The 66,551-nt window shown below is 47.4% G+C and overlaps 1 protein-coding gene and 1 pseudogene across 1 annotated transcript; both read left to right on the forward strand.

The window, feature by feature from the left end:
• Nucleotides 1-9,110: 9,110 nt before the first annotated feature.
• On the forward strand, nt 9,111-19,840 carry LOC130838203 (helicase with zinc finger domain 2-like; annotated as a pseudogene).
• A 14,059-nt stretch (nt 19,841-33,899) lies between these two features.
• Nucleotides 33,900-58,253, forward strand: LOC130839281 (NACHT, LRR and PYD domains-containing protein 9-like). The gene is given in 12 exon segments (XM_057713383.1): nt 33,900-34,179; nt 36,519-37,258; nt 37,260-37,725; nt 37,728-38,079; nt 40,632-40,793; nt 46,133-46,300; nt 48,564-48,686; nt 48,688-48,732; nt 53,172-53,342; nt 55,749-55,919; nt 56,327-56,497; nt 58,121-58,253. Coding segments are annotated over 12 exon segments (2,982 nt in total).
• Nucleotides 58,254-66,551: the final 8,298 nt, after the last annotated feature.

Raw genomic sequence — 66,551 nt, forward strand, 5'->3', positions numbered from 1 at the left:
GATCCCACAAGCCATGTGGAGCAGGAAAATGAAAAAAATTAAAAAAAAAAGTAGACCAGCAGAACAATAAATAGCAAGACAAAAAATATAATAATAGGAAACTAACAGATGTGTAAAAAAAAAAAAGATAGAGCAACAATTGGAAGGTAAAACAACTGCAATAGCCTAAGTGAGGAGGTGGGAAGAAAAAGAAAAAGAAAAAGGAAAAGAAAAAAAAGCCAGAAAAGGCCTTGGCTGTGGGGATGGGGCTTAGACAAGGCTGGGATGGGTGGGTGGGAGGTTAGGCAATGGGCAGGGCCTACACTTAGAAAAGGCCCTGGGGGTGGTGGGAAATGGCACTTAGGTCCAATGAAGCAGAGGGGCCCAGGAATGCCTCTGGTCCTGGGGGGAAAAAGACCAGGTCAAGGTACCCAGTGGACTCCCTGGGCCCGAGTTGGTGGGAGAAATGCTAGGCACCTCCCCTAGTTCTCCAATCTGAGAGGGTCATTCCCCTGGGGTTCTCTTCTTCCTCACCCCCTCTCTCCTATTCCCCTAGGACCCTCATAGCTGCAGGGGGAACTGGAAAGCAGGAGACCAGACTCTGGTGCCCAACAGGCTTCCCAGGGCCACCTGGGCTAGGGTAACACCTGCAGCACGTCCCCAGATCTCCCAGTCTCATAGGGTCCCTGTCTGCCTCTCTTCGTCTCCCTTGCCCCCCACTGTCCTAGGTCCCAAGCAGCTGGAGGGGGCCCTGGAGTGTGAAAGACCAGGTCCATGAGCCTAGCAGGCTTCCCAGAGCTAGTGGGCAGGGGAAATACCTTTTCTGCCTCCCTTGATCCTCCAATCCCAGAAGGCTCCCTCCCCTGCCCGCCTCTCCTCTTCTCCCCTGCTTTCCTTCTACACCCTTAGGACCAGTGAGACCTAGAGGGGCCCCTGGAGGACTGAAGACCAGGCCTGGGGGCACAACAGGCCTCCCAGTGCCAAGTGGGTAGGGAGATTTCCCGCAGCATCCCCCCTGATCCTCTGGTCCTGCAAGGTCCCCCCCCCCCCCCACCGCTGTCTGCCTCTCTTGTCTGCCTCTCTTCCTCTTCTCCTCTCCTCCTTCCCTTGCATGCATGTATGACCCACTCAGCTGGAGAAACTGAGGGACCAGACTCAGGAGCCCAGCAGGCCCACCAGGCCCAAGTGGGCAGGGGAAAGGCCCTCCACACCTCCCCTGGTCCTCTGCTCCTGGAACGTTCCACCACTAGTCTGCCTCTCTTCCTCTTCCCCTGCCACACTCCAACATCCCTGGGACCACACGTCTGGGAGGGGACCCTGGAGAGTTGGAGACCAGGCCTGGGAGCCCAGCAGGCTTCCTGGGCCACTGGGCAGTGGAAATGCCTTCCGCTCCTCCCCTGATCATCTGAACCCAGAGGGTCCCTCCCTCCTTCCACCTCTCTTCTTTTCCCCCCTCCGCTTCCCTCCTGTACTTCTAGGACCAATGGCCGGGAGGAGCCTTGGAAGGTGGAGGACCCACTCAGAAGAAATACCCTGTGGCGCCTCCCCTATTCTTCTGACCTGGAGAGATCCCTTCCCTCCCCCACTGTCTGCCTCTCTCCCTACCCCCCATCCCCCTCCCCCCATGCCCCCAGGATCCTCATGCTGGAGGGGGGCCCAGAGAGGGATCAGGCCTGGGAGCCCATTCAGCCTCCCTGGCCAAGAGGGCAGGCAAAATGCCCTCTAGCTTCCCCATCCCCCAATCTCAAAGCCCCCACCCCCTCCTGTCCGCCTCTCCACCTCCTAGACCCTCCTCCCTCCTTCCCACACCCCCAGGACTCAGGCAGCCCGGAGGGGGCCTTGGAGGGTGGAGGACCCCACTGGGGAGCCCAGAAGGCTTCCAAGCCTGGGAGCTCAGCAGGCCTCCTGGCCTCCTGGGTGGGAGAAACCCAGTTGCAGTTTAGGAGCTCCCCAGCCCCCAATGGTCCCTCCAGGTGGGAGCCTCCCCCCTCACCCAGCCACCCGCTAGGGGAACTGGTCCCATCCAGCTTCCCCTTCCCTGCCCTCCTGACTTTCCCCCATGTCCTACCTGGTTGCTCTGGGGTTCCTGTGGTCTGCTTGGACCTCAGGTCCCCCAGCAGCCTCTGGCAACCTATCTATTTGTGGCGAGACGCTGTCTCTGCATCTTCCCATGCTGCCATCTTGACTCCGTCCCCTTGTTGTGTTATTTTCTGTTATACAGTAAAGTGATTCAGTTATACATATATACACTTTTTTATATTTTCCATTACGGTTTATCATAGGATATTGAATGTAGTTCTCTATGCTATAGAGTGGGACCTTGGTTATCCATTTATCTGTTGATTGACACTTAGGTTGCTCTATATCTTGGCTCTTGTAAATAATGCTGCTATGAAACCCTTTCCCCACCCCCCTCTACCCCTAGCCCCAAGCCCAGCTGCCCCATCTGCTCTGCTGGGAGCACCTTTCCACGTGCTCTGTGTTTCTGGGTTTTTCTCCCCTCAAACCTGCAGCCCCTTTAGCAAACTGCCCAGGGTCACATTCTCCCCAGCAGCAGGGGATCCTGCACTGGGGCCAGGTTCGGATTCCGTGCAGAGACCTGGGGGCTCTACCACCATGGAGCTGCAGCTGGGTCACTGGGAGACCACCAGGATGGAGAGATTGGGGGTGGCCCTGGAACTGGGTGGGGGGCAGAGTGGGGTGGGGTAGGGAGATGAAGTAATTTCCATGCTTAGAGGTTTGAGTCACCGGGTGGCAGATGTGATGTGTCTGGGACAGCATGTAGGGGCAGGCTCCAGGGAGTGGAGGGATTGCTGGGTGCCCCTCTAGGGGTGGTGACTCACCCCCTGCCAGGGGAAGGGCACGTGATATCTGGGTCCCAGTCCTGAGCCAGCTGCAGCTGCCCCTGTTTATGGACATCCACCTGGTTTGGGGTCTCTCCTCTCCTTCTGGAGGCTTTCACATTGGAGCGGGTGGATTCTCTGACTCAGGGCTGACACTCCATCACTGGCTCTCCCTGGTCTTCAGTGTTCTGTTGCTGGGTAACCTCTTTCCCAGGCATCTGGGCTTGCTCCTTGTGTGCAGGACCCAGAGACCTTCAGAAGTGGGTGGGGGCTGGTCTTGGCTGGGTCAAGGTCAGTGGGGCCTAGCTTCCCTGGACCTGACAAGATATGTTAGCAGAATTTGCCCTGCTTTTGCTTCTTTGGCCTCTTGCCTGTGAGATAGCCAGAGTGTTTGAGCCCCGACCTGGTGGGCATGGCCCTCCTGAACTTGCTCCTTGCTCTTCTTGTCTTAGATTTCTCATTGTGGGTGAACAGCCCCAGAGGACCAGCTAAGCCTCAGCTACTACGCCGAGGAGACAGGCCAGCATCAGAGATGGCATTGCCAGGGTCCAGCCCATTGCCCACCAAGGAGCCATCTCTGGCCAGCCTGTGTGCCCAGGTGGGCCTGTGTCTGGGCTGCTCCCACTGCACCCAGAGTCCCAGCGAAAGTAGTTATGTCCTGATAGCTTCCTCCACAAGAGGGCAGACAGCAGAATCAAGCAGTATCAGCAGTATTTCATTTTGTGGAAATGAAAACCACAGCCACAGAAAGATAAAGAAAAAGAAAAGGCAGAGGACTTTGTACCAGATGAAGGGACAAGATAAGACCCCAGAAAAACAACTAAATGAAGTGGAAATAGGCACCCTTCCAGAAAAAGAATTCAGAATAATGTTGGTGAAGATGATCCAGGACTTTGAAAAAAGACTGGATGCAAAGATCGAAAAGTTGCAAGAAAAGTTTACCAAAGACCTAGAAGAATTAAAGAGCAAACAAACAGAGATATGCAACACAATAACGGAAATGAAAAATACACTAGAAGGAACCAATAGCAGATTAACTGAGGCAGAAGGGCAAATAAGTGACCTGGAAGACAGAATGGTGATAACCACTGATGTGGAAGAGAATATAGAAAACAGAATGCAAACAACTGAAGACAGCCTAAGATGCCTCTGGGATGATGTTAAACGCACCAACATTCGCATTATAGGGGTCCCAGAAGGAGAAGAGAGAGAGAAAGGACCTGAGAAAATACTGGAAGAGATTATAGTTGAAAACTTCCCTAACATGGGAAAGGAAATAGCCGCCAAAGTCCAGGAAGCGCACAGAGTCCCAGGCAGGATAAACCCAAGGAGAAACACACCAAGACATATAGTAGTCACACTGACAAAAATTAAAGACAGAGAAAAGTTATTAAAAGCAGCAAGGGAGAAACGACAAATAACATACAAGGGAACTCCCATCAGGTTAACAGCTGATTTCTCAGAAGAAACTCTGCAAGCCAGAAGGGAGTGGCACGATATATTTCAAGTGATGAAAGGGAAGAACCTACAACCAAGAATACTCTACCCAGCAAGGATCTCATTCAGATTTGAGGGAGAAATCAAAAGCTTTACAGACAAGCAACAGCTAAGAGAATTCAGCACCACCAAACCAGCCCTACAACAAATGCTAAAGGAACTTCTCTAAGTGGGAAACATAAAACAAAAACAAAACAATTAAGAAAATGGTAATAGGAACATACATATCAATAATTACCTTGAATGTAAATGGACTAAATACACCAACCAAAAGACACAGACTGGCTGAATGGGTACAAAAACAAGACCCATATATATGCTGTCTCCAAGAGACTCACTTCAGACCTAGGGACACATTCAGACTGAAAGTGAGGGGACGGAAAAAGATATTCTGTGCAAATGAAAATCAAAAGAAAACTAGAGTAGTGATACTCATATCAGATAAAATAGACTTTAAAATAAAAAATGTTACAAGAGACAAAGGACACTACATAATGATCAAGGGATCAATCCAAGAAGAGGAGATAACAATTATAAATATATATGCACCCAATATAGGAGCACCTCAATACATAAGGCAAAAGCTAATGACTATGAAAGAGGAAATTGACAGTAACACAATAACAGTGGGGAAATTTAACATCCCACTCACACCAATGGACAGATCATCCAGGCTAAAATTAATAAGGAAACACAAGCTTTACATGACACAATAAGCCAGCTAGATTTGATAGATATCTATAGGACATTATATCCAAAAACAGCAGATTACACTTTTTTCTCAAGTGCACACGAAACATTCTCCAGGATAGATCACATTTTGGGTCACAAATCAAGCCTTGGTAAATTCAAGAAAATTGAAATCATATCAAGCATCTTTTCTGACCACAACGCTATGAGATTAGAAATCAATTACAGGAAAAAAACTGTAAAAAACAAACACACGGAGTCTAAACAATAAGCTCTTAAATAACCAACATATCATTGAAGAAATCAAAGAGGAAATCAAAAAATACCTAGAGATGAATGACAATGAAAACACAATCCAAAACCTATGGGATCCAGCAAAAGCAGTTCTAAGAGGGAATTTTATAGCAATACAATCCTACCTCAAGAAAAAAGAAAAATCCCAAATAAACAATCTAACCTTACACCTAAAGAAATTAGAGAAAGAAGAGCAAACAAAACCCAAAGTTAGTAGATGGAGAGAAATCATAAAGATCAGAGCAGAAATAAATGAAATAAAAACAAAGAAAACAATAGCAAAAATCAATAAAACTGAAAGCTGGTTCTTTGAGAAGATAAACAAAATTGATAACCCTCTAGCAAGAATCATCAAGGAAAAGAGGGAGAGGACTCAAATCAATAAAATTAGAAATGAAACAGGAGAAGTTACAATGGACACCGCAGAAATAAAAAGCACCATAAGAGACTACTACAAGCAACTATATGCCAATAAAATGGTCAACCTGGATGAAATGGACAGGTTCTCAGAAAGGTATAATCTTCCAAGACTGAATTAGGAAGAAATAGAAAATATGAACAGACCAATCACAAGTAATGAAATTGAAACTGTGATTAAAAATCTCCCAACAAACAAAAGTCCAGGACCAGATGGATTCACAGGTGAATTTTATCAAACATTTAGAGAAGAGCTAACACCCATCCTTCTCAAAGTCTTCCAAAAAATTTCAGAGGAAGAAACATTCCCAAACTCATTCTGTGAGGCCAGCATTACCCTGATAGCAAAACCAAAGATACTACAAAAAAAGAAAATTACAGACCAATATCAAATATCACTGATGAATTTCGATGCAAAAATCCTCAACAAAATACTAGCCAACAGACTCCAACAACACATTCAAAGGATCATACACCATGATCAAGTGGGGTTTATTCCTGGAATGCAAGGATTCTTCAATATACACAAATCAATCAATATGATACACCATATGAACAAACTGAAGGATAAAAACCACATGATCATCTCAATAGATGCAGAAAAAGCTTTTGACAAAATTCAACATCCATTTATGATAAAAACTCTCCAGAAGGTGGGCATGGAGGGAACCTACCTCAACACAATAAAGGCCATATACAACAAACCCACAGCAAATATCATTCTCAATGGGGAAGAACTGAAAGCATTCCCTCTAAGATCAGGAATAAGACAAGGATGTCCACTCTCACCACTACTATTCAACATAGTTTTGGAAGTCCTCACCACAGCAATCAGAGAAGAATCCAAATTGGAAAAGAAGTAGTAAAACTGTCACTGTCTGCAGATGACATGATGCTATACATAGAAAATCCTAAAGATGCTGCCAGAAAACTACTTGAGCTAATCAATGAATTCGGCAAAGTTGCAGGATACAAAATGAACACACAGAAATCTCTTGCATCTCTATACACTAACAATGAAAGATCAGAAAGAGAAATTAAGGAAACAATCCCATTCACCATTGCAACAAAAAAGAATAAAATACCTAGGAATAAACCTACCTAAGGAGGCAAAAGATCTGTACTCAGAAAACTATAAGACACTAATGAAAGAAATCAAAGATGACACAAACAGATGGAGAGACATACCATGTTCTTGGATTGGAAGAATCAACATTGTGAAAATGACTATGCTACCCAAAGCAATTTACAGATTCAATGCAATCCCTATCAAATTACCAATGGCATTTTTCACAGAACTAGAACAAGAAATTTTACAACTTGTATGGAAATGCCGAATAGCCAAAGCAGTCTTGAGAAGGAAAGATGGAGTTGGTGGAATCAGGCTTCCTGACTTCAAACTATACTACAAAGCTACAGTGATCAAGACAGTATGGTACTGGCACACAAACAGAAACATATATCAATGGAACAGGCTAGAAAGCCCAGAGATAAACTATGGCCAACTAATCTATGACAAAGGAAGCAAGGATATACAATGGAGAAAAGGCAACCTCTTCAATAAGTGTTGCTGGGCAAACTGGACAGCTACATGGATAAGAATGAAATTAGAACACTCCCTAACACCATACACAAAAATAAACTCAAAATGGATTAAAGACCTAAATGTAAGGCCAGACACTATGGAACTCCTAGAGGAAAACATAGGAAGAACAAAAAGACAACCCTCAGAATTGGAGAGAATATTTCCAAATGAATCAACAGACAAAGGATTAATCTCCAAAATATATAAACAGTTCATCCAGCTCAATATCAAAAAAGCAAACAATTCAATAAAAAAATGGGTGGGAGACCTAAATAGGCATTTCTCCAAAGAAGATATACAGATGGCCAAGAGGCACATGAAAAACTGCTCAACATCACTAATTATTAGAGAAATGCAAATCAAAACAACAATGAGGTATCACCTCACACCAGTTAGAATGGGCATCACCAGAGAATCGACAAACAGTAAATGCTGGAGAGGGTGTGGAGAAAAGGGAACTCTCTTGCACTGTTGGTGGGAATGTAAATTGATACAGCCACTCTGGAGAACAGTATGGAGGTGCCTTGAAAAACTGAAAATAGAACAACCATTTGACCCAGCAATCACACTCCTGGGCTTATACCCAGAGAAAACCATAATCCAGAGAGAAACATGTACCATAATGTTCATTGCAGGACTATTTACAATAGCCAGGACATGGAAGCAACCTAAATGTCCACCCACAGATGAATGGATAAAGAAGATGTAGTACATATATACAACGGAATATTACTCAGCTGTAAAAAGGAATGAAACTGGGACATTTGCAGATACATGGATGGACTTAGACACTGTCATACAGAGTGAAATGAGTCGGAAAGAGAAAAACAAATACCGTATATTAACAGATATATGCGGAATATAGAAAAATGGTACAAATCAACCGGTTTGCAAGGCAGAAATAGAGACACAGATGTAGAGAACAAACATATGGACACCAAGGGTGGAGAAGGTGGAGGGCTGGGGGGGAATAAATTGGGAGATTGGGATTGCCATACATACATTACTGATAAGAAAAAGAAATCAAATTGTACACTTTAAATACATGCAGTTCATTGTATGTCAACTGTATCTCAATAAAAGTTCTTAAAAAAAGAAAAAAGAAAGTACCTACGCACAGCTGCTCCTGTGACATCCTGCTGGTCTGCTCTAGGGAGCCGTCTAGAGCAGTGCCTGGCGCAGGGTGGACGGCCCGCCTGCCTTCCCGCCGTCGGTGCGCTGTGAGGTCCTCAGCCACTGAAGACCCAGGTGCAGGGCGGCCGACGCCATCTGCGCTGAGCTTGGGGGCCACTTCCAGCTGCTCTGTGCGCCCTGCTTCCAGCGCCACGCGCCCCGCCCCACGCCTTTGCCTTGCGGACTCCCCGGGCCGGTGCCCACGCACGGAGACTGCCCCTCTCTCCTGGCCCATGTGAGCACGGAGGGCCACCGAAAACGGCAAGGTGTGAAGGTGCGGAAGGATCCCACGAACCGCCAGAAGCTGGCCTACTGCCAGTGTGTGGGGCGGGGGTGGCTGTCGTCCCGCTGCCAGGGCGCCCGCAGAGCGGTGGAGATGGCGGTGTGGGAGGCCCAGAAGCAGAGGCTCTACTGGAAGGACCTTAGCACGCCTCCCGCCCTCACTGGGGACCTACTCACAGACCCCCAGGGCCTGCCACCTGGGGTCCAATGACTGGTCACTTGGAGCTCCCAGGAGGCCTTCGAGAACCACTGCTCCTCCCTGGGGCACCTGGGCTTAGACTCCGCGGTGCCCTGGAAGCAGTGCAGCCCACCTGCTGGGCTCTCCACCTGGAGCTCCGCCCGAGCTGAGGATGGCAGAGCCGGGCTTGGGGCAGGGGATGCACCCACCCTCAGCTGCAACCAGGATTCCCGGGCCCCTGAGTGCGGCTGGCACCTCCCCAGCCTCTGCTCGCCCCCCCCCCCCACTTGGCCAGTGTTGGCCTGAGGAGGTCTCACCCGCCCTGTGGCATGCTGAACCCTCCCTTCCCGCCCCCCCCCCCACCGCCCCCCCCCCCCAGGGCCCCATCTCTGTGAGTCTGGAGACATGCACCAAGGCACATTCCCAGTAGGAGCTGCAGCAGTGGGCCCAGTGCGCCAGGACCATGGCGGGAGGGGCTGGTGCCTTACCGGGCCGGCTGCTGGCCGAGTACCAGCAGAGCCACAGTGAAGTCCTGGTGGTAAACAGGAACCCCGAGAGTGGGTGGGGGCAGGGCTGGGGCTGGGGCTGCCCTGCTGACAGCCAGGCTTCCCCGGGCAGCTGGCCGAGACCGCCGAAGGCCTATCTATCCGCTGCGACCAGCCCCTGGTGCATCGGGCCCCGGAGAAGCAAACGCAGCACAGCTGGACCTTCACTGTGTACTCTGAGATGAGGGGTCCACGCAGCCGTGGGTCCGTCAGCTGGCATCTGGGGTCTGGAACTCTGCCCTGTGCAGCCTCTCCCATGTCTGTGATCGGAAGTGAGCCCCTTCTTCTGCCCCATGTGGTTATTCTGTGGGGTGTCTGGTGCAGGGAGGGAGGGGCCAGGATGGTTGGTCACCCCGAGGGACCCAAGCCGCACCATCACCTCACTCAGTGTCCACAGGGGCTGTCTTGGCAAGACTGACCCCCATTTTGCAGAGGGAGCCCAGGGGCTCAAAGAGGTTCAAAGAGGCTGCTGGGATCACAACCAGGAAACAGGAGGGAAGGGAAGGGTCTGCGCACCAGCCTGAACCCTGGTGGGTGGGACAGGGTCCAGGGGCCTCCTCACTGTCCAGTCTTCTCCCCCAGGCACCCCTGCTACAATGGCCCTGCTCAAGCAGGAGCCAGGAGCAGACTTCTCCTTCGCAGCCCCCGGCCTCTCTGCAGGCCGGGTCTTCGCGCTGGGGAGGCGCTTCTGCACCCCTGGCTCCCCAGCCAAGGGCCGGGTGGGGGGGCAAGTGCAGAGTGCTTGCTTTGGCACCTTTGGGCAGTGGGTGGTCTTTGATTCTGGTCGCTGGCCAGCGCTGCTGGGGAAGCTGGAGCTGCAGCTGGGCCAGGCGCACTGCCAGGGGCTCCGGGGGACGCCAGCGCCTGGCCACCGGCCCGGCCACCCCAAGGAGCTGGAGCGCTGGCACGCTGGCAGCCGCCATGTGGTGCCCGGTGTGAAGAGGGCAGCCGAGCGGGCAGCCCTGATGGCCAAGTGCAAGGTGCCCAGCCTGGGCCTGGAGTTCCGTCACCGTGGCCCCAACCTGGGCCCCGTCTCCCCTGCCAACTACCGGCAGAGGCTGCACCAGCTTCTCTGTAAGGAGGAGGCTTCTCAGCAGAAGCTGTGGCTACATGAGTGGGGCTGACGGGCGGGGGTCCGCAGGCAGCCAGCCGCTGAGCCGCGGCCCTGGTCAGCTGACCCGTGTCCTCTCCACTAGGCTGAACCTTCACGCCCTGGTGTCCCTGAAGACGACCCTGGAGTTGCCAGCCCTGGGCATGCTCTTGCCGCCACTGGGAGCCCTGTACGCTGAGGACCGCATCACCTCCTCCCTGGTGCCAGAAGCGGACCAGGACTTTACTCTGGGCCGAGCGGTCGGCACAGCCCTGGTGGCTGCCGTGCCTGCACCTGACCTCAGGGTGCTCGAGGTGCAGGTGGAGACCCGGGCCAGCTTGGAACAGGCACTGTGGCTGCTGCTGGCTGCGCACGGCTGCGCGGCCCTGGGGCTGCAGCCCAAGACCAGGCGGATGTTAGAAGTCCAGTTCCAGACGGACCCACTGACCTTCCCCTGCTGGCACCAGGCTGTGGACGTGCTGCCTGAGGAGTGGCTGGTGCTGCCCGACCTGTTGGCCTGTGCCCTGCCCTGCCCTCTGCCCGTTCATCCCTCCCTGAAAGACAACAGCAGGCAGAAGCCGCCAGTGGTGGTCATCGCGGGAACCAGCCCTGGGGGCGCGCAGCCTGTTGCTCCTCTGCTGGTCTGAGGCCCCTTTGGCACAGGCAGGACCTACTGTTGGCCATGGCCTCCCTGGAGGTCATCCGCCAGCCCCACACCAAGGTGCTCATCTGTACTCACACCAACAGGTGAGTCAGAGCTGCCCAGGCCTGCCCACCACCTGCTCTCCAGGCTGGGTGCCCGCGGCTGTGACGGCTGCACCCCAAGATAAGAGGGGGGACCTGGGACCTGGGGTCTGGCTGGATGCTGGGTTCACTGGAGGCCTGGGCAGCTAGTTTCAGCACATCAGTGCACGGGCTAGGCGAGCCTGGGTGGGCAGGGCAGCCCCTAGGGCCAGTCCCGGTCACTCTGACCCTCAGAACTCTCCCTGACAGTTGGTCAGTGCTGGGCTGAGAAAGGCAGGGAACATCTATGCTTGGGGCCCCTTGTCTCCATTTGGACTGCGGGAGCCTCCACGGAGACCTGGGCCCAGGCAGGGTGATGGGTAGGGGTGTGGCTTGGCCCCCCCAGGATGTCCTGGGGTGAGACGGGTGTTTTTTAAAGAAACACATTCTTCATTCAACCGTGAAGTTCCATTTGGCCAAGTCAATCTTAATTCCTCAGGTACCAGGACTCCCCATCTCTTCCCAGGGGTGATTCCCTGCAGACCTGGGGCCCAAGTGGGGCAGGGCTCTGGCATGTCCCCAGGGCCTGCTGGCCCCAGGTGTCTGAGGGGCTGTGGGACCAGCCCTGGCTGGTGTTCCCACCCCTCCTGAGAGCTAGCACCAGACCCTGCTGCTTCCCCGCTGCTCAGGGTTGACCCCCATCTCCGGCCACGCTGGCTGCCTTGGGGGGTGCATGGCCCCTGCTGTGCTCCTTCCCCTCCCAGATGCTCTGCTGTTGCCCAGCTCTCATCAGGCTCTGACCTTCCCATTTCTCTGCTGACATTTGAACCCTGTGGGGGCAGTGCAGGGCTCTGACTGCCTCCTTTGAATTCCTGGTGTCCAGGCGGGGCTGGACACACAGTAGGTGCTTTAGCAGACAGCTGCTGAGACCCTCATGCCCTTCCTTCTCCCCCTCGGCGTGGCAGACAGCCACATCATGGACCACTTCCACGGGTATGTCTGCAGTGGCCAGCCTGAGGCCGCTCCACTCCGGGTGATGGATACGGACTGCCTGCCTAGCCGGATGAATGCGGCCACGCTGCGCTACTGCTGCCTGACCGAGGACCGCTGGGCCTTCTGCCCGCTGTTGCGGGCCGAACTGGAGTGGCACCGCATTGTGGTGGCCACCACGTCCCAGGCCCGTGAGCTCAGGGTGCCCGCTGGCTGCTTCTCCCACAGCCTCATCGACGAGGCCTCCCAGATGCTGGCGTGGGAGGTGCTCACCCCGCTGCACTACACCACGCCCGACATCCGCCTGGTGCTGCTGGGGGACCCCGTGCAGGTGGCGCCCAGGCTGTTCAGCCCGCCCCGGGGCCCAGCGGCGGGACCCACGCGACTGCAGCGCCTCGTCCAGCTCTACCGGGAGCAGAGGCACGCGGTCGCCCACAGGAGCCGAGTCACTTTACACAGGAACTACCGCTCCACCGAGGCCATCGTCAGCTTTGTCTCCCGCCACTTCTGTGTGGTCGGGGGCGACCCAATCCACGCTGGCGGCAAGATCCCTGCCCACCCCTGGCACTACCTGCTCGCCTTCTGCCATGTGGCGGGCATCTCCAAGCAGGACATGTCTACCACAACCTGGCTGAACACAGCCGAGGGCGTGGAGAAGGTGCAGGAGATCTACAACACCTGGCCCCACTGCTGGGGGCCCTGGGAGCAGAGGGACATCTGTGCCGTGTCCCACGGTGCCCAGGTAAGCCCCAGCCCACCGGGATAGCCTTCCACCCCCACTCCCTGCAGGGAAGCTTGGCAGAGGGCACAGCCTCCCTCCCCCTGTGGCTGGTGCACCTGTGTGCCCCTGTCCCCCCACTCCTCAGTCTCAGGTTTCTTTTCTGTCGAGGGGCTCAGATATTCGCCTTCCAGGGCATGGAGGCCAGGGTCCTGTCCTTGTTGGGGGATGCTTGTGCCTGGTCGGGGCCCCTCACTGCTCACTGACAGCTCACCTGGGCCTGCTGACTCGGCCGTGCGTCCCCAGGTGGGCGTGCTGAGGTGGGAGCTGAGGAAGAGGGGCCTGGGCCAGGTGTCTGTGTGCAGCTTTGAGATCCTGCCAGGTGGGTGATCTGTGCTGGGGGAAGGGGGGGCACCCTCCCCCTCTCCCTCCCCCTCTTCTTCCTCCCCCTCTCCCTCCCCCTCCTTCTCCTTCTCCATCCTCTCCCCACTCTTACCCTGCTCCTCCCCCTCCGAGTCCAGCCTGACCAGGTGACCTGGCCCTTGCAGGGCGGGCCTTCCAGGTCGCGGTGCTGAGCACAGTACAAAACCACCCTAGCCTGCCAAACCTGGGGGCGCCGGCTCCAGAGTTCTTTATGGACGCCCACCTGCTCAACACCACCACGACCCACGCCCAGTCCCAGGTGGTGGCTGTGGGTGACGCTGTGGCCCTCTGTGCCTTCGGGGCCGCAGCCAGCCCTGGAAGAGCTTCATTGGGGAGTGCGTGGAGCAACGCAGTATCTGCCCCGAGGGCCTGTCTCTGGAGCAGATCGAGCAGAGCCTGGACCAGAGACAGAACTGGGCCCAGCAAACAGAGAGATCTGTGGGGGCAGCGGGGGCCGAGGACCCTGTCCCAGAGGAGGGGGCAGCGGGAGACGCAGCCGCAAAGCAGACGGAGGTGGCGGAGACCGAGGACCCTAAAGACTTCTGGCCGTCCGACGGGGAGCTCCACGCTGACCACTCCATCCTGCAGGAGCTCCTGGATGGGAGCCGGAGCGTGACCGTGGCCCTCCGGGAGGACGGGCTGCTGGACGCCTACGCCAGGCCCTTGTCCCCCGAGCCGGCGCAGCAGTACGGGAACCTGCTGCGGGCCAAGCTGCAGAAGACGCTCCGCAGGCACGCCGCTCGGTACTCCAAGGTGTGCTGCCGCCGCTCCACCATTCTGCAGGAGACCTTCGAGCGGGGGACCGCCACCCCGCTGGACGACAAGCACCACGACTGCATCCAGGTCAAGGGCCGCCTGCACTGTGGGATGGCCGGCGACGAGGAGCTGGTGGAGGTCCTCAACAAGGGCTTCAAAGCGCCGCTGGACCGCGTGGTGAGCGTGCTGCTGGCCTTCCTGTGCCGCGTGGACGAGCACGACCCCCGCGTCGTGACCCCCATCGACGGCTCTGTGACCAAGATCTTCGTGGCTGGGCTGACGGACCCGCTGCGGGTGCCCGTCCACCACCTCCTGCAGCGCCGCGTGCAGCGCGTGGGGTACGAGCGGCTGTCCGAGGAGGCGCGGCGCCCACCATTCAGGGCGCGCATCGTCCTGTGGCGGGAGCGCTTCTGCTACCCGCTGGGCGTCGTCCTGAAGGCGCTGCCCGAGGCCACCACCTGGGAGCAGGGTCTCCGTATTCTGCAGCTGGGGTGTGGACCGAAGGGAGTCTCGCCCGACCCGGCCTCGGTCTCCCAGGCGCTGCAGAAGTACCACGCGGAGCTCAGCCGGGCGCCCAGCTGCCGCGAGGACTGCCGCAGCTTCCTGACCTTCACCGTGGATCCCCAGGGCGCCCGGGACCTGGACGATGCCCTCAGTGTCCGGGATCTGGGCCCCACATATGAGGTGGCCGTGCACATCGCTGACGTGGCCAGCTGTTTGCCCAGGGACGGGGCGCTGGACGTGGAGGCCCGTAGGCGAGGCCGCACGCTCCACGCCCCTGACCCGGAGCCAGTGCACCTGCTGCCGGCCAGCCCCTCCGAGGACGTGCTTGGCCTGCTGCCGGGCCGGGACCACTTGAAGAGGAGCGACCAGCTCAAGAGCCTGCGCTTTGCGCCCTCCGTGATCTGCACTGACTGCCGCCTGTCCTACGAAGAGGCCGAGCAGGTGATCAGGGGGCACCCGGGGCCGGCCCTGAGCTGCCGGCCTGCCTGGACTCTGTGGACGCCTGCGTGGCGGCCGCGTGTCACTTCACCCGGGGGCTGCGTCAGCATCCCTGCAGGACGGCTGCCACTATGAGCAGCCAGACGAGGACAGCGCGCTCGGCTTCCGCACGGCCCACGTCCTGGTCAATGGGTACATGGTCCAGTTCAACAGCCTGGTGGCCGCGTTCCTGGTGGGCGATGAGCCCACGGAGGGGGTCGCGCTGCTGCGGTGGCAGCGCGCAGCCAGTGACCAAAAGTTCACGGCCACGTGGAGGAAGCACAGGAAGCTGGTACCTCTGTCGCTGCAGTTCCGCCACCTCAGACCGGACTCCTACTGCGAAGTCCCCGCAGGCACACAGCTCCACCTCCTGGCCTCCCTCTGGAGGTGCGTCCAGCCGGCAGCCCGCAGCCAGGGCTTTTCCACTTTGGCGGATCTCATCACCACGGACGACATGCACCCCTCGCTGGCTCCCGCCAGCCTGGACTGGCGCAAGTCCCTGGGCCGCGCTAGCTTCGGCCCCACCAGCGAGCGCGGGGAGCAGGTGGACACCCACTGCGCGCTGCGGGCGGAGCGGTACACGCGGGCGACCTCGCGCATCTGCGGGTACCCGGATGTGGGGCTGCAGCGAGCAGCAGGCTCTGGGTCGGGGAGGCCCCACCTGCTCCGCCAAGGACATTGCCAGGCTCTGCCAGGATTTCAACCGCCAGCGCGCGTGCTCCCGGTGCTGCGAACGCCGGCTCCGCAGCCTGCACCTGGCCGCGCAGCTCAAGACGCAGACGCAAGGCTAGTTAGGCCTCGTAGTGGCCGTGGAGGCGCACACGCGCTGCTTCAAGCTGTTCTTCCTGGCCAACCCCGAGACCCCCCGGACCCCTGTCCTGTGCACTGCAGCTGGCCGAGGACGCCCACAGCCTGGGGAGCCAGGCAGGGCTGCGGCTCGTGTGGCGGCGCCGCATTTCCTCAGCGCAGGCAGCTGGGCCGTGCCTCCCACCCCGCTCCCCGCCGGGCACCCTGCTTGACCCCACACCCGGCCTGCGGACGCTGCTCTGTGGCAGCAGCTGCTGGAGCTGGTGGACGAGCAGCGCCTGTCCGAGGCAGCCGCCCTGGTTCGGGAGCTGGGCGCTGGTGACCCCTGGCCACTGGAACTGGGGCAGGTGCTGCGGAGCCAATGTGGCCACTTCACGGAGGTGGCCCGGGAGCTGGGCTGTGGGGACATGCTGCGAGTGCAGCTGAGTGCCACCGCGCAGGGTGGGTTCCTGGCGCCGGCCCTGTGGCTCTGGACGGTGGTGCCCGGCCTCAGCCTTTGCCTGGAGCATGGGGAGCGACCGGGGGACTGCTTCTTGGGCCATGTGCCCCAGGCAGGGTGGGACCGGTACCACCACGTGGACGAGTACACTGGCGTGTTGGAGCCGTTCTGCACCCTGGAGTCGCCCACCGCCACGGTGGCGCTGGCGGAGAGCAACTCTGTGACTTTGAAGGACGTGGCCACAACCTAGGATGTGCAGCGGTCATCGCAGGGGCACCTTCTGCCTGGAGGCTGCCTTCCTGCATGAGCATGGCATCAGCCTCGGCCATTGCTATCTGTGCATCCGGCTCGAGGGGCTGCCGGCCACGCCACACCCCCTGGGCAGCCTTCCCGCGGGCCCAGCACTGTCAGCCCTGTCCTGAACATTGACCCTGACACGTACACTTGGGTGGCCCATGGGTTGATGGGGGACCAGGACCCCAAGGGGGGCTGGGCCAACCTGCAGGCGGCCCCTATGCGGGTGCACTTCTCCATTCACCACGCGGCCATGGACGTGGTTCCGGAAGAGGTGCTGAGGCCTGGGACCGGTTCACCATCGAGGTGCTGCCCAAGCAGCTTCCGGACCTGTGAGTGTCTTCCAGGGAGAGGCTGACAGATGGGGTGGGAACTCCCTGGGATCCCTCTCCTGTGGGTGGTGGCTCCTGGGGGGCAGTGCTTGGGAAGGTCCATCTTCACCCTCACCTGCCCCCAGCTGCAAGCAAGAGGCCATGCGGCGGCTCAAAAGTGCATCCCCACTGGTCACCAGCATCTCCCTGGGCCGGCCTTCCCCCCTGCCCTGCCACCAGCCCCTCCACAGAGGTAGGTAGGTCCTCCGGCTTCCCCAGCACCCACGGCCTGCCTCCGCCCTGCCCTGCTCTGCCCCCACCATGCCCTCAGGGAGGCCTCACTCCTTCCTCAGGGACCCCCGGAAGGTTTCTGGAGCTACAGGCCTACAACATACCTGGAGGCAGTCACGAGCTGAACTCCAGCCAGAACGCTGCTTTCAGGGAAGCTCTGAAGAAGCAGGTCACTGTCATCCACGGCCCACCAGGTGGGGCCCTGAAACTTGGTGGGCGAGGGGAAGCTTCGGGCCGCCTGGGCAGGTAGGTGTGGGCTCTGCCCACCCCATACGCTGCCCACAGGCACTGGGAAGATGGCGGTGGGCCTCCACGTAGCCTACTGGCTTTGCAAGTCAAACGAGGAGGAGGTGGAGGCCTGGGGCCCCTGTGGTGGGGTTAAGCAGCTAGGAGGCCCCTCCAACAAGTCTGTGGATGTCCTGGCAGGTACTCTGGGTCAGCTACGTTGCCAGTGGGGGTGGGGAGGGGGTGGTTCTGACTGGTGGTGCGGAGCCAGGCGAGCCATTACTCACACCCTGGCCGTCCCCAGGACTGCTGCTGAGCAGGCGGGTGGAGCTGAAGTCCCTCCGTGTGTACAGCAAGCAGCCCGAGGCCACTGAGTTCCCGCTGCCGGGCGTGGGCAGCAGGGTCCCCCCCAAGAAGACCCCTCAGGAGGAGAGACCCAACCAGACCCTCAGGTGCGGCCTCTCCCGCTGTCTGTCTGTGTTTGGGTGGAGGTGAGGGGCCGGGGCTGTCCAGACTTGGGCAGGGAGCAACGCAGGGCTTCATGGAGGCCTCCCCCGCAGGAGCATCCCTGCACCACCGGATCCCGCAGGCTTCCAACCCCTAAACAGCAGACACCTGGGCCTTTGATGCCCAGCTGCAGAAAGGGGAGACTTTCTCCAAGGGAGACGTCAGTCGGTAACTGGCAGAATCCACGGAGCTGTTTCCTGGCGTGGGGGGTGGGGCTGTCCCTGGGTGACCGGACGGTGTCCCTGCCCTGCAGGTACAGGAAGGTCCTGGGGAATGTTCGGAAGGTTGAGGTGGATGGGCACAGAGCCCTCCTGTGCAGGTGCTCGCGTGCAGCCTCCGCCGGCCTCAGGGACCTGGATGGCCAGCAGATCCTCATGGACGAGGTGGGCGTGGCCACACAGCCCGAGACCCCCATCCCCCTGGTGAGCTCCTCACAGGCTGAGAAGGTGAGGGAGGTGGGCGGTGAGCTGGGCGCCCAGGCAGAGGTCACCGGGTGTGGCCTCCCACCCGGGATGCAGGGACTAGGTGGAGGGCAGCTTCATGGTGGTGCAGTGACACAGGACACCTGCCTCTCCCTCCAGGTGGTTCTCCTTGGGGATCACAGGCAGCTGCGGCCTGTGGCCAAGAATGAACAGCTGCAAAGCCTGGGGCTGGACTGGTCTCTGTTGAGAGGTATCACAGGGACGCCCACATGCTGGACACGCAGTACCGCGTGGTGAGTACCTGGAGCTCTTGGCCCCAGGGTGGGCGGCGGCCGGCTTGGCCCTGACCCTGGCTCCCGTTTTCACCTTACAGCACGAGAACATCTGTGCTTTCTCCTCCATGGAGTTCTATGAGAAGAAAATAAAGACGTGGCAGGGGCCTGAGGTTGCAACCCAGCATCCTGGGGTACTATGAGGAGGAGAGCTGCTCTGTCATCTTTGGTGACATGCAGTACTGTGAGGACAGCCTGGTGGTGTCCACGGATGAAGGGAGAGAGAATTCCAAGGTCAACAAAGAGCAGGCAGCATTGGTGGTGAGTATCAGCCAGACCCTCCCTGGTAGCGCCCTTGCTCAGGGAGGGCTCCCTGGGGGAGGAGGCAGAGGAGAGAGGGAGTCCAAGGTGGGGCGGGCACCAGGGCTGGCTTCACCAGCACCCCCTGGCCCCTCAGGTCCACATCACCAAAGAGCTGACCCTGAGCGGGACCGTGGACCCCAGGACCTCGCCATCCTCACGCCCTACCAGCCCAGGTGGTGGAGGTAGCAAGAGACTCGAGGCAGCTGGCATCGCCGGAGCGACCGTGCGCTCCGTCACCAAGAGCCGGGGTGAGGCTGGCGGGGCCGCAGGGGGGCTGCGGACGGCGGGTCAGGTGGGTGGGCGGCAGGGGCCTCACCACACAACCCCCACCCCCCGCCTCCAGGGAGCAAGCGGCGCTACGTGCTGGTGAGCACCGTCCGCACCTGCGAGGAGAGTGACCTGGACTGCCGGCCTGCGAAGAGCTGGCTGAAGAAGTTCCTGGGCTCCGTTGTGGACCCCAAGCCAGCGAACGCGGCCCTCACCCGGGCCCAGGAGGGGCTCGGCGACTCGGGTGAGGGCGGCGAAGTGGCGGAGGGCTAGGCCACGCCTCCCGGGGCGGGGCCTCTCCTCCCAGGGGCGGGGCCTCTCCTCCCGGGGGCGGGGCCCTCCTCCCAGGGCGGTGGCCGCGCCTCCCGGGGGCGGGCGGGCGGTGGGGGTCTCCGCTGACTCCTCCCCTCCCCTTGCAGGAGGCCGGCAGCTCCCGGCCGCTGCCCGCTCCCGAGCGGCCTCCTGGACGTCTGTGTGACTCGTGCCTGCCTGCCAGGTGCGGGTCCAGAGGAGGGCGGTCGTGCCTTCCTGAAGACCCCACAGGCCCACTGCTCTCAAGGTGCCAGGACGGCGAGGGAGAGCCCTGTCCTGCCCTCTTCTGCCACTGCCTTGGCGGGACCCTCTCCGCGGGATGCCTCGCGCCTCCAGTGGTCACGGCCGGCCACCCCCCAGCCCCCTGCGCCCTCCTGACTGAGCGGGCGGCGCCGAGCAGGCCAGGCCTCCCCTGGTGTGCAGACTTGGGAGGAAGGAGGTAAGGTCCGCACACCCCACCCTCCCTGCCGCGTTGCTCTCCTGGCAGGTTTGGTGACCAGGAGAGAGCATCTCAGGGGGTGGGGGGTGGTCCTGGACCAGCACATCAACTGGTGTTACTGGGAAGGTTTGGGGCCCGGAAGGGAACCCTGTGGAGACTGGTGTTTGGGTGCCGTCTGGGGGGCTCCCTTCGTTTTTTTTTTTTTTTTTTCTTTTTTAAGATTTTTTAAAAAATTAATTTATTTTGGGTCTTTTTTGCTTTGCGCGGGCTTTCTTTTTAGTTGCGGTGAGTGGGGGCTACTCTTCACTGTGGTGCGCGGGCTCCTCATTGCTGTGGCTTCTCTTGTTGCGGAGCACGGGCTCTAGGCGCGTGGGCTTCAGTAGTTGCAGCACATGGGCTCAGCCGTTGTGGCTCACGGGCTCTAAAGCACAGGCTCAATAGTTGTGGCGCACGGGCTTAGTTGCTCCGCGGCATGTGGGATCTTCCTGGAGCAGGGCTCGAACCCGTGGCCCCTGCATTAGCAGGCGGATTCTCAACCACTGCACCACCTAGGAAGCCCTCCCTTCATTTTTTATTTTTGAACAAACCAAACGCCAGTGCCTTTTTATTGGAACGGTTTCCTCAGCGCAAACTCAAGGCAAGGAGGCCTCCCCGGAAGAGAGGGCCTTTGCTCTGCCACCACTGCACCCCGGGGGGCTGTCATGTGCTCCACCCTGGGCTCTGCAGCCCCCTTGCACCCTCAGGCCTGCTCCCAGCTCAGGGCCTTTGGGACAACCTGCCTGGGTGTGTGCTTCTTTGCAGGGTTGAGGACGTTGACCTGCCCCTCAGGGTGCATGTGTGTCCTGCCTTCTCTGGAAACCTCTGGTCCCAACCCCAGCCCTTCCAGAGAGGCAGCTCTGACCCTGGAACGCTGCTCTCAGTGTAACGCCACTGCCCCCCTGTGGCTGGGGGTGGGGGAGGGGTGTTGCTGCAGACCCCTGTGAGTGGGTGGGGAGGGATGCGTCCGTGTGTCTGCCCAGTTCTGATGTTTTCTACAAGCACACAATCCAATTTTTGTCTTGGACTCTGTGTTCTAGGACTGAATTTTAATTTTATGATAAAGACCATGTTGAATGCCTTTGTCCCTTGTGGGTGTATTGAGATCTGACCCAGGGGTGGGGGGCTGGGGAGACAGGGCGGCCCCTCTTCCTTTGGGTTGTGAAGTGGCTGCTGAGGCTGTCAGGAGCCAAGAGCCCGTTGTAGCCACCCGATGCTGGACGGGCAGTGTGGTGAGAGGCAGGGCCTCACCCATTTTACAGCTGAGGGCACAGCCGGGAGGCTGGGAGGGTTCTCTTGGCCAAGAACAAAGAAGCTGGGTGGGCAGCAGCCTTGGCGAGGATGAGTCAGAGCGGGTGGCTCTGGCCATACAAGGCTTGGCACAGATTCCACAGTGACCCCGTCCCGCTTTCCCTCACTGCCAGGGACTCCGGGGCTCAGGGTATGCAGTGAACTCATGACTCAGATCCACCCCTCAGCACATCCCCACCCTCTACCTGCCCAGCAAGGGCAGCAACGGGGCAGCTCAGGACAAGGCAGGGTGGGCACATGTCCTGCCCAAGGCTGCTGACCTCGCAGCCCTGAGCTCCTCTCCTGGGGGAGAGCCCTTCTCTCCTGTTTTCTGCCCTGAGACAGAACACAAGGAAGCACTCACCTGCCTGGACGCGGCTCCAGAGCTCTGTGCAGGGACGTGTCCATCAGGATGGGCCACCGTTATAGGGACGCGGTCCCTGGACCCGATCTCCCCACAGAGGTGCCATCATCACGTCACCTGCAGCACAGCTGACACTGTCTGCATGGAGAGTCTGGGGCGTCTCCTGTGAGGAGCACGTCTTACCCCCAGGGCTCGTCCCCCTCATCCACGTCTGGGGACTCGTGACAACTCCTGGCAATTACGGAGAAGACCTACATGAGCAGCTGAGCAGAGAGCAGGGGAAGTTTTCCACGTTCCCTGTGGGAGAATCCAAGTTTAGAGGGAAAGTCATAACTGGGGGGAAGGGACACTCAAAGTGCACCCGGGGCTCCCTTCACTATGGTGCCCGTTGGGCATGTTCCTTCATGGCCTCATGTTTCCAAACTCTCCCAAAGTTTGTCCACGCTGATCACCAGCATATGATCTGGAAGCTGGTCTTTCCTTGATTTAAGTTCCACAACCCTTGCTATTTATGGCCTCATCTCTTTAATCTGGAAAATACCCCCTTTGAAACCAGTGTCTCCTTCCTCAGAATCCTCAGGTCTCCCTCATGTCCACGTGACTCTGCAAGGAGGTTGTCATTTGTTCTAAGTCACCCCTGGAGCCCCTCCTGGAGCCTCTCATTGGACCACCAGCCTCTTCCTGTGTTCTGGGCAGTTAATGCTGGAAAGAAACATTCCTGGACACACAGAGAGGGATTAGGAAGAAGCATGGATTAAGGAATATAGAGAGATACTGGACATCTTTAAATTTGACATTGAATTAGTCAATCAATATTTAGAAATTTCCATTGATATTTGAATATTTGAAACCAGCTCCCTCATCTGGCAGATGGGCCTGATGCAATTCTTAGACTGTAGAGAAGAAAAAGCACGTGAATCTTCCCACTGGGCTTCTTCTGCAGTGAAGTGATGCGCTGGGGCCAGCAGACATGTCCACATTTCAGGTACATGGATTTTTCAAGATAAGCCAGGCAGACAGGACAGCCACTGCCTCTTTAAATTGTGCAGCCATGGCCCCTGACCGGGAAAGATGTGCATGCTAGTGATTTTATGCGTTGAGTAATTATTCATCATGTGGGTTTGTCTCCACCCATTTAAACACAGAGAGACTGTGGACCTACTGTGTGCCATCCCTAGCACTAGGTAACGAAGGTCCAAACAGAAATACTCACGTCCCTGCTTCTGATATGTGAAATGCTGGTTCGATGAAGGACACGATTCATAACCAGACGTCTAGCTGAGCTGGTGAAAGGGTCCAGAACTGGGCCGTCCAGTGTGGGAGCGCCAGTCCCTTGTGGCTATTGAGCTCCTGAAATGCGCTCATCTGAATCGAGAGGTGCTGTGAGTATAACATACCCACTGTATGTCAAAGATGTATTAAAACAGAGAATGTAAACTGTCTCGTCAAGAACTATTCAGAGTTGATTACAGCTTGATATAAATATTTAGGATATTAATCTAGAGTTTTTTCCTTCATTTTCTTTGCTGTGACTGCAGGAAGATTTATAATTACATCTGGGAGTCACATTCTATTTCTATTGGACACTGCACGTCTAGACTTAGAAATTCTTCATCTGCCCCAGGCAGACACACCTGTAGTAAAAACTGTGTGGAACCTAAGAGGTTCAACAAGTCATTGGGGGGCGGGGGGTGGGGTGGTGGTGCTTCCTAGGTGGCGCAGTGGTTAAGAATCCAATGCAGGGGACACGGGTTTGATCCCTGCTCTGGGAAGATCCCACGTGCCGCGGAGCAACTAAGCCCGTGCGCCACAACTATTGAGCCTGTGCTTTAGAGCCCGTGAGCCACAACTATTGAGCCCATGTGCTGCAACTACTGAAGTCCATGCACCTAGAGCCCGTGCTGCGCAACAAGAGAAGCCACGGCGATGAGGAGTCTGCGCACCACAACGAAGAGTAGCCCTCACTCACTGCAACTAGAGAAAGCCCGTGTGCAGCAATGAAGACCCAACACAGCCAATAAATAAATAAATTAATTAAAAAAAACAAGTCAATAGGGGAAAATTCATCTTATGAGCCTGTCAAGCTGTAATGAATACAGAAAATGAAGACAGTCCTTCCTCCAGCTTGTGTCCTGTAACTCTCAAGGTAGATGCTCATTGCAGGGTCCCTAAGTGCACACACACTGCCTGGCATTGAGTTGGCCTCAGACAACACTTGCTAAATTAACAAATTACCTCATTATGCGACCTTGCTCTCTCAAAAAGTGAATTCACTTAGAAAACAAAGGGATCGTTTTCTTTCACCGTGAGGTTGCAGACTAGAATGCCCTCCGAAGCACACTCATCGCACCCCATTCACACCCAAGGCATCTACCACTGACTACGCAGCCCGTCAGAGGAGCTCCCAGGAAGAGAGGCAGGCGAGCAAGAGCTGGTCACCCCTCCAGTGAGGTTGGGAGGTCACCCTCCAGGCTTCAGCGCATTAGACGTGAAGCTGAGCTGTGAGGGTTAGGGTCTGTATCAGGTATTATTTCCCTTAGTTCAGGTCAGGGAGGGAGGCACAGGCTGTAGCCCGCAGGCTCAGAGACTCCAACTGGACTTAAATCCACACACACTGGTCTTCGTTCATTGCAGCACTATTTACAATAGCCAGGGCATGCAAGCAACCTAAATGTCCATCAGTGGGTGAATGGATAAAGAAGATGTGGTACATATATACAATGGAATATTACTCAGCCATAAAAGGAACAGAACAGTGCCATTTGCAGCAACGTGGATGGACCTAGAGATGATCATACCAGGCAAGTCAGACAAAGATAAATACCATATGATATAACTTATATGTGGAATCAAAAAAAATCATACAAATGAACTTATTCACAAAACAGGAACAGACTCACAGACTTCAGAAACAAACTTATGGTTACCAAAGGGGAAAGGTTTGGGGGAGGGATAAATTAGCAGTTTGGGATTAACATATAACACACTACTATATATAAAATATATTAATCAATGAGGACCTACTGTATAGCACAGGGAAATATACCCTGTAATGGGCTACATGGGAAAAGAATCTTAAAAAGAGTGGATATACGTATATGTATAACTGATTCACTTCGCTGTATGGCAGAAATGAACACAACATTGTAAATCGACTATGCTCTAATAAAGATTAATTCAAGAAATCTACACACACAACCACAAGTACTTTTACCACCCTTTACCTGGGGGACTTGAGCTCTGGGAAATATTCCTTCCACATTCACCGAGATAGAATCACTTTGGGGGCTCTTGAACACTGCAGATTTCTGGGATTTTTCTGACTTGGACGTTGGAAACTTTTATTGACGTTGTCACTGGATCCCATATCTTCACATTTACCCACATTCGGGGTTCTTAGCCACTGTGCCTGTTCTTTGTTTCTTCAAAGCAACTAATAGTGATGAACCCTCCCTGAATGTCTCTTCCCTGAGGAATTGAGGCATTCCAATTTCTCCAAAATCTCCTGGAGATAAAAAATAGCTGTTGTCCTCCAAAAATGAACATAGGAGTCAATGATGGGTCCTTGTGGCTAGTGAGATTTGTTTTGTGTTCACACGTTTTAAAATGTTAGAATAGGAAGATATGCATCCTCTTAAAATATTGGGTTGGCCAAAAAGTTCATTTGGGTTTTTCCACAAGATGTTATGGCAAAGCCCAAACGAACTTTTTGGCCAACCCAGTTGATAACCAACAAGGACCTACTGTGTAGCACACGGAATTCTGCTTAATATTCTGTAATAACCTAAATGGGAATAGAATTTTAAAAAATAATAGATATACGTATATGTATAACTGAATCACTTTGCTATACACCTGAAACTAACACATTGCAAGTCAACTATAGTCCCATATAGAATAAAAATTAAAAAAAGAAAAATGTGCATCCTCTTAGAGACCATAAATCAGAATTTTGATAATCTAAAACTAATTTTTAATGCATTACTTGATGAGTATCAAATATTGGAACTGACCTCTTTTAGACGTTGGTGAACTTTCATAACCTAGATCTCTTCCCTAAACTTGCAAGTGACTTGCAATAGTGTAGTTTGATTTTCTTCCAACAATTATCTTACCTGTTACTGAATTCATGAAAGAAATAAACATGTTGAAAGAGTTCACCTGGCTGGTTGAGTAAATATTAGGCACGCAAGAGCTCATGTAGCTCAGTGATACACCTGTAGGCTTTAATGACCATGGATAAACAGATGGGTAATTTTTTTTTACTTGGAGGAACACAGTATGGTCACTTGAACAAGAACATAGCAGCTGTGTTATATCTACACTGGTTTACTACATCAAAGGGCAGTGTGTTTGTTATATAGGAGGGTGTCTTTGTTGTAGAGAAGATCGCACTGGAGAATTTAGGGATAGTGTGACGCTTGTCAGGCAATTGTTCTCAGGTGGTTCAGAAAAACATCTAGTGATGATGAGATAAAATATAGAGAAATTGGTTGATAGATCACATGTAGTAAAGTGTTAATGGTTGGGGTAACTGTATAAATGATAAAAGCATTAGTATTTGAAATTAATTCAAATCAATAATTTAAAAGAAAAAAACTTCCATTCAATGCAGTCCCTATCAAAATTCCAATAGCATTTTTCACAGAAGTAGAACAAATAAACCTAAAATTTGTAAGGAACCAGAAAAGACCCTAAATAGCCAAAGCAATCTTGGGAAATAAGAGCAACCTGGAGGCATTGCCCTCCCTGATTTCAAACTCTCTTAGAAAGCTATAGTAATTAAAACAGTGTAATATTGACATCAAGACAGAAACATAGGTCACTGGACTAGACAGTCCAGAAGTAAACTTACACATATGTCAATAAATTTTCGATATATGAGCCAAGAATATACAACGGGAAAAGGACAGTCTTGTCAATAAATTGTGCTGGGTAAACTGGATGGCCACATGCGAAAGACGAGAGAGACTCCAGCCAAACACGAAAACTAATTCAAAATGGATTGAAGACATGAATGTAGGACTTGAAACTGAAACTCCTAGAAGAAAACATAGGAGATGATCTCCTTGACATAGATTCGAAAATCATTGCCAAGACCTGACACCAAAAGCAAAAGCAACAAGAGCAAAACTCAACAGGTGGGACCACGTCAAACTAAAAAGCTTCTGCAACATGAAGGAAATCATCAACAGAATGAAAAGGCATGCTCTTGAATGGGGGGAAATAATTGCAAATCATGTATCTGATTGTGGGCGAACAGCCAACATGTACAAAGAACTCATACAGAAACTCATACAACTCCATAACAACAACAAACAATCCAATATAAAAATGGGAGGAGGAACCAAATAGACATTTTTACAAAGAAGACTACCAGTTGATCAACAGATATGTAAATAGCACCTCACGCTTCTTAGAATGGTTATCCTCAAGAAGAGATAATACGTGTTGGTGAGGATGTGGAGAACATGGGATCCTTATACACTGTTGGGAATGTAAATTAGTGCAGCCACTATGGAAAACGATAGAGCATTTCCTCAACACATTAAAATAGAACTGCTGTATGACCCAGCAATTTCCTCATCTGGTTCTGTATCTAAAGGAAATGAAAACGGGAGCGTGGAGGGCTATCTGCACTGCCATGTTTATTGCAGCAATTTTAATGAGTCAGAATAGGGAAACAACCTAATTGTCCATCAGCAGACTAGTGGATACAGAAGCTGTGAAATATACAATGGAATATTATTGAGCCATGAGAATGGAAGGTAATCCTGCCATTTGGGACAAAATAGACAAACCTGGAGAACATTCAGCTGAGTGAAATGAACCAGGTGAATAAAGACAAGGCTAGTATGATATCACTTATCTGCGGAATATGAAAAAACCAAACTCATAAAAGCAGAGAGTGGAATGGTGGTTCTCAGAGGCTGGTAGGTGGGAAGTTGGAGATGTGTTTTTGAAGGGTATAAACTGGGAAGGAGTAGATAACCCTGCCCTGGAGAGGTGAGGCACAGCATAGCGACCGTATCCGACCACACTGTATTATAAACTTCAGAGTTTCTGAAGAGTAGATCTTAATTCTTCCCACCCTTACATGAAGGGTGAGTATATGGCGTGATAGAGCTGTTAGGTAATGCTACAGCAGTAAGCCAACTGTGATATATACATGTATCAAATCGACACACTGTACACCTGAAACTTGCACATTATTATATTTCAATTAGAAATGTGGAAAAAAAAGAGATCACTGTGAGTTTCAGGTAAAAAGTTGGTATTCAATGAGTGTCTACTGAACAGTGTAATCACGGCTATTGTCGGAGCTGATCCTATATATTTTTTAGATTCTTAACATTGTCAACAATCATCTTCACCACCATCATCACCATCTCTACTTTACAGCGGAGGGAAATGCAGAGAAGCGAATCTACTTGCCCGTGGCCACACAGAGAGCCTGGGATAGAGCCGGGATGAATAGGTCGAAGCTCAAGTACGTATCCGCTTTGAACCTTTCAGGTCCTGAGGTAGCTATCAGGAAATTCCCCGGAAAGGAAATCAAGACACAGTTCTCTAACATGTGAGCTGTGGTCCACCTAAGGATGGTTTAGACAGTCAGCATGAGCATGTCAGGTCAGAATTTTGGTGGAGAGGGTGTCTCGCCGATAATTCAGATCTTGGAGAGAAAAGATCCAATGAGTCTCTTGGCTCAGTCTTATTAGGCAACACTGAGCCACACCTGCTCACTGATCCAGCCCTGCTCTCTCTAAATCCCACTGGGACTGATGCTGCCTGGGGGGCAGCTCAGCAGAAAGGACAAAATTTGGGCTGACCAAGTAGAAACATTCTCAACTCTGGCCTCCACCCAATGGCCTCAGGTATCTTCGAAAAGGGGGATAATAATACCACCTACTTCAGAGGGCTGAAGACAATCTGATCTTGCCTGCAACACCCTTACCTGGAGGGCTCTTACATCATTAGCATCCAAATAAGAGTTGAGTTGGTGGAGACAATTACAACAGTCCGTTGTGGGGGATGCTGATTAGAGGGATGATGGGGCAGACGTCACTCAAGGTTCAATGATGACAGTGATGGGGTATTAAGAGCCACCTGCAGTGGAACAGTAGCCTTTGAAAACAAGGAAATCCTGCCTTATGCAACAACAACATGGATGGACCTGGAAGACATTATCATGCTCAGTGAAATAAACCAGCCACCGAAGGACAAATACTGCATGATTCCACTCATATGAAGTATCTAAAATAGTCAAACCCATAGGACCAGAATAGCATGGTGGTTTCCAAGGGCTTGGGGGTGGGGGGGGGAAGATGGTGGTGGTTGTTCAATGGGTACAAGCTTTTGATTATGCAAGATGACTAAGTTCTAGAGTTCTGCTGTGCAAATCATGACTACAGTTAATAATACTGTATTGAACACTGAAACACGTAAGAGTATAGGTCTCACGTTGTGTTCTTATCACAACAAAAAAAGACATTTGCAAATTCTAACTTCCGCCCTTTGCATCCAGAGCTAGTTATTTAGGAATATCCATTGATTTCCTAATATATGAATGCTTCATTTTAGCTGCTGCTGTGAAAGGTGAGAAAATGTACAGGAAAGTCTCCCATGGGAAGCGCACAGTATCGGAGAAGTCAGATATTCAGATGATGAGCAGAAGGTTCCTGTCACCAGTCTTCAACGTATCCCTCAAAGGTGGTAGTAGAAGACTGTTCACAGAAGCCCAGTGATGATATTAGAGAGCTAGGAATAGCATCATGGAATAGTCAGGGGCCAGCAACACCTGAAGGAAGTATTCACTGATGCCTGAAGGAAGATCATTCACACCTGAGGTGGAAATGCCAGCCTAAAGAATTTCACATCACCTTCTGAGACTAGTCAATCAAGAGTCACACCAGCCAATGGGAAGAGAGAGATTCTGTGGCCAATCAAGGGGCAGGTACAGCCTTTAAGTCAGTTTCTACAGCTCTTTTTTGATGGGTGCCAGCCAGGAGGACCAGGGACCAGATTGGGTGAGGAAGTCTTATCACTGATCTTTTTTTTTTTTTTCATTTTCCCCTCTCAGAGCTTACTATAGGGTTGGGGTGCTTAAAGAACAAGAGAGAAGGGTACTAGAAGTGGTCAAGTCTTCCCTTGTTTTGGCGAGGATGTACTAAACTGAATTTAAAGCATTTAAATTCACAGAGATTGTGTATCCAGCACTTTCTCCTTTAAATCTCCACATTTCTCAACTTTTAAGAGAACGGGACTCTTCCAGGCTGAACTAGGGGCTCCCTATTTTTCTAAAATTGAATTGGAGGGGACTTCCCTGGCGGTCCAGTAGTTAAGACTTTTGCCTTCCAATGCAGGGGGTTTGGTTTCAATCCCTGGTCAGGGAGCTAAGATCCCACATGCCTCGCCACCAAAAAACCAAAACATAAAACAGAAGCAATATTGTAACAAATTCAATAAAGACTTTAAAAATGGTCCACATCAAAAAAATCCTTAAAAAAAAATTGAATCGGAGACAGAAAATTGGAGGACCTTGGGTATTGGAGAACTAGGGAGAAATAATGAAAATACCAAAAGTCCAAGAGCTGTCTCTGACTTGGCTGGTCTATCAGTTCTGATTGTGAGATTCATGTAACCTGGGGAGACAAATGAAAAATAGAGTTTTTGGCAATGGGACACTCCGAAAGGGAGAAGGCATATAGCAGGCGAATGGAAGAATTCAGTTTGGGACCTGGTGCTATGGCAATTGGATTGGTTGGCTTTGGGCGAATCTATTACCATCCAGAAGTTTCTCGGGTGTCCTAATTTTATGCTAAATTGTACGTAAATACTTTGTCCCTGATGTTTGTTTTGTATGACCACAGAAGTCACATTAGAGTGGGAGTGAGCCAGGTGATACAGTTTGTGAGGAACGAGGCGGGTTGTGCCAGGGACCACGGGTACATACGACATGAAAACATAGTGGGTGACGGAGCTTCGCGTCTGCCTGATGAAAGTCTGTGAGGTTAGGACGTGTTGGTGAGATCACCGACCCCGCCCCTGGACCCTGCAGCCGGGGGAAGGGATGATTAAGCAGTCAACACTTGGAAGGGCTTCAGGGATCACTAGCTTCAGGAGAATGTTTCAGCTAGAGAGGGAATGAGGAAAGAATGTTTAGGGAAAACGTTTAGAACCCGCGAGGGGTTTTCTTTAATGGTAAAATAGCCATAAAACAAAATTTACTCTTTTAACCATTTTTCTTACACATTTGAAAATAGTTTACTTTAGTGATCAGATTTACCGGCAAGAATAGAGGACTATTTTCTGTTTTTGTTTTATATTTATAAGTTGCCTGATTTTTTTTTTAATAAAAAGTGCAACTTTTTCCAGTTTTACATATGTGTGTGTGTGTGTGTGTGTGTGTGTGTGTGTATTTTTTCTTTTTTCTTTCATTCCGTGCGACTTGTGGGGTTTTAATTCCGCAACCAGGGATTGAACCTGGTCAGTGAAAGTGCCTGAGTACTTTTCAGTGTTGATATTTTATACTTCTCTGTTGGCTTAGAATCTTTCAGGCTTATTATTTCTCTACTTCTCTGTGTATTTAGGGGTCTCTTATAAACAACATAAGGAATGATTTTTTTTTTTTTACCCAATGTGAGTCTATAGCTTAATAAATTTATTCCATTGGTAGAAGCTGAGCTTACAGATATATTTGACATTACTTTTACCATTGATGTTAGCTTGTCTAGCACATATTTCAGCTTCATTTCTGCTTTTGGTTGAATTGCTATCATTATCTGGACGGTTTCTCCCGGTGAGGAAGTTGAATACTCTGTCTCTGTTCTTCTAGTTGTTACTGTTCAAATTAGCCTACAGTAAATATAATCAGTCCCTTATGTACTGTAATAAGAAGGTCTACCCCTCCAAAGAAGAGGAAAGGTGAAATATGCTTTAGTATTCTCTCCTTCCTCTTTATTTCCATCTCCTAGAATGTGACCATATGTGATTTGAATGTCAGTTTATTTTCTCCAGTATTGAAATTGGATTAGACTATACTAAGTATGGACAGGATTGTTCAGAGAAACTCATAGGATGCTGGTGGGAATGTAAATTATTATGTTCATGAGGGGAAACTGTTATACATTATGTAGTAAACGTGATGCTCCCTAGGTAATATGACCTAGAATTTCAGAACTAGAGAAATGCATGCTTGATTGCATCAAGCTACGTGAGAAAGCTTGTTCAAAAAGATAAAACCTAGGGAAATGTGTGCTTATTTTCACGAGGGTGCGTGTGAAAGCCTGTTCATAGAAGCATCACTTAGGTTATAAAACAAATCTGGGAAACATAGACGTGCCAGTCAATTGTAGCATTATTAAACTGTGGGACTATCCTCAGTGGAATGCTGTACACCAGTATACACGAACCACTTACAGCTACATGTAACAACATAGACGAATGTTACAAATATAAGGACAGCTACATGTAACAACGTAGACGAATGTTACAAATATAACCCCCAACCAAAAGAGGCCAGAGAGAAAATACTTCATTGTTCCACTCACCAAGAATGAGCAAATGCCATCAAGCTCTGTTGTTTAGAATGCAAATCTAAGTTTTAAAATCATAAAGCAAAACTTACAAATTAATGTGAGCACAGTCTCTCAGGAAGAGGGTGTAGCTAATTGGCAAAGGGGAACTTGGGACAGGATTTCCTTCTTGACCTGGTTGTGGTTACATTGGATTTACTTTAAATTTAATAAACTGTGAGTTTGTTTTATACCCTTTTTTATTTATGGTGTTTTACAATAAGTTAAATAGAAGCTACTCTCTTTTTTGTTCCTTTGTTCTCCACTATTTGTTGTATTCCGTGTGAACCTTCTTTTAAAAAACTTTTTTGTTGTATCTGAATTTTAAGTCATAATTGGGAACTTCTTCCTACATCTGGTTACAAGGGAATTCACACATGATTCTCTTAATACAATACCTGTAATTTTTCAATTTTTACATTTAAATCATGCATTCATCTGTGCTGTATCCTTGCATAGTAGATGAGGTTTACACGTAAAGTTTATGTCTTTCTAACTGGCTAACAAGTTCCTGAACTATTTATCAAAAAGTCTGTCCTTGCATTTGTGGTTTGAAATACATACTTTATCAACTACTGATGTCTGTATGTGATTTGGCTTATTTCTTTACCTTGTATTCTTTTCCACTGGTCTGCTTGTCTATTCATTTGTGAGTACCACTAGGCTTTAATTATAGATACATTAAGAGTATGTTTTTATATCTGGCAGGGTTACCCCTTTTTACTTCCCAGTTTTTCAGTTTTCCTCATTATTATGAGTGCTTTACAGTTTTTCTCATAGGGATTTGTACATTTCCTGTTGAGTTTACTCATAGGCATTTTATTTTCTTTGTTGATACTATAAACAGGTTTTCCTCTAACATTAAATTCCTCTCAGTGGGTACTGGTTGTCTATACGAAGACTAATAATTTCTGTGTGTTAATTTCATGTCCTGATACCTTAGTGAATTAGAACATTCCGTGGCAGAGACATCAAATTAGTGTATATATGACTTTCTTCACTCCAACTAAAATTTTTTGAAGATAGGTTTTATTTATTTTTTATTCATTTTTTATGCCTGCACTGGGTCTCTGTTGCTGCATGCGGGCTTTCTCTAGTTGTGGTGAGCAAGGGCTTCTTTTTGTTGCGGTGCACGGGCTTCTCAGTGTGGTAGCTTCTCTTGTTGCTGAGCACGGGCTCTAGGTGCGTGGGCTTCCGTAGTTGTGGCATGCAGGCTCAGCAGTTGTGGCACATGGGCTTAGCTGCTCTGAGGCATGTGGGAACTTGTCCAACCATGGATCAAAACTTTGTCCCCTGCATTGGCAAACGGATTCTTAACCACTGCGCCACCAGGGAAGTCCCAAGAACGTAGGTTTTAAACAAGAAATGCATGCTATCTGTCATTTTAAGCCCCTTTAAACTGCTGAGATTTAACTCCATAATGGCATCATTCTTCCCTAGGTATCGCTTATTCCTTGTTTTTGAGGATTTCCATTCCTCTACCCCCACTTGGGAAGTCCAAGCTCCACAGTCCTGCGACGAGATGGCTGAATCTTTTTTTTCTGACTTTGGCTTGTTGTGGTACCTGGAGGAGCTCAAAAAGGAAGAGTTCTGGAAATGTAAGGAGCTCCTCAAACAAGAACCTCTGAAATTCGAACTCAAGCCAATCCCATGGACTGAGCTAAAGAAGGCTTCACGAGAAAATCTCTCAAAGCTGTTGAGCAAGCATTACCCAGGAAAACTGGTCTGGGATGTGACCCTGAGTCTGTTTCTACAGATCAATCAGAGAGATCTCTGGATGAAGGCTCGGGACAAGATCAGACGTAAGTGTTGTGGAAGGGATGCAGGGCAGGGACCTGTGGGGGAAGGTTGGTTTGCTTGGAGCTTCTAATAAGGAAGGTCACATCGTTGTTGCATTAGCGGCCGTGTCCCCATCAGTTGAGAATGTGTATCTGTCAATAGGAGCCTTACAAATAATAGAAGATTGTAAGCCAGCTCTGGTCATTCACGGGCCAGTGATGGACTGTGGATGAGTAATGTCCTGAGACAGACCATTTGTCTAAATGTGTTCTCCCCATTTTTCTGTTCCAAGCTGAGTCAATGCTCTTGCAGGAGATGACCTGGGACTTACTGTCTGTGCAACCAGGACTGCTGAAATGCAATTCCATTATGATCACTGCCCATCCTTTTTTCTTTAAAATTAAATTTTTTTATTGGAGTATAGTTGATTTATAATGTTGTGTTAGTTTCTGCCGTATAGCAAAGTGAATCAGTTATACATTTACATATATCCTCTCTTTTTTAGATTCTTTTCCCATGTAGGTCAAGTCCTTTTGACCAGACCTGCACAAGAGACTAGGCAGAATCCTGAGATTAGGAAATATTGATAATTATAGAGAACATACGGTACTATAAGAAGCACTTTTTATGTGTAATGTCCTTTCATTCTTAACACGACGCCGAGGTTTACAAATGAGAAAAGTGCAGACCAAACGGTGTCCCCTCATGTTAGATGACTTCTCCAGAAGGGACAGATCTGACTCCAAACCAGTTATTTTTGACTCATTGACGGGCTTTACATTCTCCTCTGGGAGGATACACCATTGTTTTTCTCCCTCAGAAAATAAGATCAGTCGACTTGTAAATCCTGGCAAACAAAGTGACAAACTATCAGACAAATCACCCATTAAAATTTTTTCTCTTTATATATATTTATTTATTTTTGAGTGTTTCACCATAAATTGGAGTTCATGAACATAGAAACTCTTCTGGCATTTCTCTATAGTTTATTTTTCTGCTCTCAAGATTCTCTGTTTTCATGGCTTTATTATGATTTTTTTTTTATTCCCTCCCTTCCTTGACGCCCCCCCCTCGAGTCCCCCCCACCCTCCCTGCCCCAGTCCTCTAAGGCATCTTCCATCCTCGAGTTGGACTCCCTTTGTTATACAACAACTTCCCACTGACTATTTTACAGTTGGTAGTATATATATGTCTGTGCTACTCTCTCGCTTCTTCTCAGTTTCCCCTTCACCCCCCGCCCCCTCCCATACCTCGAGTTCTCCAGTCCATTCTCTGTATCTGCTTTTTTAAATTGAAGTATAGTTGATTTATAATGTGTTATTTCAGGTGTATAATAAAGCAATTCAGTGATGATATATTTTTTTTTTCCTTTTCATATTCTTTTCCCTTATAGGTTATTAAAAAATATTGAGTATAGTTTCCTGTGCTGTAGAGTAGGTCCTTGTTGGTTATCTATTTTAACATAGCAGTGTGTATATGTCAATCCCAAACTCCTAATATGTCCCCCCCACCGCCTCTGAAGTCACCCATTTTTATAAACAAAGCTTCCTCTGCCCCAGAGAGAGAAAGGCTCTCTAATGTCCAAGGCTCTTTTCCTAGTCACACATCTTTAAACAAAACTAGCAATGCCCTTTGCTCGGAAGATGTGCAGAAATGCCTCACCTTCTATAGTTCCTATTTCTTCAATGTGGGGTGTGGTCCTTGCCTGTGTTTGTAGATTTGTTTACCTCCCCTAATGTGTAGCCTTGAACATGGAAGGTACATAATCAGGGCAGGTTGAAAGAGTGATGGTTGAATGGTGCCTTTCTGAAATGAACTTGCAATCAGCATGGTCTTAATGGACTAGCCTGGACCTTATGATTTCAAGTCAGACAACTGTGGGACAAATACCTGATGCTAATATCTGTTAATTAGCTAAATTAGCCAACGAGTGTAAACTCTCAACACTTTTCTGTAAAGTGGGCATAGGATGAATCTTAATGGACTGTTGAGGAAGATGCAGTACCAGTCGCAAATTTCTCAGCCCCGATTCCTGGCTGGCCCTCAGCAGATAAACAGTAGTGCTTATGAATTCTTGACTGGGGAGATACCACCCTGCTTCTAGTTTGAAATGTAATCCCCAAGTATTCACACTTTGTGTAGCCTGTAGCTCTGAGATGGGCTTCCGATTTTGATCAGGTGTTTCCACGGACATCAATTCAGATAGATGATGGTCCTAGCAAAACCAAGTTCATGAGCCTGGTCCCCTGTGGGCATACATCTGTCTTTGCAGCTGTGTTTGAGTACCTCTGTAGGGGTCGTTCTGAGTACCAAAGATGGAGTGTATATTTTAACCGTCTTGTATCTGTCCCTGTTAACTCAGATAAGCTAAACCCGTATAGAAACCACATGAAGAAAAAATTCCGAGTCATATGGGAAAAGGAGACCTGTCTTCAAGTTCCCGAGGATTTCTACAAAGAAATCACAAAGAATGAATGTGAACAGCTGAGTGCTGTCTACCTTCCTGTGGAGACGCCTGGAAAGCCCTCACCCACTGTGATCTTGCAGGGTCCTGAAGGAGTTGGAAAAACAACCCTTTTGAGAAAAGTGGTGCTGGAATGGGCAGAGGGAAACCTATGGAGGGACAGGTTCTCGTTCGTCTTCTTCCTCAAAGGCAGTGAAATGAACCGTGTCACAGACACGAGCCTAGTGGAGCTCCTCTCCAGGGACTGGCCCGAGTCTTCAGAACCTATCCAAGACATTTTTTCCCAGCCGGAGAGAGTCCTGTTCATCCTGGATGGCTTGGAGGAACTGAAACATACCTTGGCGCTTGACGCTGACCTGTGCGGTGACTGGGAGCAGCGGCGGCCAGTGCAGGTTGTCCTGAGCAGTTTGCTGCACAAAAAGATGCTCCCAGAATCCTCTCTGCTGATCGCCCTGGGAAAGATGGGTATGAAAAAAAATTATTCCTTGTTGTGTCAGACAAAATGCACATTTCTCCTGGGGTTCTCTGAACGCCAAAGGAAGCTGTATTTCTCCCACTACTTCCAGGAGGAGAATAAATCCTCGAGAGCCTTCACTTTTGTGAGAGAGAAGAGACGGCTGTTTGTCTTGTGCCGAAGTCCCTTTTTTTTGCTGGTTGGTTTGCACTTGCTTGAAGTGGCAGCTGGAGAAGGGAGAAGACCTGAAGATTGCCTTCGAAAGCGTCACTTCTTTGTATGTGTCCTCCTTGGCAAACGTTTTCAAAGCAGCAAGTGGGAATTGTCCACCCAAACAGAACAAAGCCCGTCTAAGAAGCCTCTGTACCTTGGCTGCAGAGGGAATGTGGACTCACACGTTTCTGTTTTGCCCTGGGGATCTCAGGAGGAATGGGGTGTCTGAATCTGACGCCTTGCTGTGGGTGGACATGGGACTTCTTCAAAGGAGCGGTAGCTGCCTCACCTTCCCCCAAACGTGCATCCAGGAATTTTGTGCCACCCTCTTCTACGTGTTCAAATGACCCAAGGGCCATCCTCACCCAGTCATCGGAAGTGTGACCCAGCTCGTCACAACAGCCATGAGCGAAGCCCACTCCCACTTGTGCTGGATGAGGGGTTCCTGTTTGCATTCTCAACTGAAAAAACAACCTACGTGCTGGAGACATCCTTTGGTTTTCTACTGTCCAAAGAGATAAAACAGGAAATAACCCAAAGCCTTGAAACTTTGAGTCAATGGCGACTCCGATAAGGTCGTGGTGAGTTTCCAGGAATTGTTCAGTTGTTTGAGACCCAGCAACAAGAATTTGTAGCCCAAATGATGAATTTCTTCAAAGAAATTGAGATTTATATTGGTACCATTGAAGAATTGATAGTATCTGCATTCTGTCTGAAACATTGCCAAAGTTTGCAGAGATTTCACCTGTGTTTACAAAATGTCTTTTCAGATGAATCTGGATCTGTCTCAAAGTGAGCTGTCTATTAACTCCCTCCCTCCTACCTACAGACACACCATATTTATAACTTGCTCCACTCCCCAATGGATATTTCATAAATCATTGTACTTTTGTATTTGTACTTAAAAACATGGCTTTTGCAGTCAGAAAGATGCTGATTTGAGTTCTTGCACTGCCGTTGGCTAGCTGTGTGACCATGAACTGTTGTTCTTAAGTTTTTCCAACAGGGGTAAACGTCTTCATAGGGCCAATGTTAAGTTGAAAGGTGAGCAGTTTCTGTTATTGCCAGGACTATGCTTCTTTTTGCCTCCCCATATCATTTTCACATATCCTGGTGATTCCACTGGGAAAGGATTCTTGAAAGCTTGTGCCGCGTTTCCTCTGGATTTTGCTCATGTGTCTTTTTCTCTCTTTGCTGATTTTAACTTGTATTCTTTCATCAGGCTCAGGCTACCAGCTCACACTTTAGTGCTCAAATACATATCCCCTTTCACAGTCATGCTTTTTTTTTTAAAAAAATTAAAGTATAATTGAAGGACCTCCCTGGTGGTCCAGTAGTTAAGACTCTGAGCTTCCACTGCAGGGGGCGTGGGTTTGATTCTTGGTTGGGGAACTAAGATTCCACAGGCCACATGGTGTGCCCCACCCCACAAAAGAAAACCCACTAGAAATGACATACAACATTATATTAGTTTCAGGTGTACAACATAATGTTCAATATTTGTACATTCAGTGGAATGATCACCACAGTAAGTCTCGTTAACATCTGTCACCATACATAGTTACAGAATTCTTTTCCCACAATGAGGACTTTTACATCCACCCTAATGTTCATAGCAACCTTATTAAGGTATGGAAGGAAGCTAAGTGACCATCAACATGAATGGATAAAGAAGATGTGATATAGATATAGATAGGTAGATAGATGGAATATTATTCAGCTGTAAAAATAATGAAATCTTGCCATTTATGACAACATGAATGGAGCTGGGAGGGTATTACACTTAGTGAAATAAGTCAGACAGAGAAGGACAAACACGGTATGTTTTCACTTACATGTGGAATCTAAAAGAAAACAAATGAACAAACATAAAACAGAAACAGTAGAGGTACAGAGAACAAACAGTTCCCACGGGGAAGAGGGGATAAGGGGAGGGGGAGGGGCAAAATAGGTGAAGGGGACAAAGAGGTACGAATTAGCAGCCATGAAATAAATGTCACAGGGATGTAATCTACAGCACAGGGAATAAGTCAGTATTTTAACTTAGTGTAGTGTGCAACCTCTAAAAATATCAAAGCACTGTGTTGTAAACCTGACATCAATATCGTAAGTCAACCATACTTTGACAAATGGAAAAAAATCATGCAGAACAACAAGAAAAAGAGATCTACTCTCTTAGCAACTTTCAGATACACAATTTGGTATTGTCAGCTGTGGTCTTTACATCTCCGTGACTTGTTTATCTTACACCTACCTGTACTAGTCGCGTTTTTGGATACAGTTCCTTGTTTGCTGATGGGTCACCAAATATCAACCTTTGTTCATATAAAACTGAGTGTTCCCCCAAAGAGGAGGAAGAGGAGGCAGAATAAGGGTGAACAGCTTGCCCAGGGTCGCATAACTCACAAGTGTCTCAGGCGGGGCTTGATCCTGGTTGCCTGGGTCTCGGGGTCCACTTCCTTGACCGCCACACATGTGGACTCAGTGCTCCTGGCTGCTCCTGTCCCTGTGCAGGTCAGACTGTCAGCTTTGAGGGCCTCTGGGGAAGGTGTTCTCCTGTGTTGAAGATGTCTGTGTTTACATGCATTCTTTTAAAAAAAATTCTTTTAAATTTTGTATTGGAGTAGAATTAACAATGTTGTGTTAGTTTCAGTTGTACAGCAAAGTGATTCAGTTATACGTATACATGTATCTATTTCTTTTTCAAATTCTTTTCCCATTTAGGTTATTACAGAATATTATTTGTATTCATAATATTATTACAGAATATTGAGCAGAGTTGTCGGTGCTGTACAGTAGGTCCTTATTGATTATTTTATATACAGTAGTGTGTATATGTCAATCCCAAACTCCAAATTTTTCCCTTCTCCCCACCTTTCCCCTTGGTGACCATAAGTTTGTTTTCTAAGTCTGTGAGTCTGTTTCTGTTTTGTAAATAAGTTCATTGTATCATTTTTTAAAGATTCTGCATATAAGTGATATTATATGATATTTATCTTTCTTTGACGTCACTCAGTAAGGTGAAGCACAGGTCCACCCATGTTGCTGCAAATGGCATGATTTCATTCTTTTTAATGGCTGAGGAATATTCCATTGTCTGTATGTGCACCACATCTTCTTTATCCGTTCCTCTGTTGATGGACATTTAGGTTGCTTCCCTGTCCTGGCTGTTGTAAACAGTGCTGCAGTGAACATTGGGGTGCATGGATCTTTTTGAACCATGGTTTCCTCTGGATACGTGCCCGGGAGTGGGACTGCTGCATCACATGGTGGCTCTATTTTTAGTTTTTTAAAGAACTAGTTGAATTGGCCACTGGAGAATCACCGTGTTTGTCTTCCCGTAGTACCATGGAGAAGCTCTCCCTCTGGCGGGATCTCTGCTCAGCGTATATGGCCAGTGAGAACTTCCAGATGTTAGATTTGGACAGCTGTCCATTGGACGAGGCCTCCCTGGCGATTCTCTGCAGGACGCTGCCTCAGCCTGTCTGTAAACTCCAGAAGTGCATGTAAGTCAGATCTTTACCTGTTCTTTGAGTCAGTAGGAGGGTGTCATTCTTTCTACCCTGGCTTCTTTTGAGAACCGAAGCTTTAATCCAATGTGTCGAAAGAAAGTTCTGAATGCTTTGATTCAAGTGTTTTACTGCGTGAGACACAAACTGTGGACAAATGGGGAGACTTTAAAACTGCACATGGTCAAGAAGCTCGATTCCCAGCAGCTACAGCTCAGGTTACAAAGCCCGAATGAGAAAAGATATTTTCTTTTCTGCTGTGAGTGTTCCCTAGGACCGTACCTTCCTTCCCATGGCATCAGCTCACCTGCGCGCAGCCCATTAGCTGGCGAGTGCAAGTTCACGCTGACTTTGAGAAATCTCAAGTTTTGTTTAAGAAGCAGAATTGACGTTTCGGGGAAATCAGTTTTAATTTTGGATTACACAACTCCATGTGTTTTGGTCTAGAGATGTGTTTGAACTGTGGCCCCCATTTCGGTTTCTCTGTAACAAATGTTTTATTAAAATTTTTAAAAAAGTGATTAATTATTATTTATTGTTGTTGGCTGCATTGGGTCTTCGCTGTTGCATGCAGGCTTTCTCTAGTTGAGCAAGACAGGGCTACTCTTCGTTGTGGTGTGCAGGCTTCTTATTGTGGCAGCTTCTCTTGTGGAACACGGGCCCTAGGCTTGTGGGCTCAGTAGTTGTGGTGCACGGGCTCAGTAGTTGTGGCGCACAGGCTCAGTAGTTGTGGCGCATGGGCTTAGTTGCTCCGTGGCATGTGGGATCTTCCTGCACCAGAGCTTGAACCTGTGTCCCCTGCATTGGCAGATGGATTCTTAACCACTGCACCACAGGGGAAACCCTGTAACAAATGTTTTGACCTTAGTGACATGTACAATAAAACTGGCTTGGAGAGCCCAAGTGGGAACAGTCCTGGTAGTTGGTGATGTTTGCTTGGATGCCGATGGATTGAGAATAGATGTTTCCCAGGTAACGGAGGAGGAGGGTGCTGAGGACAGGTGGGAGAAGAGCCTTAAGTTCATGAAAGAGAAGAAGAATAAGAATAGCACAGAGAGTAGGTAGCAATGTATAGGATACTTCCTCGGCACAGACGTTGGTCGCTTTACATGCATTTTCTCCTTTGTCTTTTAATCCTCATAACAATCTTGTAATTAACTTTTTACAAAACATGTACCAGAAGCATAGGGAAGCTCACAGTTCTTCTCTGATACTTTTATCTTTTTCTGGTAGAAAGAATGCTTTTTATTAAAGGTAGGAAATCAGGGAAAGGAGGTGTTTCTCTGGAGAGACTGCATTTACGTACAGAAATAACTTTTTTTCTGTGTAATTTTTTAAATTTAACTTTTACTTTAAATTGGAGTATAGTTGATTCACAATGTGTTAGTTTCAGGTGTACAGCAAAGTCATCCACTTATACATATGCATATATTCATTCTTTTTCAGATTCTTTTCCCATATAGGTTATTACAGAGTATTGAGTCGAGTTCCCTGTGCTGTACGGCAGGTCCTTGTTGATTATCTGTTATATTTTATATGTAGTAGTGTGTGTGTGTTAATCCCCAACTCCTAATTTATCCCTCCCCCCAGTCTTTCCCCTTTGGCAACCATAAGTTTGTTTTTGAAGTCTGTGAGTCTGTTTCTGTTTTGTAAATAAGTTCATTTGCATCATTTTTTTTAAGATTCCACATAAAAGTGATGTCGTATGGTATTTGTCTTTCTCCATCTGACTCAATTCACTTAGTACGATCATCTCTAGGTCCATCCATGTTGCTGCAAGTGGCAGTTTCATTCTTTTTATGGCTGAGTAATATTCCATTGTATACTGCACCACATCTTCTTTATCCATTCCTCTGTCAATGGACCCTTAGGTTGCTTCCACGTCCTAGCTAGTGTAAATAGTGCTACAATGAACATCGGGGTGCATGCATCCTTTCGAATTATGGTTTTCTCAGGGTATATGCCCAGGAGTGGGATTGCTGGATCATATGGTAGCTCTATGTTTAGTTTTTTAAGGAACTTCCACACTGTTCTCCATAGTGGCTGCACCAATTTACATTCTCACCAACAGTGCAGGAGGGTTCCCTTTTCTCCACACCCTCTCCAGCATGTCTTGTTTCTAGATTTTTTTTTTGATGGTAGCCATTCTGACTGGTGTGAGGTGATACTTCATTATAGTTTTGATTTGTATTTCTCTAATAATCAGTGATGTTGAGGAGCTATTCGTGTGCCTCGTGGCCACCTGTATGCCAAGGACCTCAACTTTCTTTCAGCCCCTTGATGGAGCTCATTCCTGACTCAACATTTGTTCCAGCTGCTCTCATTTCTGATCAGTCTTTCCTCAGACCGTCACCTGGCAAGATCTTCCAAATGCCTTCTGTCACCACCGCTCCCCCAAAGTAAGCACTTCCCCCCCACCACTCCAGCCACTATATAACCTCATCCAGTGTTCAGTTTCAGTGTTAGTTAAGAGCTTGCCCCTCTTTTGTTGTAATCTCCTCCAAGCAGAAGTTAAGCTCTGCGTTCTGGATCCTGGACTGTCTATTCACGGCTATATACCCGCCGCACCCTGGCGTCTAGATGGAACGTAAGTATTTGTCCAGTGAAGAGACTGAACAGGTAGTTTGGGGTTGATGCATAGAATAAGGATTGCTCTTTGAAGGGATAAGATCCCGAGTCAGTAAGTAGCCCTGTCTTTCACCTGGAGCACCTTTGGAATGCCTTTCCTTTCTTCTGCTCCCTTGTACCATCTTCCTCCCATGTAGATACCACGTGGTATCAGGTCATTACTGAAAAGTGTGTGCCTATTTTAGAGATAACTTTTGCTAATTTCTTAGCTTATTCTTGCTTCTGTGACTCATTCTTTCCAGCTGAGTTCATTGTTCATCCCATGTCACTATGCTAGGAATTTTTCCAACAAGCTTTACCAGGAGCAAATTTGAGTCATAAGTTTGAGTAAATATGAGTCTAAAAACATCTCCCTTTCAACTGTACCCATTAATGATGAGAAAACACACTGAATATTAAAACTTTCCCCTTGTTTCTTTGATTTCTATTAGTTTGTTTCTTTTGTCTTTTTTCTTTTAATTGGGGTATAGTTGCTTTACAATGTTGTGTTAGTTTCTGCTGTACAGCAAAGAGTCAGCTATATGTATACATATATCCCCTCTTTTTTGGATTTCCTTCCCATCTAGGTCACCACAGAGCATTGAGTAGAGTTCCCTGTCCTGTACAGCAGGGATATACAGTATCTATTTTACACACAGTAGTGTATATATGTCAATCCCAATCTCCCAACTCATCCCACCCCACCTCCCTTTCCCCTCTTGGTGCCCATAGTTTGTTTTCTACATCTGTGTCTTTATCTGTGCTTTGCAAATAGGTTCATCTGTACCATTTTTCTAGATTCCACATATGTGTGTTAATATATGATATTTGGTTTTCTTTCTGACTTACTTCACTCTGTTGGCTTATTTCTTAAATCCAGCTTTGTAGATGTAGATTTTTTCCCCCAGTTTTCATCGAGGTGTAATTGACATAGAACATTGTATTTGTTTTAGGGGTGCAACCTGATGATTCGATACATGTATATATTGCAGTAATCACTACAAGAAGTTTAGTTAACATGGACTGCCTTACATATGTAGTTACATTGTTTTTTCCTTGGGATGAGAACTTTTAAGATCTACTCTCTTAGCAACTTTCAAATATATAATACAGTGCTGCCAACAATGTTGCTAACAGAAGTCATTCGGAGATCCCCAGGACTGTACATTAGACCCCAGTTATCTTATAACTGGGAGTTTATAACTTTTGACCACTTTCTACCACTTCATGCTCCCAACCCACAGTCTCTGGCAGCCACCAGATGTTTGTGAGTTAGTTGTTTCTCTTAAGATCCCCCGTAGAAGTGAGATCATATAGTGTCTTTCTCTGCATTATTTCACTTGCAGGTGTAGGGACTGATCATTTTCATTCCCCCGTTATAGATCATCCTTTTAAAAAAAAAAAATCCTCAGTTTTGGTAGTATTTCGAATTCTTCTCTATCCCTAATAGTTTACAAATTTCAATATAATGGGTCCCTGTGGGAATTTTGTTTAACCTAATTTTACGGGCTCTCACTGGGGCCCTTTCAGTCTTAGAACTGACAAATGATTAATAACAGGTAATTTGGGGGAAGGGTTGTGTTTAAGTTTAGGAAAATGAATTGCTTATTTCTGCTACAGTAGGGAAGTATTGGGTTGGTCAAAAAGTTCGTTCGGGTCTCCTGTAAGATGTCCATCAACAGAGGAACAGATAAAGAAGATGTGAGCTATGTAAAATGGAATGTTACTCAGCCATAAAAGGAATGAAATAATGCCATTTGTAGGACGTGGATGGACCTAGAGACTGTCATACAGGGTGAAGTAAGTCAGACAGAGACAAATATTGTATAATATCATTTATATGTGCAATCTAGAAAAATGGTATAGAGGAACTTATTTGCAAAGCAGAAATAGAGACACAGATGTAGAGAACAAACTTATGGTTGCCAAGGGGGGGAGGGAGGTAAGATGAATTGGGAGACTGGAATTGACATATATTCACTGTTGATACTATACGTAAAATAGATAACCCATGAGAACCTGCTGTACAGCACAGGGAACTCTACTCAGTGCTTTGTGGTGACCTAGATGGGAAGGAAATCCCAAAAAGAGGGGGATATATGTATACTTATAGCTGATTCACTTTGCCGTACAGTATAAACTAACACAATATTGTAAAGCACCTATACTCCGACAAAAATTAAAAAAATAAACAGAATTACTACTAGCTAAAAATAGAAAGTAAAAACTTGGGTTGGACTTATATTGAACATATGATCTACTATTGAAACTTCATACGGAAATAAAATTTGAGTTTAAAAGAACCTGAGAATTGTCTTTTAGAAGGAGACAATTTTAAACAGAAATGGGTCCTTTCCCTTGGGAAGACAGTCTTGCTTGGCACAGTAATTCAAATATGTGCATCTCCATTATATGGGAGGCACTGAGCCAAACCTAGGCTGCAAGGAGGCACAAACACGGTATCTCTCTCCTCATGGTGCTTAGAATATAATACGGGCTACGTTTGATTTACTTTCCTTATCACATCTGTGGTGGTATGCAGAAGCAGGGACATCTAACCATCTGGTGCCTAAACATCCCAGAGAGAATTTGTAGGCAGCAGTAAGCAGGTATCTTAAAACAATATTGGGAGCCTAAGCATGGAAAGTAGGAAGAATTGTGTATGAGGTATTTTGCTTTGTGCTTGGACTTGATTGCATGAGTTGCTGTGATTTCCTCATCTTCTGCAGGTATAACTGTGCTTCGAACCTTGCAAACAGCCTAGACTTCTTTAAGGTCATTCGTCATAACCCTCATTTGAAACACCTGAACCTCCGCAGCACTGGCCTCTCCTGTACGGATGTCAAGCATCTCTGTGAGACGCTAAAACAGCCAGTGTGTAACGTAGAAGCACTGATGTAAGTCTCAGCGTGGTCCACGATGTATTTTTTCCCAGTGTGAATGCTGCAGTTTGAACATGCCCGTTTCTTTCCTGTCTTTGTCTCTTACATGTTTCACCACTTCCATCTCAGTATCAGTAGACCTCCTAGTAAGATGAGGATGGATGAATTCTAAAGGGCAAGGTTTCCTTTCAGAAGGTCTGTCCCATCTTTCCCTTCTTCGGTACTTGAATTACTTCTCATGGACACCATCTGATTCTCCTTAGCTCTGCTCTCAGCCAGCCATACCAAAACCAGAACTCCAGTTTCTTCTTCTTGAAGATGGTCATAGAAGCTTAAAATGAGAAAGCTTATGGATGACCACAAGTGTGATCTTGGAATCTGGCAGATGATAACACTGAGGTTGGAGGGAAAGTGATTTGCCCCAAATCATTTCTTCCTCTTGAAAATTATCTGGGATACCCTTAGCATATCATTGGGTGATTTCTTACACAGGCTGTTTTTCAGCAGGAAGGACAAAGGGAAGTAATAGAAGTAGCAATAAACAGAAACAACTTGTTGAGCTCACCAAGAGAATATACTCTTCCCTCCACCAGTAATATGATAGATGGGTCACATCTGCTTGGTTGATTTCACCTGTCAAGCATCATCAAGACAGAGAGGAAGGGTCCATGCGTAAGAGTTGTTTGAGCGTAGAGGCTTGCTATTGATATAATATTGATATATTACTGTTTGAGCTGTTTCCGTATCATAACAATTCTTTTCTTCACTCTAGCTCTCTCTACTTAGGGGAAGCTTACAAAATTCCTTAGTATTTGCCCCATTTCACGTTATGCTATTTGCATACAGTTTTACATATTACATGGTAGCTTAAGTCTTGGGTAACAGATCTAGGAAACCAGGAGTCAGTTGTAGACAGTTTATAGGTCAGATCTTTGCTTCTTTGGGGCAGACCAACTGTGCCCTTGACTTCTGTTTGGTATTGGGAGTGGGAGGTCCTCAAAATCAGGCTCTCTCCAGAACAGTAATTCTCAACAGAGGATAGTTTCATTCTCTGTTAGGAGGTGTCTGTGTCTGGACACATTTTTTAATTTAAAAAATTTTTTTATTTTTTAAATTAATTCATTAATTTTATGTTTTTATTTAGTGGCTGCATTGCATCTTTGTTGCTGTGCGCAGACTTTCTGTAGTTGTGGAGAGTGGGAGCTACTCTTCATTGCAGTGCACGGGCTTCGAAATTGCTGTGGCTTCTCTTGTTGCAGAGCACAGGCTCTAGGCGCGCAGGCTTCAGTAGTTGTGGCACACGGGGTGTAGAGTGCAGGCTCAGTAGTTGTGGCGCACGGGCTTAGTTGCTCCGCGGCATGCGGGATCTTCCCGGGCCGGGGCTGGAACCCATGTCGCCCGCATTGGCAGGTGGATTCTTAACCACTGAGCCATCAGGGAAGCCCTGGAGATGTTTTTTTAGAAGACTTTATTGAAGATCATTGCACTAGGAAGGAGTTAAGACTATTGCAATAGGAAAGAAAGTTGAACTCACTCTTCTGAAACAAAAGAGGGGTGAGCTCATGGAAAAAGCACTTTAAGGAGGAGGTTAGTCTAAATGATTAGGTCACTAGTGTTTGTTAATTGTGGAGACATTTTTGATGGTCATGATTGCACGGGGAGGATGCTTCAGGCATCTGGTTGGAAGAGGTCAGGGATGCTGTTCAACATCTGACAGCACACAGGAAGCCCCCACACCAAAGGATGATCTAGGCCAAAGTGTCAATAGTGCTGAGGCTGAGAAACCTGCTTTAGCCTGAGATGTTCTTTTAAGCTGCATTAAGTCTCAGACCAGGGTTTCTCAGCCTTACAGCTACGGATGATGCATAATCAGATAATCAGACTTCCTGATATCTGAAGGTCCAGATCATTCTTTGCTGGGGAGTGGTGTCTACAACATGGCAGGATGTGGAGAAGTGTCCCTGGCTTCCACCTACTCGGTGCCCGTGGCACCCCTCTCTCCGGCTGTGAGAACCAGCAATGTCTCTGGACTCTGACAAACGTCCCCTCAGGGTCAAAATTCACCCCCTGTTGAGAAGCCCTGGCTCAGACGTTTTCCTAATTCCAGTGGAAAGCAATGAAGGATTCCCGAGGAGAGTCATGTAATTACATTCGTACTTTCAAAAAGTCCGAATTGGCAGGTGAGGGATTAGAAGCCAGGACATGGTCCAGGGCCAGTTGTGCCTACGTCATCCAAAGCGTCAGGGCTCACGTCCCACCACACGTGTCTCTTGCGTAGGTTGGGAAGCTGTGACGTCACGGATGAAGCCTGCGAAGACATTGCCTCTGTTCTCACCCACAACAAGAAGCTGAAGCTTCTCTCCTTGGTAGAAAACCCCCTGAAGGACGAAGGAGTGAGGGTGCTGTGACGCCCTGAAGAACCCAGACTGTGCCCTGGAGGCCCTGCTGTGAGTTGGTGTGGGGGAGGGGAGCCCTGGGGGAGACAGCGGAGGGTGCACAGGACCCTTCAGTGGTCCAGCATAGTGGAGCAGATACAGATGCTTGCCCCGTAGGGGAGCCATGAGGTTGAATTCAAGCGAGGCAAGACTAGCCCTTAGATGCCTGGCATCTAACTTGGAGCTGGATACATCTTGGTCACCATGAAGAAGGATGATGTCTCTGTAGGTGTACGGGTGGCTGGGGAGGCGGAGAGTATAAATAATTAAGAAAAAGGAATTCATTTGATTGCTTGCAGGTGCGGGGCTGCATATGTTCTAGTTTATGGCTAGGACACCCCCAGTATCTCCACCTCTTTCTTGTTGCTGATTTATAAAGCGAACTGCTTCCTTGTTGGGGACTGTAGAAAGGGTTCTCTATTTGAGCAGTGAGGCCACAGGAGAGACTTAGTATTAAATTTTTCAAAAAATGCCTTAAAGTGGGGGACAATACAAGCACACCCAAGTCTATGGAAGCAAATAAGTAGTCTCGAAACAACGTGTTTGTGTATGTGCGTGCACAGATGTGTTTGTGTATGTAGACCTATGTGTTACATATACACACAAAGTGGCATTTACAATAGAAGGCAGCGAAAATATTATTACTGAGATAATTTTTTAGACTGTAAAAGAAAACCCTAAAATAAGGTCCAGAAACATTAAACATCAAAACCAAACTATTAAAAAAAATAAGGGAAAAACGCTGAACTCTAACGATTAGACCAAAAAGTCTTTAGAGGTACAAAGGAAATGACATAGTGGAAGATGAAAGGATTTGGCTATTAAATCCTGCTTGATATTATACAATAAACAGAATTAAAGTGTATTCAGTAACTGGTAATTTAAATGGGCTGTATTTATCTAGGAGTTCTTTAAAATATATCACTTAACCTTTTTGTTTTTAAATTTGAATTTGTATTCCTTAAAAATGAGAGACTACTAAAGATGTGAGAAAGTCACTAGTAATTTTAAAAGAAAAAAAGGTTCAACCCATTTTTTAACTTTTTGTTTTGAACTAGTTTTAGACTTGCAGAAAGTTTGCAAAAATAGCACAAAAATTCTCCTTTAGCCCTTACCCCATTTTCCTAATGTTCAACCTATTTTTAATAGTTAATATTTTAATATTTAAATGTTTAATACCCTCTTAAACAAATGAGAAAATTTTAAAGATATATTCCACTTGGCCAGAATTCTGCAAAATGGGCAAATTTAAAGTATGGTTGAAAGTATGAAGTGTTTTTTTGCAAAGTAAGATGGCTGATAAATCAAGAAACAAATGACAAGTCTGTTAATAATAAACCTCAGAACTTCTAAATATTTTTGATGCAAGATGTTAATTCAGTATGACTTAAAATGGCAGAAGGTATAAAAATACAAGTGGAGATATTCAGGGAATGTATAATTGTAGGGTCGTGGAACCGTTGGAGACTATATTATGGAACCATTAAAGTGTTAATTTTTTTTAAATGTTGGAAAGAGCTTATTTCATTGAGAAGAGTATGTTAGTTGCCTATTGTCTGACTTCAAAAATTCAAACACTGAAAGGGAAAACCCAGTTTGCTAATAAAAGACTTGTGCATTCTTCCTGCTGGAGGTGACATTCTGAGATGCCCCAAAGGGGCCAGGCAGGTAACGGGGTGGGTGGGTGGGGGCTGGGGGTGTGATGTGAACTGGGCAATGCCTGCCCCACCCAAGGTGGGTTTCTGGTCCCTTCTGCCTGTTATTTGCCACGTGAGCATCTTTTGTGGAATTCCAGGTGTCTGGCTTGTGTGTGATAGCTAAAAGCACGGAATTCTGCGTGAAATGTCAGCTAAACCAACTATTTACATACAGGGGTCCTATTCAGTCTTGGTTTACCTGGTTGCAACTTGTATCGTATACTTCCTTTTATTTTCTAAATTCCCAATAGTGGGTAGACAAGAACTGATAACCACAGTTTCTTTTTTTTAATTAATTAAATAATTAATTTATTGGCTGTGTTGGGTATTGATTGCAGCACATGGGCTTTCTCTAGTTGTGGCAAGTAGGGGCTACTCTTTATGTGGTGGGTGGGCTCCTCATTGTGGTGGCTTCTCTTGTTGCAGAGCATTGGCTCTAGGCATGGGGGTTTCAGTAGTTGCAGCACATGGGCTCAATAGTTGTGGTACATGGGCTTATTTGCTCCGAAGCATGTGGGATCTTCCTGGAGCAGGGATTGAACCTGTGTCCCCTGCATTGGCAGGCGGATTCTTAACCACTGTGCCACCTAGGAAGTCCCCACAGATTCTTCTTCTCTTATGTTTCCTGCTTAGAGAAGTTCCTTTAGCATTTGTTGTAAGGCTGGTTTGGTGGTGCTGAATTCTCTTAGCTGTTGCTTGTCTGTAAAGCTTTTGATTTCTCCGTCGAATCTGAATGAGATCCTTGCTGGGTAGAGTATTCTTGGTTGTAGGTTCTTCTCTGCCATCACTTTAAATATATCGTGCCACTCCCTTCTGGCTTGCAGAGTTTCTGCTGAGAAATCAGCTGTTACCCTTATGGGAGTTCCCTTGTATGTTATTTGTCATTTTCCCCTTGTTGCTTTTAATAGCTTTTCTTTGTCTTTAATTTTTGTCAGTGTGACTACTATATGTCTTGGTGTGTTTCTCCTTGGGTTTATCTTGCCTGGGACTCTCTGTGCTTCCTGGACTTTGGCGGCTATTTCCTTTCCCATGTTAGGGAAGTTTTCAACTATAAACTCTTCCAGTATTTTCTCAGGTCTGTTCTCTCTCTCCTCTCCTTCTGGGACCCCTATAATGTGAATGTTGGTGCATTTAACATTGTCCCAGAGGTCTCTTAGGCTGTCTTCAGTTCTTTTCATTCTTTTTTCTTTATTCTTTTCTGCATCAGTGATTATCACCATTCTGTCTTCCAGGTCACTTATTTGCCCTTCTGCCTCAGTTAATCTGCTATTGGTTCCTTCTAGTGTATTTTTCATTTCAGTTATTGTGTTGCATATCTCTGTTTGTTTGCTCTTTAATTCTTCTAGGTCTTTGGTAAACTTTTCTTGCAACTTTTTGATCTTTGCATCCAATCTTTTTTCAGAGTCCTGGATCATCTTCACCATCATTATTCTGAATTCTTTTTCTGGAAGAGTGCCTATTTCCACTTCATTTCATTGTTTTTCTGGTGTTTTATCTTGTCCCTTCATCTGGTACAAAGTCTTTTGCCTTTTCATTTTCTCTGTCTTTCTGTGGCTGTGGTTTTCAGTTCCATAAGATGAAATAGTGCTGATACTGCTTGATACTGCTGTCTGCCCTCTTGTGGAGGAAGCTGTCTAGGAGGCTCGTGGGTGCTTCCTGATGGGAGGAACTGATGGTGGGTTGGGCTGGGTGGGTGGAGCTCAGTGACACTTTAATCTGCTTGTCTGCCAATGGGTGGGGCTGTGTTCCCACCCTGGTGGTCGTTTGGCCTGAGGTGACCCAACACTGGAGCTTACAGGCTCTTTGGTGGAGCTAATGGTGGACTCTGGAAGGGCTCACGCCAATGAGCACTTCTCAGAACCCCTGCTGCCAGTGCCCCTGTCTCCTCGGTGAGCCACAGCTGCCCCCCACCTCTGCAGGCAACCCTCCAACACCAGCAGGTAGGTCTGGTTCAGTCTCCTGTGGGGGTCACTGCTCCTTCCCTCTGGGTCCTGGTGAGCACACTTTTTTGTGTGCCCTCCAAGAGTGGAGTCTCCATTTCCCGCAGTCCTGTGGAGGTCCTGCAATCAAATCCCACTGGCTTTCAAAGTCTGATTCTCTGGGGATTCCTCCTCCCGTTGCTGGACCGCCAGGTTAGGAAGCCTGACGTGGGGCGCAGAACCCTCAGGACTTCTGCAGTATAACTGTTCTCCAGCTTGTGATTCACCAACCCAGCATTTATGGGATTTGATTTTAACGCAATTGCGCCCCTCCTACCATCTCATTGTGGCCTCTCCTTTGTCTCTGGATGTGGGGTGGCTATTTTTTGGTGAGTTCCAGCGTCTTTCTGTTGATGTTTGTTCAGCAGTTAGTTGTAATTCCAGTGCTCTTGCAAGAGGGAGTGAGCACATGTCCTCCTACTCCGCCATCTTGATCCAGATTCTTAAAAATAACGTTTTAAAAGAAAAATAGGAAATCGGATATTGTCCAGCTATTATGAATAATAAGCACACTGTACCACAGAGAAGGGATGCTTTGGTCCAAGGTCATCCAGCTGTTGGTGATCTGACTTGGAACTGGGATCCGAGATTCCGTTCCCCAGTTTAGGACCCTGTAGTCCACATCCTTCTGTATTTTAACACCTGCTACACATTTTAATCCTCTTATTTTTCCAAGTGACCACAGAGACCAGGAGAATTTTTACATGGAGTTTCATGAAAATATTACCCTATAGGGCTTAAGTAAGTTGACGGATGAAGTGTGTGGTCTTTGCAGTTTGGAGTACTGCTGCCTCACCTCTGTAGCCTGCGACTACCTCTCCCAAGTCCTTCTGTGCAATGAATTCCTGTCTTTTCTTGATCTGGGGTTAAATTTCCTGGAAGATGATGGAGTGATAACTCTGTGTGAATCACTGAAGCACCCAAACTGCAACCTACAGAAGATGTGGTAGCTCTGCCTGTGATTTGCTTCAATGCCAAGGTTTCCTTTTTGGCTGTTGGCATCCTGGGAAGGAAATGAGGGGGAAAGCATGGAGTTTGCTGGGAGAAAAAAAAAGAGGCTACGTGTTTACCCCACCTGCTACTTCTGGGGCTCACCGACAGGTGTGTGTCTTGACGGTAGTGCTTGTCAGGACTTGGTAGGTCTGCTACTCTGGGGCTGGGTCTCTGTCCTTGGAGAGACTGGACATGGAGTTGTGAGTGCCTTAGACCAGCTGCGTGAACTCATGAGGGTGCCTCACTCTGCCCACGTGTGACATGAGAATAACTATATCTCCCACCTCAAAAGACAGAGGGACCAGTGGGAAGAACGCATGTAAAGTGCTGTTGTCAGAGGCTGCCCCAGAGAAGCGCACAGGGAGTGACGGACGTAGTGTGAGGGCCGGTCAGTGCTTTTACTGGGCAGATAAGGTCAATCGGCAAGTGAAGCACTCCGTCATCCCTGTTTCCATGGAGTGTCACACACGCATAGATGCACGTGTACACAGGTGTGTGCACACACCTGTGATGTAGAGCTGCAAGCATGCGTGTACATGTGCATCTATCTTGGCTTCTCAATCAGCACTGTTGACTTTTTAAATTAATTTTTCCTGGAGTAGAGTTGACTTACAATGTGCTAGTTTCAGGGTACGGCAACGTGAATCAGTTGCACGTATACATATATCCACTTTTTAAATATTCTGTTCCTGTATAGGTCATCGCAGAGCATCGAGCAGAGTTCCCTGTGCTGTACAGAGGGTCCTTGTTAGTTATCTATTTTATATACAGTAGTGTATATATGTCAGCTATCGACGTTTTGGCCTAGATTGTTTTTTCTTGTGGAGAGTGGTGGTCCGATGCATGGTAGGGTACTTAACAGCATCCCTGGTTTCTACCCACTAGATGGTGGTAGCACCCTCTCTCTGTGCGGCAAACCAAAAAATACCTCCAGGCACTGCCCAGTGTCCCCTGGCGGTGGGGAGCAAACATCATTCCCTCTTGAGAACATGGATGCACATGGACACACTCTATACATATTATATATATGTGCCTAGCAGACACGTACAGATGTATATATGCCTCTACCTGTGTCCACACGCACACATACATGCACATACATACATCAGGCTTATGTGTACATGCGTGTGTGTATATATGTGTGTGTGTTATGTATATGCACAGGTGTACATATGTAATGGATGACAAGCATTTTAAAAAAATCTTTATTGAAGTACAGTTGATTTACAGTGTTGTGTTAGTTTCAGGTGTACAGCAAAGTGAATCCATTACACACACACACATATCCACTCTTTTTTAGATTCTTTTCCCATATAGGCCACGAGAGTAGTGAGTAGAGTTCCCTGTGCTGTACAGCAGGTCCTTATTACTTATCTATTTTATATATAGTCGTGTGTGTATGTCAATCCCAATTTCCCAATTTATCCTTTCCCCCACCTCACCCCCGGTAACCATAAGTTTGTTTTCTTCACTATGATTCTTCACTATGTGTTTTGTAGATAAGTTCATTTGTACCCATTTTTTTTTAGATTCCACATGTGAGAAATATCGTATGATGTTTGTCTTCTGCTGTCTGACTTACTTCACTCAGTATGACAATCTCCAAGTGCATCCATGTTGCTGCAAATGGCATTGTTTCATTCCTTTTTGTGGCTAATATTCCATGCTATATATGTACAACATCTTTTTTTTTTTTTAATCCATTCCTCTGTTGATGGACATTTAGGTTGCTTCCACGTCCTGGCCATTGTAAACAGTGCTGCAATGAACATAGGGGTGCATGTGTCTTTTTTTTTTTCTTTTAAAAAAATTTTAATTTAGCACCTACTAGGTACCAGGCACTGTTTTAGACACCAGATGAAAAGTCCCGTTACAGCCAGTCCTGACATGTATCTTTTTGAATTATGGTTTGCTCCCAACATATGCCCAGGAGTGGGATTGCTGGGTCATGTGGTAGCTCTGTATCGTGCGCTTAGAGGCAGGGGATACATAGGAGTTAGAATATGAAATATTCAGTGACGTCCTCACCGAGGGGACGCTTGTGCAGAGACTTGGAGGAAGTAAGGGGGTAGCCCTGCTGATGCTTGGACCAAGAGCGTTAGAACCAGCAAGAGCAGAGGCCCTGGGGGGAGAGAGCAGGCAGGGCAGGAGAACTGCGGGGAGCCCAGGGTGTGGGGCAGAGTGAAGGAAGTGGAGAAACAGAGACATTATCTTGTCTCCACCACCGTCATCTCGGGAGCAGTTGCATCGCTCCCCCTTTACAGGAATAAGTGAACATAAGCGGAGTCATTCCAGGTTGGACCTCGTGAGTGTATATATTTGTGTGTCTATGTGTATTTTCTGTATTTTTTCTCTCCAGGTTGATGAGCTGTTACTTCACGTCTGTTTGCTGTGTGGACATTGCTACTGTTCTTATTCACAGTGAGACACAAACAGCCCTGAAACTAAAGAACAACAAGATATACGACACTGGTGTCAGACAGTTATGTGAAGCTTTAAAGCATCCTAAGTGTAAATTAGAGAATCTTGGGTGGGTGTCCACTGATGATGGGAAAGCTTGCCTATTTCAAAAAGGGGAAGGGCTAGGGGATTAAAGGGATAAAGGGGAAGCACGTTTGAGAACAGGTGTGTCTGCTACAGTCTGATAAATGAAACGCCAGCCGCGAAACCAGGGTTTGCTCAAGCTTGGCACGGCTGACCTCTGGGACTGGGTGGTTCTTGGCTGTGGTGGGGAAGCGGGCTGTCCTGTACATCTTAGGATGTTTAACTGTATCTCTGGCATCTCTCCACCCATGAGATGCTAGTAGCACTCCTCACGCATGTCAGATGCCTCCAGACACTGCCACGTGTGCCCCCGTTGAGACGCACTTGTCTAGATTGTAAAGTCTTCTCTCAGAGGCATGGAATCCGCATTTCAAGGGGGTGTTCCCTGTGTAGGCTGGAGATGTGTGAGCTCACATCTGCCTGTTGTGAGGACCTGGCCTTGGCTCTTACTGTCTGTAAGTCACTGAAGTGCGTGAACCTGGAATGGATTAGCTTGGACCGTGATGGGGTGGTGGTGCTGTGTGAAGCCTTGAGCAGTCTGGAATGTGGCCTGCAGGTGCTTGGGTGAGTGGACGCTGTTTCCCTCGGTGGTGAGTGACCTCAGAGGGAGGGTAGACTGCCACAGGTTTTCCCGGCCTCAGCACAGGTGACATTTGGGCTGGAGGGTTATTTGCTGTGTAGGGCTGTCCTGTGCATCGCAGGAGGTTGGATAGCATCTTTGGTCTCTGCCCACACACTCCATTCCCTTGGGTACCTCGCTCCAGTCATGATGATCGAAAATGGAAACTTCAGGGACTTCCCTGGTGGTCTAGTTGTTAGGACTCCAAGCTTTCACTGCTGTGGCCTGGGTTCAGTCCCTTGTTGGGAACCTCAGACCCTGCAAGCCATGTGGCAAAAAAACAAAACAAACAAACAAAAAAAAACCCTTCAAAATTGCTAAGAGACAAGATTTTTTTTAAGATTTATTGATTTTTATTAATATTTTTATTTTTTGGCTGCATTGGGTCTTTGTTGCTGCGCACGAGCTTTCTCTCGTTGCGGCGAGTGGGGGCTACTCTTTGTTGGGATACATAGGCTTCTCAGTGCGGTGGCTTCTCTTATTGAGGAGCACAGGCTCTAGGTGCTCGGGCTTCAGTAGTTGTGGCACATGGGCTCAGTAGTTGTGGTGCATGGCCTATAGTAGCTCCGCGGCATGTGGGATCTTCCCGGAGCAGGGATCGAACCTGTGTCCCCTGAATTGGCAGGTGGATTCTTAACCACTGCACCACCAGGGAGGTCCCTGAGAGACAAGATTTCTTTTTAATCTGTACTTATTATGCATCTTTTTTTAAAGCTCTTTATTGGGACATATTTGCTTTACACTCTTGTACCAGCTTTTGAGGTACACCAAAGTGAATCAGCTGTATTTATACACATATCCTCATATCCCCTCCTTCCCATGACTCCCTCCTGCTCTCCCTGTCCTGGCCCTCTAAGGCATCACCCATCATCAAGTTGACCTGAGAGACAAGATTTTAATTATTCTTACCATCAAAAGAGACAGTGCGATATGACAGAGGTGTTAGCGAACGTGCTGGTGGTAATCGTTTTGCAATATATAAATGTATCAAACCAACGCATTTCACCCCTTAACCTTACACAATGTTGTATGTCAATTATATCTCAAAAAATTTTTGATTAATTTTTGCAAAGAATGCCTATCATATCTATTCCCTGAAATTGTTTTAAAGGCTCCTGGCATTGTCTCCTGAGAGGCAAAATCACCGCCAGGCAGGAATCATTTCCTACTTCCTTTGCCCACAAGGATGCAACTCCAGCTCAGAGCTGAGAGGGGTTCTGTAAAGGACTGAGTGGAGTCTTGACCCAGAAGTACATTTCCTGAAGAGTAGCAGTTAATATTGTTTGGAACATTATGTTTGCATGTAGAGTGTGTGTAGTTGACATCCATGGAATGAATATTTGAGTGCCTTCCATGTGCTAGGACCTTGATGACCTCAGGACGGACAAAATGGTCCACATCCTTCTTGCTCCCTTTCCTAGTCTCTGGGAGAGATTCGTGCCTTCTTTGCACGGTCAACACAACTCTTGCAGCCATTTCTAGGAAAGAGTGGAGAGGAAGTAGCCATTGGGGTGTAGAGAGGCCAACAATCGTGGGTCAGGAATCTTTTTTTTTTTGTATTTTCCCAGCCTGAATAAATATTCATATGATGAGGACGTTCAGAGGCTGCTGACAGAGGTGGAGGAGGCGCACCCCCACCTGACCGTGTCTCAGGATCTCTGGACTGATTACGAGAGCAGGATCAGGGGTGTGCTTGTTTGATGGGGGAACATCCTGAAGTCATCCTCTCGCAAAGGCTTCCCCTTGGCTGCAATGGGCTTTTCTTCTCCTGACACACCCTGTCCTGTAACTTGTTCATCAGGGCAGTGGGGGCTGTGATTTCAGAGCTCTCCCTTCAGAGTGTTCTAGCAGTACGGCTGTGGGACGTGCCGCCTGTGCCTACGTCCTCTGTGCCCTGTCCTTAAACCTCCCATCCTGCCTCACAGTGTTTACAAGAACAGATACGTTAAACGGGTAAACACTGGGGAAAGCGTGACTTTATTTTCTTACCAGATGTCTTGGGCTGTAGGAGCTTGGGTTTGAAGAAACCATGATTCTCTGACACTTCTGACATAGAAACACTGCGAGGAGGTGTCTCTAGATTTTAGAATTTATTCTCTGCGTCTAATGTCCCGCCCAAACCTTTCATTTTCAGTTTGTCCAAATTTAGTTTTTCATCAGTTTTCTGGTTTAGTAAAAAAGCATATTTCCAGATCTCTATTTATCCTTTAGTATATGCTATTCCATTTTTAAAAAAATTCAGTATTTTTCAAATGTATCTACACAGCTTAATTCAATATTTTCTTTTCAAGTACACATAAATACCTCACTGTCATCATTAAACATTGCCTAATTCTCTGTTGCCTTCATGATAAATTGTTAATGCCTTACACTTGGCCTTGTATAGAATTTGATTTTTGTTGGGTATAACATGTTACAAAGATTTATTTTATTGAAGTATAGTTGATTTTCAATGTTGTGTTAATTTCTGCTGTACAGTGAAGTGACTCAGTTGCACACGTATAGACATTGTTTTTCAGGTTCTTTTCCATGATGGTGTATCCCAGGATATTGATATGTGCTCTACAGTAGGACCTTGTTGTCTATCCATTCTCCATATAATCGTTTTCATCTGCTCATCCCAAACTCCCAATAATTCCCTCCCCCATTTTTAATAAACTTTATTCTTAAAGATGTTTTATATTCACAGCAAAACTGAAGGAAAGTACAGAGGTTTTCCATATACTCGCTGACCCTATAAACCCCTCATTGATCTGCAGCGTTGACAGAGCCCGAAGATAATCCAATTCTGTTTGTGTTGCTTTTGTTTTGCTGCCGTTGTTTAAATTGGCAAACTTATTCTAAAAATAATATGAAAACGCAAAAAGTATAGAATATCCAAGTCAACCTTTAAGAATAACTTGTCATAACATTCAAACAATTCAGGATGAATCTTCGTCTATCTTGTGAAGTTTCTCTTTATTGTTTTGCCAAACTTACCATTTGTTTTCTGACCTGTTTCTCAATTTTAAAGCACTCTGATGCTTTCCTTCTGTCTTATGTATCATGTTCCCCTGAATTCTGTCTGTATGTCTAAGAATACTACTTCGTGAAATAAGTCCTCAAAATAAAGAAAGGCTGGTTGTCCAAGGAGGGACAAGGAAGCAGTCCTTTTTTTTTTTTTTTTTTTGCCGTGGCTTGTGGGATCTTAGTTCCCTGACCAGGGATTGAACCCAGGCCTGGCAGTGAAAGAGCTGAGCCCTAACCACTAGCCTGCCAGGTAATTTCTAGGAGCAGTCCTTTCTGGGTGAATATATTAGCATGTCATGATCCCCCATGGAGTCACGTAGACATTAAGGATACTCATGGATGCTGAGCTGGGATAGACTAGCTTTACATGATTGTTTTGTAATAAGTTATAAAAGAATCTGAAAAAGAACATATATATATATAATATATATATCTGAGTCTATTTGCTGTATATGTGAAATGAAAGCAATATTGTAAATCAACTACACTTCAATTAAAAAAATAAAAATACCTATTAGGAAATGTATAATTGTATAGTAGTATAAAAGGAACTGTAGACCCAACCTGAAATTCCAACTCTACCAAATATTACAACTTTGACTCTGAACTCCCACAGGGAGCATGGAAAACTTCCCCTGCCCTCTGCTCAGCTGCTCATGTAGATCTTCTCCGTAATTGCCAGGAGTTGTCACGACTCCCGAGACGTGGATGAGGGGGACGAGCCCTGGGGGTAAGACGTGCTCCTCACGGGAGACGCCCCAGACTCTCCATGCAGACAGTGTCAGCTGTGCTGCAGGTGACATGATGATGGCACCTCTGTGGGGAGATCGGGTCCAGGGACCCCGTCCCTATAACGGTGGCCCATCCTGATGGACACGTCCCTGCACAGAGCTCTGGAGCCGCGTCCAGGCAGGTGAGTGCTTCCTTGTGTTCCATCTCAGGGCAGAAAACAGGAGAGAAGGGCTCTCCCCCAGGAGAGGAGCTCAGGGCTGCGTGGTTAGTAGCCTTGGGCAGGACAGGTGCTCACCCTGCCTTGTCCTGAGCTGCCCTGTTCCTGCCCTGGCTGTGCAGGTAGAAGGTGGGACTGTGCTGGGGGGTGTATCTGAGGGGGACCAGAGTCACGAGTTCACTGCAAATCCCTGTGCCCTGGAGTCCCTGACAGTGAGGGAAAGCGGGACGGGGTCACTGTGGAACCTGTGCCAAGCCTCGTATGGCCAGAGCCACTGAGCTTCTGGACAATGTTAAAAAGGGTCTCCTGATTTTCTAGGACCTACAGATTAGGGTCTGGTGTGTCATTTTGCTGAGATATACAGGGGTGAGTAAAAAACTATCTGCACTCCAATTATATTACAACCTCTGTAAATTCTCCAGCCAGAGGTGGGATAATTTGTGATTCACCCTCGTAAGTCACCATTGTGAGTGTCTTTACGTTGTGTGTGTAAGTGTTGCTCATACTTTTATCTGTGTGATTGAAATGGGAAATGCCCCTCTGTCCTTGTTAAACCTGAAGCAGCAGAAGGAAGAAAAAAGAATTTGTAATGGGATGAAATCCATGGATTTTCAAGTCTGCCAAATGTTGTGACTGTTGGAAAATAAGCAATGTATGCTGTTTCTCATTGGGAACAGGATTAGAATAGGACTGTCTGTGGTCAATCCACATTGCATTGTACATTGGAAGATACAGTGGCAGGTGCCTTGGGCCAAGCTAGGGTTCAACTGTTAGTGTCTCCTCAACATTAACATGTTGGAATGTTTGCCACCAAAACGGATGGCACAAGGAGGTGGATTCTCAGAAGTCCTTTATTCAGGAAGATGGGCCCTCATGAGTGGGATAGTGTCTTTATAAAAGAGTCCCCAGAACGGCTCAGCCCTGTCCATCACGTGAGGACACAGCCAGAAGATGCCAGCCAGAAATCAGGGAGAGGGCGCTCACCAGAGAGGCACTGTGTGAGGACCACAGAAAAGGACTCCAGGTGGAGGTCACAGCTAAGACCAAGTCCCCATCAGAGGCCGTTTCTGAGGAAAGGTGTAGAGATTCTACATGGGAAGCAAAGGGCTCCCACCGCCACCCCCAGCTCTCCCTGTGTCCCTCTGTCCAGGACCCTGTTTGCGACTCCCATGTCCACGGTCCTGGGCACAGGATGAGCTCTCTTAGCAGGACTCCCTCATCCTCTTAGGAGGTCTCCACAGAGCAGCCCTGATGTCTGTGCTCACCTGGGATGAGGTGAGTGACACTTTCCTCTGCTGGTTCAGCATCACATTAATTCCTGCTGCTTCCCCTGTATTGTGAGCAGTCTTAGTGATAGTGGTTGTACTCTAGCCCATGAATCTGACAGCACCCTGACTTCTTGCTAGAGGTATTTTATTTTGCCAATAAAGAAAGTTCTGTGGGATCACCAGGGCTATAGTAAAATTTAACACGCTGGAGAAGCATGGAATTATACGGGTAAATGTAACTCAAAGGAGAGATCTGAATAATTTAAATTTCTCATTAGAGCTTGTATAGTACAGGTTTGTTGAAAGAACTGCAGGAAAGGGATTTCTCTGTGTTGAATCCATAAAGAAAACGTGGGACACACACATGAGATCACACACGCACACACACACACACACACTCACAGTGTTACTATGGTTATTTTCAACAGATTTATGTCTAAGATTAAGAACAGTAAGTGTTTTGATTCCACTTCAGTTATCCTTCTTCAGTGTCCTTCCTTCTTTATGTGCATCTGAATTTCTGATCTATATCATTTTCCTTCCTCTAAAGGACTTCATTTAGCATTTCTTCTAAGGCCTGTCTACTGGCAACAAGTTCCCTCCATTTTATTTTGTTTGAGAAAGTCTTTATTTCTCTTTTACTTCAGAGGATGATTTCACAGGAAATAGAACTCTAGGTTGGTGGATATTTTCTTTCCACACTGTAGATAATTCACTCCATTCTCTTCTTCCTTAGAATCTGGGGAGAAGTCAGAGGCACATTTATCGATAAGTGTGAGGTTTCCCCACGCCCCCCAACCCCACCCCACCCCACTCCACTCCACATCGCTGTGTCTTATTTCAGGATATTTTCTTAATTTTGAGAGTACAGCAGCTTGGATACGATATGTCTAGGTCTGCGGGGGTTTTGGTATTTTTCCTCCTTGGAGTTCTCTGAGTTCCCTGCATCTCTGGTTTGGTGTTGACACTAATTTGGAGATGTTCTTAGTCATTGTTGCTTCAAATATATCTTCTGTTTCTTTCTGCCTTTCTACGCCTTCAGCTAATCCCATTACACACACGTTACACCCCTGGTAGTTCTCCCACAGACTTGTCTATTCTGTTTTGTGATTTTTAAGGCTCTGTTCTGGCTTTGCAGTTTGCAGTGTTTCTATGGATAGATCCTCAAGCTCAGAGAGTCTTTCCTCACCAGTCTCCTGCAATCCACTAAGAAGCCCACTAAAGCCATTCTTCATTACTGTGGCAGTGGTTTTAGTCTCTAGCATTTCTCTCTGGTTGTTTCTTAGAATGTCCAAGTCCCTGCTGACATTGCCCATCTGTTCCTGCATGTGGTCTAGTTTATCCACGAGTGTCCTTAGTGTGTTTTTTTTAAGAACTTTTATTGAGATACAGTTAACATACAATAAACTGTATATATTTAGAGTGTACAATTTGGCATCCCAATCTCCCAACTCATTCCCCCCCAACCCTCCCCTCTTTCCCCCGTTGGTGTCCATGTTTGTTCTCTACATCTTTGTCTCTATTTCTGCCTTGCGAAACCAGCTGATTTGCACCATTTTTCTATATTCCGCATAAATGTGTTAATATACGATATTTATTTTTCTCTTTCTGACTCACTTCACTCTGTATGAGTGTCTCTAGGTCCATCCATGTCTCTACAAATGTCCCAGTTTCATTGCTTTTTACAGCCGAATAATATTCCATTGTATATATGTACCACATCTTCTTGATCCATTCATCTGTTGATGGACATTTAGCTTGCTTCCATGTCCTGGCTATTGTAAATAGTGCTGCAATGAACATTGGAGTGCATGTGTGTTTCTGAATTATGGTGTTCTCTGGGTACATGCCCAGCAGTGGGATTGCTGTGTCATATGGTAGTTCTATTTTTAGTTTTGCAAGGAACCTCCATACTGTCCTCCCTAGTGGCTGTATCAATTTATATTCCCACCAACAGTGCAAGAGCATTCCCTTTTCTCCACACCCTCTCCAGCATTTACTGTTTGTAGATTTTCTGATGATGCCCATTCTAACTGGTGTGAGGTGATACCTCATTGTAGTTTTGATTTGCATTTCTCTAATTAGTGATGTTGAGCAGGTTTTCATGTACCTCTTGGCCATCCGTATGTCTTCTTTGGAGAAATGCCTATTTAGGTCTTCTGCCCATTTTTTGATTGGGTTGTTTGTTTTTTTGATATTGAGCTGGATGAACTGTTTATATATTTTGGAGATTAATCCTTTGTTGATTCATTTGCAAATATTTTCTCCCATTCTGAGGGTTGTCTTTTCATTTTGCTTATAGTTTCCTTTGCTGTGCAGAAGCTTTGAAGTTTCATTAGGTCCCACTTATTTATTTTTGTTTTTATTTCCATTACTCTAGGGGGTGGATCAAAAAAGATCTTGCTGTGATTTATGTCGAAGAGTGTTCTTCCTATGTTTTCCTCTAGGAGTTTTATAGTGTGTGGCCTTACATTTAGGTCTTTAATCCATTTTGAGTTTATTTTTGTGTATGGTGTTAAAGAGTGTTCTAATTTCATTCTTTTACATGTAGCTGACCAATTTTCCCATCACCACTTATTGAAGAGGCTGCCTTTTCTCCATTGTATATCCTTGCCTCCTTTGTCATAGATTAGTTGACCGTAGTTTATTTCTGGGCTTTCTGTCCTGTTCCATTGATATGTTTTTGTTTTTGTGCCAGTACTATACTGTCTTGATCACTGTAGCCTTGTATTATAGCCTGAAGTCAGGAAGCCTGATTCCACCAACTCCGTCTTTCCTTCTCAAGATTGCTTTGTCTATTCGGGGTCTTTTGTATTTCTGTACAAACCATAAAATTTCTTGTTCTAGTTCTGTGAAAAATGCCATTGGTAATTTGATTGGGATTGCGTTGAATCTGTAAATTGCTTTGGGTAGCATAGTCATTTTCACAATGTTGATTCTTCCAATCCAAGAACATGGTATGTCCCTCCATCTGTTTGTGTCATCTTTGATTTCTTTCATTAGTGTCTTACAGTTTTCTGAGTACAGGTCTTTTACCTCCTTGGTTAGGTTTATTCCTAGGTATTTTATTCTTTTGTTGCAGTGGTGAATGGGATTGTTTCCTTAATTTCTCTTTCTGATCTTTCATTGTTAGTGTATAGAGATGCAAGAGATTTCTGTGTGTTAATTTTGTATCCTACAACTTTACCAAATTCATTGATTAACTCAAGTAGTTTTCTGGTGACACCTTTAGGATTTTCTATGTATACTATCATGTCATCTGCAAACAGTGACAGTTTTACTACTTCTTTTCCAATTTGGATTCCTTTTATTTCTTTGTCTTCTCTGATTGCTGTGGCAAGGACTTCCAAAACTATGTTGAATAGTAGTGGTGAGAGTGGACATCCTTGTCATGTTCCTGATCTTAGAGGGAATGCTTCCAGTTTTTCACCATTGAGAATGATGTTTGCTGTGGGTTTGTCACATATGGCCTTTATTATGTTGAGGTAGGTTCCCTCTATGCCCACCTTCTGGAGAGTATTTATCATAAATTGTTGTTCAATTTTGTCAAAAGCTTTTTCTGCATCTATTGAGATGATCATGTGGTTTTTATCCTTCAATTTATTCATATGGTGTATCATATTGATTGATTTGTGTATATTGAAGAATCCTTGCATTCCAGGGATAAACTCCACTTGGTCATGGTGTATGATCCTTTGAATGTGTTGTTGGATTCTGTTGGCTAGTATTTTGTTGAGGATTTTTGCATCGAAATTCATCAGTGATGTTGGTCTGTAGTTTTCTTTTTTTGTAGTATCTTTGTCTGGTTTTGGTATGAGGGTGATGGTGGCCTCATAAAATGAGTTTGGGAGTGTTCTTTCCTCTGCAATTTTTTGGAAGACTTTGAGAAGGATGGGCGTTAGCTCTTCTCTAAACGTTTGATAAAATTCACCTGTGAATCCATCTGGTCCTGGACTTTTGTTTGTTGGGAGATTTTTAATCACAGTTTCAATTTCATTACTTGAGATTCACTTGTTCATATTTTCTATTTCTTCCTGATTCAGTCTTGGAAGATTATACCTTTCTAAGAACCTGTCCATTTCATCCAGGTTGACCCTTTTATTGGCATATAGTTGCTTGTAGTAGTCTCTTATGGTGCTTTTTATTTCTGCGGTGTCCATTGTGAATTCACCTGTTTCATATCCTATTTTTTCGATTTGAGTCCTCTCCCTCTTTTCCTTGATGAGCTTTGCTAGAGGGTTATCAATTTTGTTTATCTTCTCAAAGATCCAGCTTTTAGTTTTATTGATTTTTGCTATTGTTTTCTTTGTTTCTATTTCATTTATTTCTCCTCTGATCTTTATGATTTCTGTCTACTGTCTTTGGGTTTTGTTTGCTCTTCTTTCTCTAATTTCTTTAGGTGTAAGGTTAGATTATTTTTTTGGGATTTTTCTTGTTTCTTGGGGTAGGATTGCATTGCTATAAACTTCCCTCTTAGAACTGCCTTTGCTGCATCCCATAGGTTTTGGATCATTGTGTTTTCATTGTCATTTGTCTCTAGGTATTTTTTGATTTCCTCTTTGATTTCTTCAGTGATCTCTTGGTTATTTAGTAGCTTATTGTTTAGCTTCCATGTGTTTGTGTTTTTTACAGTTTTTTTCCTGTAATTGATTTCTAATCTCATAGCATTGTGGTCAGAAAAGATGCTTGATATGATTTCAATTTTCTTGAATTTACAAGGCTTGATTTATGACCCAAAATGTGATTTATCCTAGAGAATGTTCCATGTGCACT

This window comes from Hippopotamus amphibius, chromosome 16, assembly GCF_030028045.1.
Source record: "Hippopotamus amphibius kiboko isolate mHipAmp2 chromosome 16, mHipAmp2.hap2, whole genome shotgun sequence".
NCBI classification, from domain to species: Eukaryota; Metazoa; Chordata; class Mammalia; order Artiodactyla; family Hippopotamidae; genus Hippopotamus; species Hippopotamus amphibius.